The 70,814-nt window shown below is 41.9% G+C and overlaps 1 protein-coding gene across 1 annotated transcript; it reads left to right on the forward strand.

Moving 5' to 3' along the window:
• Positions 1-2,095: 2,095 nt before the first annotated feature.
• OTC (ornithine transcarbamylase) lies at positions 2,096-32,688 on the forward strand. Its single transcript, XM_009972212.3, has 10 exons — positions 2,096-2,172; positions 6,410-6,548; positions 7,135-7,216; positions 14,988-15,075; positions 21,208-21,361; positions 28,276-28,398; positions 29,089-29,142; positions 29,254-29,403; positions 30,431-30,568; positions 32,579-32,688. The coding sequence occupies exons 1-10, from the start codon at positions 2,096-2,098 to the stop codon at positions 32,636-32,638; spliced, it is 1,065 nt and encodes a 354-aa protein (XP_009970514.3). The 3' UTR covers positions 32,639-32,688.
• Positions 32,689-70,814: the final 38,126 nt, after the last annotated feature.

Below are 70,814 nucleotides of genomic sequence, written 5' to 3' on the forward strand. Positions count from 1 at the left end.
GAAGGGCACTGAGGTGAGGACGTTTCTCGGGGAAGGAAACTGGGGCGCGGATGAGCTGTGAAAGGATATTGACGTCCCGAGGTGTTTCTTTCAGGTTGAAAGGAAGCAGCATGAGCACTCTTGGTGTACCACCCCACAGCCACTGCTGTATAAATGCTTTCCTTGCCTTTCCCTACCCTGACTGCTGCTTCCCCTCAAGAAAGGAGATGTCAAGGGTCAGTCCCCTGCCAGTTCAGAGGACAGAGATCTCATGTTCATATTAGAGGACTGTATCAATATCATTCCTTTACCCTAATCTACTTCTCTCTTATACTACGTTATTCTTTCTTCACCAGTGTGTCTAAACCCATATACTGCCATTACTTCAATACCAAGCCCTAGGATGCAAAAATATACCAAACCAGTTCAATCCTGATTTCAACATTGAAGCATTTTATGGTGTTGAGACAAGTGAGTCAGTTTTTCACATGGTAACACACTGAGCCCTGGCAGCCCGGAGGCAGCTAGCAGGAATGAGGGGTGGCTCTGGGGCTCTACTCTGAGAGCTGCTGCTGTCACCCCAAATGTATGAGAAGTGTGTCACACCAACAGCAATGCTGACACCAGTCTGACTCTCCTCTCGCGCCTGGTGCTGCTGCTCGCTCACGGGAGCTTACGAGGCAATTGGTCCATGTGGGAACTGGAGTCGGTCAGTCCCCTCTGTACAGGGGCAACCTGACAAAGGAGCACTGGCACTGCCCCTCCCTGGGGGGCTGCAGGATGAGAGTGGGGGCCTTGGCACCACAACCACCTTTCCTTTCACCCACAGTCTTTTCTCCTGGGTATCACTACTGATACACACTCAGTCCTGGGGGGGCTGGGCTTGAAGGCCATGGGAGTCATTTTCCAGAGAAGGGCAACCAAGTGGAAGACTGTGGCCCAGCTTTTTTCTTTATGTGCAGCTCTTCTGGCTCTTCCATTCCATTTCCATTCACTTCTGTTGGGTTTTGCTTCTGCTTGGTATCTCCCCTGGCAACTGCAGCATTTTCCAAGCATCCCAGGGCTGGTTTGGTATGAGAAGTCCTGAACAAATCCCACCGTGAGCTATCACCCTACATGTCTTTTATGGCAGTCTCTCTCTCTGGGGAAGTCAAACTTTTTTTCTATGTGTTTTAATTTAATGATCCTCACATTGCAATTTCAACATATCGCCTTCTCTGACAGATATGCCATCACTTTGATTTACACAAGTATGCCTCTCCTTACATAGAGGAGGAAATGAGAAAGTAATGGTCATATTTCAAAACCACCTACAGTGCAGGTGACATAAAATCTTATCTGACAATTATATTTGAAGGTAGAAATATAACTGAAATCACTTTAGTATTTAGCAGTTGACCAACATCAGATTACACAGCAAGCATTTTAATGTAAGGAGGTATGCAGGCTGCAATATTTAAGTTTCTCGGCCCCACTGTGGGCTGTTTAACACTACCATAGCACAACTGAAAATTTGGTCCAAAAGGCCCCAGGAAACTATACATTCTTTAATGTAGCCCTTCTCCATTCTTATCAGGGCCCTGAGGGCACAAATGTCTTAATGGCCCTGCCCAGCCCCACACCCCTGGGCCCAGGACCTTCATTTCAGCTCAGCACGGGGCCGTCAGTCCCTGCCCAGGCCATGCTGGGGCTGGGGGGGAGCCCCCACAGTCCCAGTCCCATCCCCAAGGGAGCCACGCCATTCGTGCTGCGCCCTGACAAATCTTCTTTTGCCTTTTTCTACTAGTGCATGCTCCTGTACAAATATTTAGCAAACGTGAAATTGCTACAAAATGGTATTGACACAGGTATAATATGATGGGCCCATAGTCAAGAACACAAACTGCGAGTGGTGCAATGGGCCCTGTGAGAAATCTTTATCTGTAGAGTTTGGCCAAGGAGAAGCTTCAGTGTCAGCACCCGCCAGCCCCAGCCTGAACTGGGACAACCAAAGCGAAGACTTTGGTTCTTGGTTTTCCCTTGTTTGCACAGCAGCACAGCTCGCTCTCTGCTTCATACACTTTTGTTTCTCTTAACTTTATTTCGAAGACTGAGAGAAGTCTAATACAAACGGAAGATGCTGTTTAATGTGAGGAACTTCTTCAGTATTGCAGAACTAACAGGGACCAGCAAGCGGCTGCTGCGACAGTTTTGGTAAGCTTATCCTGTAGTTTTGTCTGGCATTAAGTGACGCTTAGTAAGAAACCTGGAGTCAAAAGGAGCCGAATCCTGTGAAGGAGTGAGTGTTTTTGAGAAAGGCACTTTTTTTTCCACATTTTTAGTGCCCTTTTGCCTCCCAAGACAGTGAGGGAGGCAAGACTGCATCTTTGGGAGTCTGGAGGATTTTCCCTTTTTGTGTTTATGAAATGCTGTTAATTCTTTCTGAGGGATTTAGCAGCAAAGTCAAGAAGGAATGTTTCTTCTTGAGATCAGTTTATGCTGAAGGTAGAGTAATCAATAAATAACTATCTGAATAAAGTACAGGAAATTCCAACACATTTAAACAGTTATCATGGCTAATATGGGGGGGAAATTCTCTCCTTGAAGCTGCAAGGTGAATCTCTGCCTCAGTATTTTTTTTGTATCTATATACACTGAAGGTGTGCAGGAAAAGCATGATGTGATATGAGGTTCAAAGTTAACCACGTAGACCTGGCTCTGTGACTTGGCTTTGGGTCCGTCCTTCATCTGCATAGACATGCCTGTCCACCATGCCTTCAGAAAAGTACCTGTAGGGCTGTGTTTCAATAAGCTGCTTCTCATGCTCATCACATCTCCAGAATCAGGTTAAAATTAAAGACTTGAAACTTAATTCCACGTCTTCCTATGCTTTTATGTCTATGTCAATAAGAATAACATTAACAGTGTTATGTAACAAATTACTAGTGCTGGAAAACTATATATGGGAATTTCACATTCACAGGAATCCTAGTATGCAATAAGTAATTTTTATTTATCATTTCTACATTACACCAGATGAAAAACAAATGTTTTCCAATTTCTGTGATTTATATGCTACAATTTTAAAGTGGTCCTGAAGCCTGGGTGATAATTTTTTAATCTATTTTGGATTTTCACTGCTGGCAGTTGGTGGGAACTTTCTCTGATTAGCAGAGATGATAGAAAAGCAAGTTTGGAAAACTACTGCAGTGAAGCTGGTTTTCCAATAAAGTCATACAATTTACTAAGCTGCCCACAAAATGTTGTTTATTATTTTTAGGTTTTTTTTTTTTAACATTATATCATAACATTGACATAAGGTATCACCACTGTCTATAAGCATTACAAGTTAAACACACTGTGATTGATATTGCAGGATAACCTGATATCTATCAGTCTGTGCTAGTAGTCCAAAGTAATTGCTGTCCTGTCTCAGAAAGGAATAAGCCAACTGCTTGACCTTGCAATTCTGCCTGTTACATTTTAACTTTGGCATGTTGTCTTACGCTCCTTCTCTGGAATTTATCTGTCCAGTTCTGCTTGTCTTTTGGAGGACATGGACAACAGAAACACATCTCTTGAAGGTCATAGCAATAAAACAGAATTATCATGGGTCAGGAGCAGACCTCTAGTCCAACTTTCTGCTTGTAGCCTGACAGCAGCATATGAGGTCAGCTATGTCTTTGCTTAGCCACGTCTTGAAAATCTCCAAGGATAGTAATTGCAAATCCTCTCTGGGTAACCAATTTTAGTGCTTTACTACCTAGTAGTGGAGAAATTGTTGGTGGATATTTCTCAGTCCACTTCTCAATCGTGCCAAGTGGTGAAATAAGACCAATGAGCAAAAGTTCTTGCTTGGCAGGTTGAGATTAGACATAACTCCCTGAAAGGAATCATAGGCTGCAATTAGAAACTCGAGGAGCAGCACCAGAGCTGCCCTGGAAACAATGGAGAGAAGGAGAATAGAGTGACCAAGCAGCAAGCAATTGCATAGATTTTAAAACAGGACACATATTTTTTGTTCCCCCAAGCTGGATAGAGTAGAAAATTTCTGTTCTGAAAAAAAAATAATAATAACAATAATAGCTATAATAATAACAACAACAATAACAATAATAATAAAGTGACAGTTATGAAACTAATTTCCTTCAGGATATACACATTGACATTTGAACCAATCCCATGAATATCAACTAAGAGCCTTGGTATTCAAGGCTGGATTTCAGTAGCTTATCTTGGTAGGCTCTTTTTCATGCTATGGTGGAAGCTACCTGACCCATGAATGCCCAGCCTTTCTTATAAGGTTGAGTATATTCTATTCTGCAGCTGTTAAATATAGAAGTACAAGAAATAATTTTGCTAGATCTGCAACACCCACTTAAAATTTAAAAATGGGGCATTTGGGTGCTTCCTGTTTCTAAGTTTTTCACCTCAGCTTGGAGGCAAGCATGGGGACAGAGGGATAACACTTACAGCAAAATATGTAACTTTATTTTAGTAATGATTGTAATGCTATGAATATTAGTCTTTATGGATTTGAAATGTGCATTATTATTTTAAATGGTACTGCCACAAATATTTGTTACTTAAGTCACACATACAGTTTAGATTGTATTTCACTTAAGAATCAATTTTCAGAGACACTCAAAGAAAATACACGGGCAACATTACTCTAAAGTTAGAAAACAATAAATCTACTCCTTTATCTGCATGGTGTTACAGGGAAGTCCAGCCGTCCTGCAGTTTGTGGGCCTGTGCAGAGTCCAGACTCTGATGGTGCACATTGACGGGAATCTTTGCGGTGCTTGGTGCTTAGCTTAGTGGTGGATCCTCTGGCAGTCTGCATAATCTCTGGAACACATTGCCCTGATATATGACAGCATATACTGAGTTCCAGGAATATTAATCTGCAGGGCACCTGCATGGGCTACTTCTTCATATATTCTTGGTGTTTCTGCTGTTACACACAATCCTTTTAACTGTGAAAAAAGTGTTCTTAGTAATGGCAATGCTATAATGTATATTTAAAGCACTTCTAAGGTGTCCATAAAGAAAACACACAACATTTAGATATCTTCAGTTAAAAAAAAAAAATTTGCTACTTGATTTGAAAAGTCATGTAATTTGTGCTGTGATGTCAAATGGACAGTAATAATGTGTGGTACCATTCCCTTAAGAGCTGCTCTCTTCTTCCAGTTTCAGTTGGAGCCTATGCCACAAAATTCTTCATAAAAAGTCTTTCCCTCCAGATTTAAGTAATATAACACCAAAATCTTTAGAAGTTATAGTAGGCCTATCCACTACCAGGGCTTTTTTCCATTGAATTTAACAGAGGAATAAACAGAAATTCTATTTTTTTCACCCTGAATTATCCTAGCCATGGGCTCCAGGGCTTAGCAATTGGTAGGTGCTGTAAGTGAGCCTGGCGTCAAAGATAAGCTAAAGGGAAGCCTGCTTGGAAATACAAAAGTGGTAGCTGCACTCAGTCCATTTGTTTGCATTGCTTTGGTCTATATTTCATCAGATCAGTCTAAAAATTCTGCCTTTATTTAAAAAGACATGTTTAGATTGTATCTACCCAAACCTTAGCAAGAGTACAGTGCAGGCTGTGTTATGCTAAGGAGGGCTGTAGAAACAGTGCCAGAGAAGGGGCTAAACTGCCACTCTCCTGTATTAATCTGAAGCCTGTAGAAACATGGGCTTGGGCATGGCTTTTATTAAGACACCTTGTCTAATCTAGAGGAAATTTCATCGTGGAACTTCTGTGGGTGATTATCAATTTCATGTGATTCTAAAGTGGTAAATCTGGCTGGAGGCCAGAGCACGCTGAATAAATACACTGCACATACCCAGAACATCTCTCGGGTGGTAGGAGAAGGACCAGAGCACATGGCTAATTTGTTGGGGTTTTTTATCCTCTTCCCCAGTGTAATCAAGAGATTTTATACATATTTATAGAAATGCCACCATTTGTATCGGTGGAAGTAGAGCATGGCAAGTGTCTACTCATCCACAAAGCTCAAAGGAGGGAAAAAGAGCACCAGGATCCATGCCTCATATTCTATGCTCCCAAAGGGCAGCTTTGAAATCTATGCATAAGGCATTTTACAAAGCCCTGAATGGCTTTATGCGTTCGGGTTTATTTGATTAGGCAGCATGCAGTCAAGTCATATGCATATTGGAAGGCAAAAGAAACTACCATCTAATGTGCAGTTTATAATGCAATTTGAGACACTGTTACGGTGGTAATCAATATAGTACATAGTGGCATGTTGTGTCTGTCTGACAGTAAAAGTTATTTAAACTAATTAATGCAGTCTATCAAGCTGATCCAGCTGAGTCAAATGGGGGGAGTGGGAGAGATTTCATCTGCTTGCTCATTGGATTTAGCATGAATACAATTTAGTGTCGAAAGACAAAAAGTGTATATTTTTTTGCTCTTTTGACACAGGTATGGGCCATCAGCTCAAATGAATGTTCATCTGAAAGGTCGTGACCTCCTTAGTCTACAGAACTACACAGCAGATGAGCTGAAGTATTTGCTGTGGATGGCCTTGGATTTGAAAGAAAGGATAAAGCACAAAGGAGAGGTAAAACGCTTTAACTGTCATTTAGGTCACTCAGATATTGAAATAAATATTGTTCTGAAGAGTATTAGGAATGAGCCATTCAGCTGTCTTTTCCTAAACAACATCACCTGAGCTCTTAAGTACTGTAAATCATGTGCTACAAATCAAAGAGCCTTCCTGTAAAGTGTTCAGAGATATTCTTTAAATACTTGAGAGGACTTTGCAAGTGAAAAGGTTAAACAGCTTTGCACAGTTTACTCCCTGTTGTAGGCTGATGCCATCCATCGACACATAGTATACATGCAGTACTAAATGTAGGAAATGGAAGGTGCTTCCCTGCACAGGATTAAATTAGTATCAAAGTTCTCCTCAATGCTAGCTCAAATTGAGTGGAAAAATGCAGTTGCTTTTTGCCCCTTGTATAACTTCTTTCCCTTTAGCCTTTCCACTGCTAACAAATTCCTTGAAGGACAGGAGAACAAAGTTACAGTTAAAAAAACACCTGTGTATCTTTTCTAATGCTGAATTAAAATGTGAAGGAAGTATTTCACACTGTAAAGTGTATAATGACTATAAAATTGAAATGCCTTCAATTTTCATGTTCCAGTATTTGCCTCTGATGCAAGGAAAATCTTTGGCCATGATTTTTGAGAAGAGAAGCACAAGAACAAGATTATCTGCAGAAACAGGTAGGTCAGAGCAAAGGTACAGTTAGATTTTATATGAAATTGTATACTGTGAGTAGGCACTGAAAAACACTGCATAATTTTGTATTTAGCAATTTCTACTCAGGAGAAACCTAAAGTTTAAAGGCAAAATTAGGAAAAGAATGGTAGCTAATTGTGTTTCATCTTGCATATTCATGTCACAATCACATCGCTTTGGTCACTGAAATTTCACCAGATCACTCCAAAATATGTTAGATGAGAAATAAAGCACTGGGCAGAAGTAAGCATTTCTGGTGTAAGCTCATAGTTGTACTGACAAGATGCACATTTCCTAACACCTATTTTAGTAAGCAACACAAATTTAATTCTGTGCAAGCTCTAATAAGTATTTTTCTAATGCATTATGCATTACCGTTGTCACATTTCAGCGTATGTATTTAGGCTGGGAATCATAATAATGCCTTGATATAAATTAGGGAAAAAAAAGAATTTAACATGATTACCTGCAGGGGAAGATAAGTTGATGGAGACTCCGGGGTATTAGCCTAATAAGATCAGGCACTGGAACATTATTCTTTTAGGATACAGTCCTGCAAACACTGAAACATACATATCTTTATTTACCAGGTAATTGTTCTGAAGTCAATGGGACTGCTGAAATAAATCATTCACGTGTTTGCATGTTAGCAAGGAATAACTATGAATTGGTGACACATCAAGGAAGGAGAAGCTTGCCCTTCTCACATTTAAGTTGACCCAGCATCCCTTAGACTGACTTCTCCCTAGTGAAGGGACAGGAAACTTGTTGAGTATTCACATTTTTTGACAAGATGTAAGGGAGAAGGTAAAAATAATGGAATGAAGAAGCAGATATGTTAACTGAAAATATTTCTGAATTTGCCTTTGTATCCTCTGGCATGGCTATTTATCTACTGATCCTTCTTTTTATGTAGACTTGTTGCTTTCTGTTTTCTCCAGATAAGCAGGACTTATGAATGGGTTTCTCTTGTGCATTCCCTCTCTGTGAAGACCACCCACTTTTTAATTCCAGAGTTTTTAGTCCAGTTTTAGTTGCCTGCCATACTGGTACCTGGGCAGGTAATGACAAATTCTCTGAATTTGTTCATCCTTCATGTTTCTGTATTCTGAGGGAAGCACTATTTAGTCCTTCATGTTTGAAGGCTTGTGTAAAGGGGAAGCTCAGGAAGGATCAAATGAATTAACTTAAGGATGGGAATTAATGCACATAAATTCATCCAAGAGGGATTAAGTTCCGGTGAAATAAGACCAATTTATTTCTGAGTGAGAGCTTCCACAAGGGATTTTAATGCAGTTTAACTTCTGTGCATTAATTTTACACCTTCAGTTAATTGGTCTTAGGTCCCCTAAACCTAAGACTGTTTCATAAGGGAGACTTGAGTTTTTTCTGTCCATGGAAACTCAGCTGGAAGTCCATGGAAACTTCAGACATGGAAGTCCATGGAAACTTCAGCTGCTTTTTAACATACATGACTCCTCCTTTGGAATTTCTGTCTCTAAACAAATGTGGGGTCACGTGTGTTCCATTTAGCTAAATAAGCAAATTTAATACCAATTTTCTAATGTCCAGTGAAAGTGGAAATTGAAGTGGATTGGAGTGTTTATTTATAAAATACTTGAATTGTCCCAAATGGAATTTCCCACGAGTTGCACCTTCAATATCTTGAAAGAGGTCATTTGTGGGACAAGGTTCTGTTGATGAGATTTATCTAAACAAACTTTGCAGCTCTCGGGAACAACTAGCTGAAAATCAATGGGTTTCATTATAAAGGAGTAGAGGCTTGGAAAGCACTGATTACAAAATCTGCTCTGTGCAGAGTGTAGGAGATTGTTGCCATATATTAACACCATGGAAGTATTTTCAAAAGTCCTGCTGTCCCTGTGCCTGTAAAGAACACGATTACTGAAAAATAAATAAACAGAATCACAGAATGGTTGAGGTTGGAAGGAACCTCTGGAGGTCATCTGGTCCAATCCTCCTGCTCAAGGAGGGCCACCTAGAGCCAGTTACCCAGGACCATGTCCAGAAGGCTTTTGAATAGCTCCAAGAACGGAGACTCCACAATCTTCTGGGGCAACCTGTGCCAGTGCTCAATCACCCTTTCAGTAAAAAAGTGTTTCCTGATGTTCAGAGGGAGCCTCCCATGTTTCAGTTTGTGCCTACTGCACCACTGAAAAGCACCTGGCTCCATCTTCTTTGCACCCTCCCTTCAGGTATTTATATAAATTAGTAAGATTCCCTCTGAGCTTTCTCTTCTATAGGCTATACAGTTCCAGCTCTCAGCCTTTTCTTATATGAAAGATGCTCCAGTCACTTAGTCATCTTTGTGGCCCTTTGTTAACATGGACATACTGACTCTTTCCTGTATGTCCATGTCTGTCTCATACTGAAGAGCCCAGAACTGGACACTCCAGTTATGGCCTCACCAGTGCTGAATAAAGGGAAAGGATCTCCTCCCTCCACCTCCTGTTAATACTTTGTGTATTGCGGCACAGGATACCATTTGCTACCTTTAGCCAGAAAGGCACATTGCTGGCTCATGTTCAACTTGGTGTCCACCAGGACCCCCAGGTTCTTTTCTGCCAAGCTGCTTCCTAGCTGGATGACCCTCATCATGTACTGGTGCATGGGGGGTTGTTCTTCATCCGGTGCAGGACTTTGTACTTCTTGTGCTGAACTTCATGAGGTTCCCATCAGCCGACGTTTCTCCAGACTGTCAAAGTCCCTCTGGATGGCAACAGAAGCCTCTGGGGTATCAGCCACTCCTCCCAGTTTTGTGTCATCAGCAAACTTGCTGAAAGCACACTCTGCCCCATCATCCAGATCATTAATGAAGATGCTAAACAGGGCTGGACCCAGTATTGACCCCTGGGGTGCAACGCTAGCCACTGTCCTCCAACTAGACTTAACGCTGCAAATCACCAGCCTTTGGGCCTGGCCAGTTCTCAACCCACCTCACTGTCTGCTCGTCCAGCCCATGCATAGACAGCTCATCTGTGAGGATCTTATGGGAGACATTGTCAAGGGCCATAATGAAGTTCAGGTAGACAGTACCCACTGCTGTCCCCTCATCTAGCAGGCCAGTCATTTCATTATAGAAGTTTATCAAGTTGGTCAAGCATGCCTTCCTCTTGGTGAAGCCGTGCTGACTGCTCCTGATGATTTTCTTGTCCTTAATCTTCCTGGAATTGGTGTTCAGGATTATCTGCTCCACCGCCTTTCCAGGAATTGAGATGAGTCTGACTGGCCTGTAATTCCCTGGGTCCTCCTTCATGCCCTTCTTGAAGATAGGGGTGACACTTGCTTTCCTCCAGTCTTTGAAAAATTCTCTCAGTTGTCAAGATTATAAAAACATTAATTTATAATGCATTGTAAAACATCAGTTGACAACTGTGTCTTTTCCAACATGCTATGCTTCTAATCTGTTTTATTCTAATGATATTGCAACTGTACTGAATAATGTACAGCTCTGTGTGGCATAATTCATCTCCCCTTTACTCTCTTGAACAAATATGATCTTGTCCTAATTTCTGAAGCCCATATTTTTTTACCATTTGTAAGAGTAGCAGTGATGTTGTAAGTTTAATGAAGAGCTACAAGTAACTTCCATCGGGTATTGGCAAAGTAAATCCAGTTTTGTGGAGCCTACTAGATTTATTGCTATCACTGGCTATTGTATTGGAAAATGTGACATCTCTGCTATTATACTGGAAATTGTCATCTTTTTGCAGTCAGAATCCCATACCCATTCTGCGTAAAATCTTGTGCACCTTTTGAAAACAAAGGTATTCCACATGGTCATATATTACTTGTAAAATAAACACTCAGGCATGGCATAAAGGTGAATGCCCTCTTTTTGTTATAACTTTGGTGTAAAACATTCTGATTGTCACTGTTGCTTTTAAAACATACAGCTGCAGTTATGTTTTAGTGAACAAGTCATAAATAAACACAGACACCGAATGCAGACACTATGTCACAGGGTAGAAATGGAGAGGAAACAATACAGACAGAAAAGCTCTGTATACCTTCTTTTGTTGTGCACTGGAATATACAAGGCCTTAACAGCTTTACAGAGGTTCACTGCCACTGGCTTTAGTGGAATTAGTCCCAGCTCACTCCTCTTACACAGCAGGCAGAGAGGAACATGGTGTCTGTGCCTGAAGATTACTACATACAGTCACAGAAATAGTTCCACCACTTTTTATGGTCTAATGTAGTGGGGTTGGTATTACATGGCAGCAATACAGAGTCTGTTAAAATGGTTAGTATTATTTAGGTTGGACATGCTACAGAGGGGAAAAGAGTATTCTTTTAGCATACTCTCCACTTAGAGAGGTAACTTTAAAAAACTGCTTATCATATTATAACTTCTTATTATACTCCTGTCATTGCTGCCTAGAAGAGTTCTTTGTTATCAGTCTAAACTGAAAATACTTTCTAGATTGTAAGTCCTGGCAGGCAGAGAGGAAACTAACTAATCCAAATCCAGATGTCTTGAAATTTAAAGAAGGTTCCTTTGAGTTTGAGAAGGTGGCTGTGTATGTCTCCTGGTGACAGCAGGGCAGCCCCACAACCATGTATCCAACGTGGGAACTAGAGGATTCACTTTGACCCACTTACTTATCCAGTGTAGCAGGGATAGGCTGGAATGGAGAGTTAACCTATGTCTGTACAACCACCAGCATTCCTGTCCTACGTGACAGAGTTTGCATAAGTGGGCTCAATAATGTGCCACATCCTGAGGCATAAAACTCTAAATTTTTGAAAATGAATGGTAGTAAGAACTGTAGACATGATACAATAATCCGTTCTGGCTCTGCTCTATGAAGATTTAATACAATTTGTTGAAGATACCAAGATTCATAGAAACACTTAGGATGTGGCTTTGGATATGACCAGCTTGTGACAACAAAGACAGATCTTCCAGTTTAACACACCACTCCAGTGTACATTTATTTGCTGAATTGGTGCTTGCATATCTTCGAAGTCATCATTTTTTTCTTTCTACTTGTAGTCTGGATGAAAGAATCTGAAGCAAATATTCTGTCTCTGCAACTATATACAAAGCTGGAGCACAGAGCTCCTGTATTTCCAGATGGAAAGTTTTGGATGGAAATATGTTCCCAGGTCCTGCACAGATGGCCAGTTCACGAACAGAAAGCCCGACACATTAGGACTCTGCTATGTACACAGATTCCAGGTGGTAGCTCCAACTTGGCTGCCTGACGTTGCTCAATTCTGAATAAATGGCTAGATTCCTCTTTTTCTACCTGGACATCATTTATAGAAAATAGAACGTGTCCAGGGGAGCCTGCCTGGACTGTGAAACCTCTACGAAAGTCCATGCGTTTAGAAGCCTAAAATGCAGAGCTGCTGTATTGTGTGGAACTTGTGGGGATAAATCATTGGCATAATTGTATAGGACTTTGAAAAAAAACACAAGAAGCTGGACAGGAAAAATTACTACAAATGACATTTCACCCTTGAGGTCTTGACTTTAAAACTTGCATTGAATAGGTAGGCTGTAATGTCTAGGTAACAGTTTGCATACACATTACCATAAATACAGTGTTTGTGTCTGAGCTGCAGAGAGGAGGAGAAAGTATTTGAGGAAACGTAAACAGTTTCCTTCCTGCCTTAATACAAAAATGCTTCTGAATAACCAGAAAGGAGGGCAAAGCAACCAGCAAATGTATAGTGCTTTTCTAACAGCAAAAGGTAATAGTAGAATAAGTGATGCTTCATTCTTAAAAGTATGCTGCGTCTGACTCTAATCTTCTTGAGATTTGCAGTAATCCTTGATGACAAAGGGAAACTAAAATAAGGCCCATTCAATAAAATGAGTATATACCAACTGGACAAAGCAGAGATTTGACTTTCATGTGGTATCTGAGACATCATTATTTTTAATCTGACTTTTAAGGAAATTGAGGCAGTCAAAAGGCAATGATTTTCCAGTATTATTTTTATCTGTTGCATTTTAAAGTCTAGAGACTGTCTGAACTGATGCAAAGTAGAAGACCTCACCTCAACCTTGCTGCCTGCATGGGATGGAAGTTATTAAGAGCTGCTCTGTGTTAGCAGCTCAGTTGTGGGATCCTGGCTGCTGCCTGAACCTAGTTGCTTGGTTTTACCTATAAAAGGTTTCAGTGTTCACTCCTGGTTTAATCCTTTCTTGAAGAGTAGCTGTGGGATCAACTTTTTAATCTTTGACAGGACTGTACAAACATCATGTTGAAGCTGCAATCCTGGAGATGTCTGCAGTGCCATCTAATGACTACAAGTAGCCCAAGCAGCTTTTAACTTTTTTTTTTTTTTTTCCTGTCTGTTTTCCCCCCTTTTCTTTTTAACAGCACAAAATCCTTTAGCACCTCCAAGAGATCACAGTTTTGTAGAGAAGCGGGGGTCTCTGCTCTTCCATGATGTATTCAAATTTTTTCTTTCTGTCAATAAAAATAAGATGGGCTTTCTTCTAGATTTCTGTCACAATAAAAGGCTTACTCCCGCACAGTGTTGTCTCAACAAGGTTGGTTTGTCCACACTGAGATTTTCTGGAAATTTCCTCCATCATGGATATTAGTGACAGGGCAAGATCTCTCTGACAATTCCTCTAATAGAAGGGACTTATTCCTATGCAGAAAATCTTCCCCACTGCACAGAAAATGCCTTACAGGGCTACCTACAGCCCAGCTCAAATCTTACACTTTGTATGTCAGAAGTTGTAGGACCCTGTGTCCTGTGCTAGGCTTATGCTAAAACATTTGTGACGGTTCATAAAACAGCACCCCCCCCCCAGGCCCCATCCTCCCAACATGTGGTCATGGTGGACTTTACACTGAGATTCAGAAGAGAGAAGCTTTAGGCTTAAACGAGGCAAAGGCAAGGATACTCAAGTGTTTTCTTCCCTGTCTGTGTCAACTCGTTGCTTGTGGTAGCTTTCTAGTGGTGGTGCAACATAAATATGGCAGGACAGAACCTAATAATTGCCCTTAGTATGTAATTTGTCTTTATCCAAAATACTGCCCAGACACCTTTTAAGTTCCCCAAAGTGTTTGATGTTCTTAAATGATGCTCAGGTCTTTCCACAGTTTCCTGTGTTCCACAGTTTCCTGTGTTCCACAGTTTCAGGAATGGATTTAATTCTTCAGACCTCATCCATCCAGTTCCTTGGCTCACCTTGTAAATTCATAACTGTTGCAGGGTGGAGGGACGCTGGCAGTGCCCAAGATCTTTTGTCTGTCACATTATAATTTTTAAGGCACTTGGTCATTTGTGACCAAGCTCAAGTTTGTTATAGTGTATGAGGAGACTTAGGGTTTTCTATCTGAGTGACTATACTTGAAGCTTCTTTCAAGGATGTGGAATTACACCTAGTGACTCAGATGGCCCTTCTAGGATGCTAAGTCCCTTGAAGTAGAAATTCAGCATGATGAATGGAATACCCAGCTCTTAACGGGGAGCCACAGTGATGTTTTTGGCAATATGTAGCCTTGCAGCTTGAATGACTGTTCCTATAAGCACGGATCAGAACTCATGCCTAAGGATTCCAGCAGAGCATTTGAAGGATTTTATTCCAAAATACATTTATTTGTGTCTTGTGTGTCAGATTTGAAGTGTTTGAAATATTTGGATGCCCTGCTGAGTTTTACTTTTATTGCTGTAAATATCTTTTACATTAACAAGATTTTGAATCTTGGCTGTAAAGATGAGGTGCTGGTATTTAATTTATTTTATTTGTCCTCACTGTAGGATTTGCTCTCCTTGGAGGACATCCTTCCTTCCTTACAAAACAAGACATACATCTGGGCACTAATGAGAGTCTTATAGATACAGCAAGGTTGGTAAAATGTCACTTGATCGATCACTATGTATTTGGTAGTTGATCAGGCTGAAACCTATCTTCCAGAACTCTGGAAGCTAATATTTTCTTTCTGGAAAATGTCAGCAGGCACTCCAGATTTCTTAAATATTTACAGATCAGCTCACAGAATCTGTAGTTCAGTACACAATCGTTCCATCCACTCTAACTCTCCAAAACATCTCACAGCGAGAAATATTTTTATCGAATTTGGCATGTAGGGTGCTAATGAGAGTTACAGTCACACAAATGGAAACATTTTATGAACCTCAGTAGCATAGCTCCACTGATGATAGCACATATATTCAAACAAAACTAGAACCTTCTGGTTTTATTGCTTCTTATGTAACTAGAAGTACAGCTGACTGGCAAATCAAAAAGCAAAGACTTTATTTATCCTAATTAGGCCAGCTGCTGGTGGCCCTTAGTCTATCTGCAGTGACAGGGTCACACTGAAGGCCACTCTGATCCCCCTGTTTCAGCTTAACCAACAATTTGCAGTCGGTTTCTGATTTCACGTGCCCTCCTTCACAGCTGTACCCACTGTCAGGACTGCTGTGGAGGCTGGGCTATGGCACTGTTCTCTTACTGGCACCCTTGGAAGATCTTAATTATGCTCAGTCCCACATGCATGCAGGATTGGGTAGATAACAGCCTATTCACATTGCCACAGCAGGGAAGAACTGAGTGGATTCCTTCCGATGTTGCAGGAAGTAAGCAGAACATGAGGTTACCTTTTGGAAGTAGGAAGAACATGAGGTTACCTTTTGCAGGTGCTCTTACTGTTTTTCATAGCACTCCACATATTAAAGACTCATCCAGCCTCAGTATTGTGCTGCTTTCTAGGGAGCACTTTTGCAGCCTAAGGTTGATTCAGTCAGGCTCAGCTGTTGGAAGGTTAGTAGTGTCCGAAAGCTCTTTTTTATTCTAGTGAAAGATACGCAGTGTCATCAGGCTCAATTCAAAATATGCAGTCAGCCAGCTGAGGTTCCATTGCCTCTGCTGTATACTACATTTTTCGCAGTCAGTGGGAGAAATTGTTTGAGAACTGTGTTGCTGTTCTCTCTGTGATGAAATCCAAGGAAAACGTAAGAAAAAGACGAAACATTTGAACATTTTAAATTTTCCTTTCTTGCTTTTAAATACTTAAGTGGAAGACGTATGGGTGTTGATAATAGTCAAACTTTCAGTCTCTTGAGGCTTGAAAGTACTTAGTACTCACTCACTGCTAGTTACATAGCTCTGACAGTATCAAAGTACACTGCAATGATAGTGTTGAAATGTTTCAACAAAAGTGTGTCCCACTGCCTTGCTTTAGTACCTACAAGTTTAAAAGATTCAGAAATTGTGTAAACTTGTGGGCCTACGAAGAGAATAGATTAATCTGGGACTTAAAAGTTGAGTCTGAGGTACATTAGGCCACTGTGTCCAGTACAGCAGAGCTCATAAACTGCCATGGGATTCAAATACATCCCCTCAAAAGAAATTCTTCATACATCATGGGACACAGACCCAGTTTAAGAAGGACAGCTATAGCTTCATCGAAGTGTGCCATTTTGATGCTTTAGATCTCATGCATCACTGCTACAACTCTACTGGCATGAGAGATAGAGGATTTTTCAAGTTTCAATTCCTGCACTGATGTAAATAAGTATTATTCTCCAGGCGTCTTGCCTTTTTTACCATTCTCACTGCACCATTGTAAGCAGAGAGCCTCTCAGCTGAGAAGGGGGAGGAGGAGAGGGTGGCTATAGAGGGTGCAGTAGGAGGGAGATGGGAGGCTGGTGGTGAGAGACTGGGGATCAGGAGACAGAAACTGACATGGTGCACAGGGGTACTGGCACACCAGGCTGGAAAGACAAATATCAGCTATTTACATCAGCTTAAAGGAACTGAAATTGAGAAGGGATGGGTCACACCAGAACAGTGGGCAATGAGTAAAAACATGCAGAGGTGTCAGATTTGGGAAGGAGTGATTTCAGGCTCCAAGACAAAATGATGTGGAAGGATTGCAGTGCCACCAAAGGTGGCAGATGAAGCCAAAGGAAGGATTGATTTACCAGGGCCAATGTGAAATTGCACTGTGGCACTTGTGAATGGGAAGGGAAGGACAAATGGTGAGAGTCTTCAGAGCAGTATGTCAGGGTGCCATGTGGGCTGGTGACTCCTTGGGGACTAGGCAGGCTTGGGTGCCAGGAGGTCAGGCAGGGGCAAGGCCTTGTCAGCCAGCACCCGTCCCCCTGCCCCCAGCCAGGGAGCAGGGCAGCTGGGAGGCAGCTGGATGCAGCAACAGCCCAGGGCACCAGGCACCCCTGAGGGGATGGAGGTGGGCCAAGGCCAGGCTGGGACATCAAGTGGGGGTCCAGGTCAGGATCAGAATGTGCATGGTTGCAAAGCAGCAAGAGATGTGACTCCCAAGAGAAAGGAGTTGGCCCTGATGGAGGCTCCTCGCAGTGCTGTCCGGGAGCCTCCTCTCCCCGCTGGCTTCAGAGTGATGAGGGGTAGCCCTCTGCTGCACTACTGCAAAGTTGGCTCCAAGCCCCAGCAGCCAAACATCCAGGAAGGGGAAGGATGCAGACAGGGCCCTTATGCAATGCTCCCCTACAATAACCTCTCCAAGCACCATCCCACCAGACATGCAGGATTTTTATCCAGGGGCTCTCTGCCATTCAGATGTCAACCCTGCAGGAAATCCAGGTGTGTTCTGATATACAAATGGACATGCCTTCTATAGGACAGTTTTCATTTCTTCTTCCCAAATGGGATAATAAAGGGCCATTAAATCTTTGGTTCATAGTCTCCTGAATGACCTTTGTTTGCATAAGCAAAAGGGAAGAAGAAAGAATAAGCTACAAGAAATAAGACAAAAAGTAGAAGCAAGCAAATCTTCCAGCCATTCTGGAGGAGTACCCATTCTGTGGAGAAAGCTCCACAATACCTACCTTCCCATGCAAGCCTTCAGCCCCACTCTTTTTTGTCACTGCTTGTTCTTCCAGGTCAAGTCTCTATTTATGACCCTGACTAGGGATTTTGCTCCTCTGCTGAGTCACAGCACTCACCTGCTACAGTGGAGTGAAGGTTTTCCCAAGTCCTTACAGAGCCCCATGTGTTCTGCTTCACTCTCACTCTCATTAGCAGAATTATTATTGGCTTTGCATAATCAAGACTGAGCAGTTTGCCCAAAAAAACAACCCGAGTGTTAATTTCTTGGCATTTGTTGTGAATGAAGGATAACATGCTGACCTCATTCAGTTAATGTAAGAACAAAGAAAGAACGTCTGTAGTAGACCCAGAGGGTATATCAAATATTTACAGCCATGTGTCTAGGGCTCTGAAGGCCTTAGAAGTACTTGAGATTGAGACTTAAAGCAGAAGGGGCACAGATCTATAAAAGTTCCAGTTTTTATTGGAATTGCTGCAGGTAAGGGTTGAAAGCACTTCTGCTGTGAACATATTTTTAGTGACTTATTACCTGCTCATAATACAGTTCTTCCATGCCTCGCCAGACATTTACATTTACAGTGACACAGTAGAAAAAAGTTACCACCCATTAAGGAGCTCTAATCCTTTCAGTGCTGTTTAGCATGTCTGATATATTATGTAAAATGAAATATAAGTACTGTATCTATATTTTCCACTGTAGAGCAGTTCCATTGTGCACCATTATAGCTCAGTGGCCATAAGGTTCAGTGACAGCACTGAAGAACTCATAGGGTGATTTTATCAGTCCACTGGCATTATTAGAGGATGAATCTCTACATCTACGGGGAATGGGTTTACTTCTCACCGCTTACTGAGAACAAACACATCCACCACATGCCCCTGTAAGACTATGAATGACAATGAAGCAGTCTTGTCAGAAATTTGAACCTTTTGAATGGATACATACTTTCAAAACAAAACCAAAACTACCTTGGATAGCAATATTCTACCCAAAATATATGCAAATGTCCCATTTTCAAATTCAGAGATCAGCCACACCAAAATGACATACTTCTACTTTTGTTAAATTTTTGATTCCTCAGAGTAAAAATTTCCAGCTTTTCTCTGTAGAAATAAAAGATATTTTGAAAAGAATGATATGCAGCATTCCAATGCACTCATATATTTCCAAGCTCTGGGATTTTGAAGTTTATAGACTCACAGTCTTGCAAAAAGAATGAAAAGAGAAAAGAACCTTGTAGTTAGTGGTAACATAGGAACCCTAAATGAAAAGTCACCTGTGCTTACTCCCCCTCACTTTCCAAAACTTCACCTTTACTAAAGACTCTTATCTAGCCAGGTCTTTTTTCCTATGCAATGCCAGACTTACATGGTTTCCTTTAAGTTGATTTGATTCCAGGAGACTTCATCTCTTCAGGTGAAGTCTATTTTTTTTCTTCTGAGTTCAATTTAGTTTTGATTTCTCAAAGAATAAAACCAATTTCCACCTGGGTTTCCTACTATAAGATATGACATCTAGAAATACTGGCAGAAGGACTGTCTTGAGGTCTAGCTGGTAAGGGCCTAATAATTCTAGTATCTACTTTCAACAGAGTAAGAAGAAAATCCATCAGTTTTCACTAGTTGGCAATCGATTATGACCGAATTTCCTGTGATAGCATACCCTGTAAAGGAACCATCTCCTTTAAATTCTTTAGCAGTCATGTCGAGTGGAAATCAGCTGTTCTGACATCCTAAAAAAAATCTAAGCAAAACGAGCAATTTCCCAGTGTGATTGCCTCTTTTCCTTGGCTGGTGGGACTGGCTGTGTCTTCTTTAGGGTGGACACCTGTTAGATGGGTAACAAAAGGGACCATGCGTCCCATCCCTGATGTCTAGTTTGAAACAGAACAGGTTTTCCAGTCATGTGCTTCAAGCTACATTAAACACATACACACAGAAAAAGAGACTAGAGCTAAGAAAAAATGGCACAGGCAGCAACTGTTCCAATGCCTTGCAATCAGTAAATACCTTGTTCAGTTCCTTCTTTCCACTTGTAGCTGCTCTCGGCAGTCTGCTCTTCAGAGAGAGCTCTACAGGGAATCTTGTAACATTTTATAAGGGTTTTGCTTGTGTGAGAACTGTCTGGTGTCAGTAGAAAATGTTTGTTACTGACTTTATCAGGAGATTTGTCTGTGTAAAGGCTGTGGCATTAACAGCCGTATTTCCACAAGAGGACCTACCAGAATTCTTCATGGCTAACCAGGAAGACAAATACTGCAAGGATTTTTCATACTCTCGTATTCAGTTTCTTCCTCATTTTGTTTTAAGATCCTATTAGAAATAACATGAAAACACACAAAATGCTACTTCGAAGTCAGGCTTCAGGGCCTGATTAAAACAGAGAAATGCAGAGCTCTGATCCATATTTAATTTATCTAAGCATTCAGAGCATACTGAGTATATTATGGTAATCTCTGAGACTTTCACACTGTGGCAAGTGAGGTGAAGGCCAGAGTGGTGCAGCGACTCCCGCATGCCCCTATCCATAAACTGAATATCAAATTTGGGCATTACTTTAATGCTGATACCATGTGTGCCAATACACAGGTGTGTAGGTGGGAGAAAGAACAGGCTGGTGTTGCTGGCCTCCTGTTTCTGTGTTCATTAAGACCAGTAAATAATTGTGGTAATCTAAGACAGATCTGTATTCTTAATCATCACAAAGGTCAGGCTACCATACAGAGACAGTGTAATATTCAGTCAATGTGATGTTTGTTCTTTGCTAAAAGACCCAAGAAATCTTATACCTTATCTCATCTGAAGTTACCAAATTCTTCAAATGTTACAGTGTTGTTCAATCTCTTATCTTAGTTCAGATACCTTAACATTTATGGATGCTACATCTGTAACTACAATCAAACGCTAAAGAGAAAAAAATCATAAAATACAGCATCAGTTTTAATTTACTTACTGTAGTTTGTTAATAAGTAAAACTGCTTATTTATTAGCAGCTTGTTAAATGTCTGCATTTAAGTGTGTTATGCAGGCATGATAAATGATTCAGGTAGCTGAAAAAATTTGATTCATTACTACTTCTCATTAATATTTATGTGTTGCATGCTGAAGTGTGCCATAGGGATATATTTATTATTATGTTTGACTTGGGTATTTTCTGCCATCCTCTAGGGTGCTGTCCAGCATGACAAATGCAATCTTGGCTCGAGTTTATAAGCATAACGATCTGGACCTAATGACGAAAGAAGCCACAATCCCAATAATCAATGGATTGTCCAATTTATACCATCCTCTCCAGATTTTAGCTGATTACCTGACTCTTCAGGTAAAAATATAATCCCTATTTAATAACAAATTCTTTTTGCTAAGCCTTGGTCTTGGTAAGTATTTGGGGAAGTCACATTCAAAATCATTCATTCCTATGTTTTTCTAAGTGGCAATTACATGACACTTGTTATTTAAAGAGATCTTCATCCAGCAATATAATTAAGGACCTGTTTAATTTAAAACAATTACTTAGTCCTATCAGCTGTAGTGGGACTGAAGTTAAGCATAAAATTAAGTACTTTTCATTGGAATTAGGCTGCAATTCAAAAAATGTGCAGAGGGCTTTACGTATTTAGATAAAGGTGACATGTTGGCTCAACCAAAGCCAGTGGAAGTTGTTCTACTGACTTAAACAAACTCAGTAGTTCACTCTTGATTCCTCCATGACCTATGAACAGTTTAAAAGGAATCACTGTCCATATATTAGGGAATTGGTTGAACAAATTTGTTTTGAAATGCCAGTTAATGCTACCAGTGCAAATGCTTAGTCTTCAGGCACTTAAACATATTTAAACTTCGCTCACATCAGAGAATAGTTTAAAAAGATCATATTTTTTAGTCTAAGCTAATGAAATAGTTGATTTGACAGCAGGGTAATGTTTTACACATAGAATACCAGATGTTTATCTGTGAACAGAAGGACTATCCTGTTTTACAGTCAATTGAGGAACTGGCTTATAAAAAAAGATTATTATACTGCAGTGCTGGTTGACAACTATGATGAACTCCTCTGACCTTGTTTACTTTCTGAATGAATAAAAATCACACTGCTTGAAAAAGGGAGGGCAGAATAATCTCCTGAATCATTCAGCTGTGTTTCTCAGATGTTGAAGACTTCGCTATGGGACATTCAGTATGTGGAAAACATCTAGTGAGAGTAATACTAAATTATTCATTCCTTAAACTTTAAATACTGAAAGACTCATGTTTAGTGTGAAAATTACTTTTTCCTTAATTTGATTAATATTTTTCATAAAATTTTCAATACTTAAAGTGAGGAGACCAGCAAAAATTGACGAACTTGAAACTAAAATGCTTCACATAACTCAGGATAAGGTACATTTGCAAGATAACATTGAGCCAGCCTCAATGAACTGTTCAAATTATGTAAGACAGTAAGCTGTAATAAGAATGTCATCAATCATTAAACGTCATAATTTCATTTAAACACTGTGTGAAACTGTAAACCAGGTGAATCCTATGGTTGTGTTTTGTAGGGGGTTCTGTCTTGCAAACACCTTAGTTATTAGCTTCTTATCACAAGTGAATAACAGGCTTCAGGAATAATCTTTGACTCATAGTCTGCACAACTATTGATATCTCTGCCCCGAAACCTGGTTTTATCCAGGCCACTGACTATGGCAACAACGTTCAGAATGCTATTGCCCTGTACTCCATTTCCAGTCAGTGAAGAGAAACCGCTGAGCATCTCAGTCACCCTCTCGGGATGCATCTCTTTCTCCACCAATCTTAGGGGGAAACCCATGGAGATCAGCAGAATGAATACATACCCTGATGATCATCCTCTGCTCCTTCTCCATTGTGTCTTTGTATAGGGCAGCCATGGTAGAAGCTCCAGGTGAACAGGAGCCCACAGGCTGGACTTTTCCTTGGTTTGAATACCTAGGGCAGCAGCAACAGCAGCAGATGGGTGTCCTTGTTACATCAAGCACTGGGTAGGGCGTCTTTGGAAAGTGTCTCCCTGCCCATTTTACATGATGAGGACACAGGACCATGGCAGTTGGTGCTCAAACAAAAGAAACATTTGATGTGGAGAGGTATCATGATGAAGTGAGCACTTACAGACATTTCAAAGAATGGCTCAGCTTCTGGACAGCCATAGAAGCTTCTTAAAATTTGCAGCACTTTCCCAGTCAGCCTGATAAGCGGAGCACTGTTTCCTCCAACTGTGCCCCATCTCTCCCCTAGTCTTTCCATCATGTTCCCTAGCCCAGAGTTTGTCAGGAAGTCTTTAGAGGGCTGCTGGGTGGCCACCCCACTTTGCCAAGGGCATGCTGCACCACTGGTCTCTGACTGGCTTTCCATTCTTGCTTTCTTACCCAGGAGAGAGGGGCAGGCATGGGGGAGCTCTCAGCAGCACACTGTGGGTGTTGGCACTGCCTGCTCTTGCCCTTTCTGACCTGCCCGTCTGCTGCCTTTTTTCCTCTCTGCAGGTGGAGAAGACTGGTCTCACAGCCAGTGGCATGTAATAAAATGGCATTTTAATCATATAATGAGCTTCACCAGGTCACAGAAGTAGGATTAACATTGAAGAAGTGTGAACCACAGGGTCGAGTTGTTACTTACCACAATCAAACTTCTCGTGGGATTTTCAACAGGGTAAAAAGATGTTATCCGAGCACTGCCTGCAAGAAGATTAATATAGGGATGTTGAATAGTACCATTGGTTCTTTAAATTAGTTGAAAGTTCATACATAACATTTGGACTGCTTTCCTGCAATGCAAAGGCAATTTATTTGATTTATACATAGATGCAAACTACAATAGTGTCACAAATTGTTAACCTTATATTTAAATGTAGCAACAGATTTTGTGCAGCTTATTTCTCTTTAAAAATGTCTCTTCCTTATCTCTATAAATATTTTCCTGCCTAGATCTGCTCCTCCCTGCTGTCAGTACATACCCAAAATGTACTTTTTCCCCCCTCTTTTTTCTCCTGCTGCATTTGCCAGTGGAGCACTACATGCATTCTGTCCCTCTTCATGCTTGGTACACTTTTATTCTTCCATTTTCTAAATCCTATTAATTTTGTCATGTGCCTTCTTGAATCCTCTTCAAGCACTTTATCTTCAGTCTGGAACTGCCTAATTTCCTGGGTTATTTTGTCAAAATGTCTTCTTGCTTATGGCTTCTGATTCCCTTTTCACAGGTGCATTTTAGTGTGGTTATTTTAGTACAGTCTGTTGCATTCCCCAAACAATGTGGCTGGTTTATTTTCGGGACTGTCAGTTCTTGTTCTGTATTCAGAGTGTTCTTGTCAGACCACAAAGTGTGCTCCTGTCAAGAATACTGGGGTGAGATTCTTCAGGTTCAGCTTCCTCTTGCCCAATGCCTTCTTCCCAGGCAACCCGGAGCCCCTCACATGTTTGACGTCTAATCTGGCTCAGCCCTTTAATACTGTGTTCAGGATTAATGCCCTCTATTATGCCAAGAGGGATGTTTTTTCTTAGCAGGCATGCTACCTGCTTTCTTAAAAGCTGGGTTGAGCTTGACTTATCACCCACTAGAAATGGTGGTATACATTATGTGAACTGATTTTGAGGGTTTGGTGATTTAACCTTTAAAGACTATGAGTTTGTGTGCTGATACTGTGCACATGCCGAGCCACTTTACTTCTCTGTCAGTGCTGAAGGCATGTAACAGCCCTTTGCTGAGTCCACTCAGTGCCTCTCAGTCTCCTGGGCAGAAGCTGAGGCTCACAACTTCTGCTCTGCGAAGCTTGGCTGGAGGGCAGCATCACACAATTTTTATTCCGAGGACAAACCAGGTATTGACATTGATTCAATTGATATTAATGTCACTGGTCAAATCAGCTAACTTGTAGCTGTCTGCAGGATGGCCAGACTGGTAATTAGAGTAGATCCATATGCCACTAGCTTTTTATGTCACTAGTATGAAGGGAAAATTCTTTTTCAGAAATAAATGGTTGGTGTAAGAAATACATCAGTGATTCCTTTTCAAATAGCGTAACAAATTACAGTGTTGCCCAGCTTGAAGAAGGCTGACATATATTCTTAACTTCTCCTTAATGTGTGACCCAAAGAGCTCAAATTTTTAGTCTTTAAATTCATCACCATCATCATCATTATTTTAACAATAAGAAATCCCAACTAAGATCTGGCCTGGTTCTCTAGAATATAGTGTTTCAATAACCATAACAAAAAACAACGTGAGAGTAAAGAAGATAACTGGCCCAATATCTGCCTACAGCTCTCTTTGAGAGCTGGTAGATCCAAGTTTGCCCAGTTTCTCATTTACTGGATTACACTGTCTCCCAAGGGACTAAAGCTTTGACTAGTCCCTTACTTTCCATTTTAAATTTTGACAGATTATTGATTCATTATTCAAAAGCTTGTTTTAATTGAGGGCTGTTATGACTGTTGTGGTCAAACATTTCAGAAGTAATCTATAATGGTGTCAGAGTTTCGGCCTAGCGGGAAGCAAATCTGGGCAGAGGCAGACACAAATGTCCCTAATTAGTTAAACAATTCTCTCAACATACAGCAGTGCTAAATCACTGAGCAAGCCTATTTTTTCCCCGGGGATTTGATACTCTGATACACTGCAACCATGCATAAGAACACGATGAAACATTGTAAAAACAGCATGAGGATGAGAAAGTTGTAAAATTGACATTAATTGTTTATCAGGGATTTTTCATGAGAATAGGAAAGCCAGGTTTTGTGGTACTACAGCATCAATCACTAGTTTGCCAAAGAGACAATTGTAAGAAAGAAGGGCTCTAAGCTTTCCAAATATGTTATTTTCTTGGTATGGCTTAACTACGAGTGTAAATATTTTGAAGTCAGGTTCCGACTGTAAAGAGAAACTGCAGAACACCCAAGCAGGTAAAAAGCCGACATCAATATAAGAGTCTGGAAAAACTGGAGAGGGATGTAAGGGGAAAAAAGAAAAAAGTATGTCTCACATACAGTAGCTTTTGTGTTGCCTCAAAACTTTCTGGTTCTGACCAACACAATTGTCTCATCTTTCTTGGAACTGAGGATGTATGCATATAAGCATTACAGTCACAGCCATAGCGAGCTGGATTTAGATGAAGAGGTTTGAGTTACAGCTGCAGTGTACCAGTGGCAGCATAAAGTTTAGCACAGGATATAAAATAAGCTTCACTAGCACACACACGGCTTGATTCTGCCTTGTCTATGACTTCTTCCATTATCTAAACATCTTCATTAAGATTAGCTCAACTATGTCCACTCTGTACAGCAGTCACAGCAGATGTGGCTTTGCAATTTGCAGTGTATATTGAAGGTCATTATACAGACATGTCCAGTACTTTGTATTTTATCTGTAAAGGCTAGTAGCTTGGGAAAACAGAGAAAAGCATTTAGTATGCACCATGCTTCTTTTAATGCAGAGTAGCAGCTGGTAATAAGGTGGAAGTTATTTAACATAGCAGTATATTTGTGACTCACGAGTCAGTGCTTTGTGCATTACAGGCTGCAATGTCTATTTTTAAACAGTAAGATCAAAAGAACTTAGGGCTGTCTCATTTGCTTCTGGCTGTGGGTTCATGTCTCAGCTATCGCTAAACCCTAGCTGGAAACAACGCCTTAAATAAATGCTTTAGTTTGGCCTTCTCCTAGAAGCACCATTGCTAGGAGATGTGGAAGGACTTTGAAAGATCCTTAGAGACCTGCAGAGCTGTTATACTGAAATAACTTAAATGTCCACAAAGTCCTGATTTGTGCATTCCTGTAAATGTCCTTGCATCAAGCCTCTGCCAATAAACCTGCTGCTAACAAACTTAAACTGAAAAACTTACAGTTTTACAATAACACAGTTTTAGCCCTTAAACTGTAGGCAGCCTAGGACTTTATTAGGTTTAGATTTCAACAGCATTTTAATGTCATTCAATATTTCAAGTTCTACTATTTTTGACTCAGAATTGTGGTCACTGGCAGAAATGCCAATAACTTTGTTCTGGAACAACTTCACAACTATTTGTTTAGGAGAAGTTGCTGCCAGGAGAGGAGGGGGTAATCCCAGCCCTTTTCCTGTTCAGTCGTTTGGCATCTTTGCTGCGACTGCCTGCAAGGTTGCCAGCTACTACAGCTCTACAATGTGGATGCTTATCCTCTCTGACAAGCATTGAATCACGTCACACAAAGTGTTGAAACACTGTCTGACTTCCAGCTACTACAATGCAATTGTAGCACGGCCCAGTTTTGAACTAAGAATAAAACGCTCTCTAACATGTCTTTCATCTTCGGAGTTCTGAGGTGGAGTTATACAGAGCAGGCACATGGAAGTATTTGGTTATGTCTTTGCAGACTTTCTGGTAACAATTTAAGTACCTATAAACATGTATATTTAAAAAAAGGCTTGCTAAAGGGCCTCAACTTGTCCTGCTCTGGAAGTATGAAACTCCTGTTACTCTTGCTTCTCCTCAGGCCTTATATGTTAGTGGCTGAGGACCAGAGTAGCTGCGCACGTACAGGCCGTAAGTGCCATCAGGCAAAGCTACAGTTAACAATGTGATGCTGCTTCAAGTTCAGGTAATCCACACTAAAAAAATCACTGGACTCTTTGGCTGTGCAACAGAGAGAAAATCCTGCAGGCCATGAGTGGCACAGCCGCTTTCAAAGTGTTGCTCTTTGCTGTCCTGTACAGCTGCAGCAGGTACCACGCACCCTAAGGGCACGGCCACTGCTGTGGCCGCAGGGAACGCTGTGTAGAGACAACCAAGCCAGAGCAAACCTGTGTAGGGATATTTTCACAATTTGGGAGAAGGCTGGAAGAAGTGCTGTCCTAGGCACTAGGACTGCCTCTAAATTAAGATTTTCTACCATCCACTGATATTTATGAGCACCGACGCATGGCTGCACGGCTTTGGTGCTAAAGTTACTGTGTGCCTGGTGCTGTGTCTCTCAGCCTGGGCCTCATCGTATGGCATATGTGTCAATGTGTCCTCCACTGGAGAAAGCTGCAGCACTCGGGCCTTCATGTAAGACACAGGGAGCTTTTCCTCCCAGGCCATCTTGTAGCTGCATTAAGTTCAATTAAAGGTATGATTCCATGCAGCTATCATTTGAAGGTAGCAAGCCTGCTTTGCACCAGAACTATCTGATCAACCCCTCCTACCCAGGGCATCAGCTTGCTCAGCTGGCCTAGAACATAACCCCAGGGCTGTCTGATTCATTTTGGCAGGAGCACTATGGTGGGCTGAACGGGCTCACTATCGCCTGGATCGGGGACGGAAACAATGTCCTCCACTCCATCATGACGAGTGTGGCAAAGCTGGGAATGCACCTGCGTATTGCGACTCCCAAGGTAAGAACGCCTTGCGGATGGAGCAAGGAAGGCAAACTTTGCCCATTCTTGTCTCAGCCACTTGGATACTTCCCAAGGGCCTCAGCTAGTGGTGCTTGCATGTACCTTGAGGGCCAGCTTTTTGAACAAATGTTCAGAATCTGAATTCAGTTATTTTCATGCAAAGCAGGAGTAATTCTACTGAGTCCAACTTCAGAAGGGCTGAAGGGCATTCTTGACTGCAGTGTAAATCACGGAGGATGATAATTCTGCTTGATAAAGTGTTACAAAGTCATCCAATTCCCTCTCCTCCCCCTCAAAAAATTTTGAAAGTTGTTTCAGATTGGTGAAAGTGTTGCATCTTGGTTGGTTCAGACTGGTGATGCAGCTTTTTAGAATGCTGCATTGCAGTGCAACATAAAATATAAATCAAAGAATTGGTTTAGAACAGAAAGTTAAATGATGTATAGACATTCCATTCTATAACTGTTGAAATACATTTTTCTTATCTTATCAGAACAGTTTCTACCACTTTATCTCCAAAAGAAACTTTCAACATAATCAACATAATTTCCTCAGGTTTTACAGTTCTGAAAGATGTTTTTCTTCCCGTGGCAAATGGTTCAAACAATATTTTTCTAACCAGTATTAATAATCAGTAAAGATCTTACATATATTCCATGATATGTAACCTATCATCTCTTTTGGCAGGGCTTTGAACCAGACCTCAGAATAACTAAAATAGCTGAGCAGTACTCCAAAGAGGTAGGAGCCTAAGAAATAGTCTAGTAGAGTAGTTTGAATAGAATTTATTTTCATTATAAATGAAGTTGAAGTTCTTTGTCTTTCTGATCTTCCTTATTTTATTCCCAATAGTATGGTACCAAGTTACTTCTCACAACAGACCCTTTGGAAGCTGCAGATGGTGCCAATGTCTTAGTTACAGATACATGGATAAGTATGGGACAAGAAGAGGAAAAGAGAGAAAGACTAAAGGCATTTCAAGGTTATCAGATTACAATGCAGGTAAAAGTTGAGATTTAGTTTTATGTTGATACTTTTACAGTTTGCATTGATAAGAATCAACATCAGCAAAGCATGGGTTTGGTATTTTTTCGAGTGGGGCCATGGAACAACCATCTGCAAACCTCCCTCCATCTTGAAAAACTCACAGAGATAACAAAGGTTGAGTTGTCTTATATGGCTTGGCCTCTTTCAGAGCTTCCCAATGAGATCTAACTCCAGAACATGTACAGGAGAACTAACCCTTTCCTTCTGTATGACCTAGAAACTATTTATAACTTTGCATTTCCTCTTTGCTACCAGAAGTGATCCCTTATATTTAGTTTAGAATGAACAGCTTACATATTAACTCTTAAATGCCTGGGCAGCATTTGGGGCAATTCTGTGTATATCCGTCAATGAATAAAAAGCTAACTAAATATATGTCTTTAAAATGATCTAGTTGAAATACTGATCAGCACAAAATCAGTTAGAGAAAACATAAATTACTAATTTTCCAAGATAAAAAGGACATTTTCCTTGTTGATAGAATTACTGGTTTAATTGACTGCATTTTAACATAAGTTTACAAAATACTGTTGATGGGTATGTCTCCGAACTGGCCTAAAATGCTTTAATTCCTTGTTCACTGGTATTAGATCAATATATTATGAGTGACAATATCAAAAGAAAATAAATCATAGCCTTTTAAATCATGGTTTAGCATGTTCTTGTTGCAATTATCAATAGTATTATATTACTGTATGACATTCAAATAAAGATTGCCCTTATCCATTAGGTCACTGGAGTTTTTAATCTCCTACTAAATCCAGAGAAATAGAAGTAAATATTTGACTATTGTGAAGTCAGCACTGAACTCTTACCGACTTAAATGGTGGTATTCCCATCTCATTCACAGATGAGGAATTCTTTTGAAGTCAGTGGAATCCAAGTAATTAGAGTGGGAGCTAATATAAAATTTGTTAACCTTAAAAGATTTTATTAATGTCCTCACATATTTCATTATTTTTATATGCTTTTTTATCTACAGACAGCAAAATCTGCTGCTTCCAACTGGACTTTTTTACACTGCTTACCCAGAAAACCCGAAGAAGTTGATGATGAAGTATTTTATTCTCCACGGTCATTGGTTTTTCAGGAGGCTGAAAACAGAAAATGGACAATTATGGTAAAAAAGGAAGATTACAGTAGTTAGAGGTTAGGGTCAGCTTCTGTTTTGCCTTACACTACAGGCTTGGATTCAGCTTGATTCCTCAATAAATAGTAAATGTTAAAACATATGTTTCAAATGCACCCCACAGCACATCACAATTTTGACCATAGACAACACAAATACTTCTGAACACAAATGTGACCTATTTTGATGATAATTTGCTGTTGCTTGACCCAATTTTTATCACTAAATGAAATCTCAGTATAAACTGTAATTTTTTGGTATTTAAATCACTGGTTTTACTCTAACGATTAACTCAGCTGCTCAATTTTAAAACATGTTAAATGCTGAGGTCCCGGGGACTGGTCTTAGAAACTACAATTTCCCAAACACTTAAAGGTAGAGATTCTGCAGTTTTCTCTCAGGAAAAACTGCCACTGACAGCAATGGGAACTTTCCCTGAGAAAGTGCTGCCAGAGCAAAGCTTTGAAGGACCCTGAAAAGTTACGGTGTGGGTAATACTGGGTGATCCACGGGAACCATGAGAAGATACTTGGCATTTAACATAAACCATAACTCCCCTCTCAGCATTCCTAGAATTTCAGAAAATTACTGCCAGATCCCAGTAGCCTGTTATTTATTGCTGGCTTTAGAACCATCATGTTGACAAAAGCTAGGGAAAAATTTTGGAGGTGAAAAGAACCCCAGAAATTACATTGTCGTAGCTCTCAGATGAACTCTAGATGTGCTCCACATGAATAAGTGATTGAGTATTATATTTACCAAAACCTCAGATTTTGGACACGGTCAAAATTATTAATGAATTTGTGTTAAATTAATAGTTTTGGCCTTAAAATTCCCAAAAGTGCTCCTATTTTTTAGTTTAATTTTGCAATGTTTCTAATTGCCCTAAATATTATTTTTGTAAAAGAAAATAAACCCTTTACTTTGGGTTCCAGCTGCACATCTTTTTTTGGGGGGTAAGAAAAATGTCATATTTGTATTTTATCAAGCTGTAAAAATAACAACCGTGTGGGTCTTGTTTATATATTATTTTCTACCACTTTCATCTCAGACAGCAAACTGAAAAATAAATTATTTGCTCAGCTGTAGTTCCAAACACGTCTGAGTGCAGCTACGACACGGGTAGCAGCGAGGGGCAGCCCAGCCGTGTGCTCGGTCCCCACGGCGTGCCTGGCGCTACCTGCCACACTGAGCAGGGCAGAAGGGAAAGGGAGGGCAGGCTATGAGACCACAGCCCCTGGAGAACCCTTGTAAATCCAGTTCTGGGCCGAAATAACAATTCGCAGTCAGACTTTGCTGTGAAGTCACAACAGTGTGAACCAGGTAATACCTTGTCAAAGGCAAGCAAGCGTGGGGCATGTTACCTACGCAGGTGTGGGGAGGACACCAGAGCTGCTGCAACACTGTGTTTTATTTAGCTGGCATTCCCATCACGCCCGTTTCACAGCTGTACCTACGGTCTGTTGGAGTACCAGGGGAGGGCAGGAGGGGCAGATGATGCACTATTAACCTCAGTGAGGATTTTCCATGTTTTACCACAGAAAGTATAGCTAAACCGGGATAAATTTCCAAGTCCTTATTCTAGTATGGCTGTCACTGACTCTGATGGAAGTTCTGCTGAAAGCCACAAACAAGCCCACGTGCTGTTCGGGTACCTCCAGTGTCTCCTAGCAGTAGCTGAGGATACAATATAAGACCCTAAATAGGCCTCAGCATTTGATCTAAATGCTTTGTCTGAATTTCTCCTAGGCTGTCCATTAATATATTTTGTCCACACTGAGAAAAACCTATCAGCTACAATACAGAACATCCTAACTGATTTTCAGCTCTTTCCTGATTCATCATCAGAAATTCTAGCAAATAAATCTAAGCGTGCAGGTTTTGTCAGGACAATAATTTTCAACACAAGACTTTAGAGCTGGAAAATATTTCCCCCTTATTTATTTTTATGGAGTATCTGTTTCCAGTGTGATTGGATTTTTTCTTTTCTTCCTCCTCTAGGCTGTCATGGTTTCCCTGCTGACAGATTACTCACCACATCTACAAAAGCCTACATTTTGACGCTTGGATTCCTGCCAAGAGAAAAATATTCCTCATCAGCAGAATATTCTGCTCCACAAATACGTAGATCTTCTTCAGAAAGGATCAAGGCAATGAATGATTCTTTAATAAAACCTTATAATTAGCTGTATAGTATTACATTACATTCGTGAAAATGTTCATGACAATAAACACCATTGCAAAAGCTGCTTTTCATCCCGACGCTCCAAGTTGCCTATCCTTTCTATTGATCAGCATCACGGAAAATGTTCTAAGGTTGTACTTTAATGATTGAACTACCAGCATCATAGGCATAGCATAGTCTACACATAGCTGTGCTGGAAATCGTATGGTGTACTATGGCAGAGATAACCTCCTCCCTAAACCCGTCCATTTAATTGCTGATCTCAGGAGGTGAGTGCAGAGATGCAGTGCTTTAGTTTGCCTTGGTTGCCTGCACTTCCTGGGCACCCTGGCTCCTGTTTCTGTCCTCCAGCCAACCTTCAAACCACACTCCTGTTTGACACTGAAAATACAGAGACCTTGTGAGCATTATCTTCCTCTACGACATTCCTGTGGGCTGTCACAGGAGGATATTGCTGCAGAATTTGAATAGAGCAGCTTCCACAGAGTTGGATGCAATAGAGAGATGGCTGGAAGGAACCAGTTCATTCTTTGTCCACCTCCCCTAGACCTTCCCTCCCCAAACAGAATTTTGGCCAAAGAAGCAAGTTTTCTATTTCTTTTTTCCTAAGCAAATGTGAGGGGCACCCTATGATGGACATACAGCTCCTTTGCAGAAATAATTTGCTGCATTTTTTGTGGCACTGTAACACGGTGTACATTTCAGCTAATCTTTCTCAGTAGTAAACAAATTCATAACAATTGTAGTTTTATGATGGCTGGATGTGCGTGTTTAGTATTTCAAGTAAAGCTTCAAGCACTATTAAAAACCACCTTCTTTGCCATTTCTAATTAGGTTCAAGAATCTGTTGATTTTTTTCGTGCTGTAATACCAGAACAATGTCTGTGATTTTTAAAAAATTCTGCAAATTGGTTTCCTTTTTCTGACCAGCTGCAAATTCCTTTTAATTCCTTTAAAAATTGGAATTCACTGCTGGGCCACACAGATCACTGAAATGAAAATAAAAATATATTTGTTGATCTACCCACTTATGACTAATTTACTGTTTTTGCAGGCATTTGTGTGTCTCTTGTTAAAATTAATATTTTCCAACATTACAGGAGTTTCAATAATTCAGTGATCATTTACACTTCGGCAGAGAGTTAGCAGCATCAATGATGGAGGAATAGGCTATGTGCTAGAAATCAGTGTTTTACTTCCCAGTTTAGTATGTGGAGGAATATGCATGCAATACAGTATATTTCTGGTTGTATTAGGTCCTGCTTTGTGAATTAGGCTCCAGTTCAGCAAGATACTTAAAACTGTGGTCGATCCTCTTGAAGCCTGTGGGCTGTTCAAGTGCTTAGAACTGTAGAAACCCTTACTAACCTGATTTTGGTGCTGAGAGTAGGACAATTCATTTTGCTATTTCATAAAAAAAACACATTAATATTAGTTTTATTATGTTGATTAATCAGTGAAGTCAGGCAGATTTATAATAATGAAGCTGCATTGTTAAATGTTTCATGGTGAACAAATCAACAATTATCTGCTACTCTCTTGCTTCTCTGTGCTCTGATTAGAGCTCATGTTCATCTAGGTTATGGCAGATTCTTTTTATACTTAGCACTCTGAGCAGGATGCCAGACATCTGAATCCCCTTGACGTTTTTAAAACACATGCATAGATCTGCTGCACGGCACGTGAGCAGTGGAGTCCAACATTTCCAGGGGGGTAATTTCATGCGGTTCTAGTCCCCTGTGAACATACACAGCGAAGGATGATAGTCCTTCCTCTGTCCTGCGCCAACTGCTCACACCATCAGCTATTCTGAAGCTTTTTTAGAAGTACCGGGTGGACTTAATGCACATGTCCTGAGTGACTGGCCATTGCGTGGAAGCACTGAGCGTACATTTAAGCACGCACAGTATCCTGTTTGCGTGCTGTGTGCTGGGAGCCAGGCGCATCCCGGCGGGGCGGAATTGCTGAGCACATGCAGGCTCTGCCTGTCACTTCCTAGAGGCGCTGGGTTGGTACCAAATAGGCATGTACTTTTCTGCCCCAGGGACCGGGAAATACAGTGCCCTGAAGGGTTTCTCTTCTGCCTGAAGGGACTTTGGAACAGCGCTGCGAGGCTTCATCCACTTGCGCAGGGTAAGCACCCTGGGATTGCCAGGTGGTATCTGTGGTAGCATGCAAGGTATTATTATTATGCCATCCAGACTCCTCATGAATTCATTACTTGAATTTACAAGTGATGACTGCAAATGCGGTGAGTAAAGGCAACAGCAATAATGCAGAAAGATTTTCTAGAGGAAAAAAAAAAAAAAACAGTTATCAGCTTTCAAAGGGCTTAAAACAAATACATAACAAGTAGCAGTCACTAATAGTTTACAGTGTTTTTCACTACATTTATTATTCTTTAATCAGTAGAAGTGCTGTTTTCCTTGCTGAGTGCACTTGAAGCACAAGGCGTTGTTTTCTCCGTCTCTTTACAGGAGGCCTCCTACTTGGTTCCCGATAGCCCAGACCTTCCTTCCACAGAACCCCCGCTTTTCTGTTTGACCTAGAGAACAGTGCTGGGCCAGTTCGGGTCTGTTAAGCCTTACACTCATCTGACTTATTAAATAACCCCCTGCTCCCATACCTCTCCTTTGTGCGTTTGCAGCGCTGTGTTCTGGCTCCTCTCCAGGACCAGGCACCCGTGGGGGCAGCTGCCAGCCTAATCCATCACCTGCTCAGAGGCGCAAAGGGTGGGCTGACCCCCCTGCCCGGTCCCTCCTCACTGTGGGGCTGGTTCTGTGCTACCACACGTACAGCCACATCCAGGCCTCACACACAGACCGGCACTGCGGCTGTGCTCTGTCCCAAGGGGTATATGCATGCGAACTTTGGCACCCAAAGCCCAGCTGCAGCTCCAAAGCTTAGTGCTAAATCTGGCTCTGATATGACCAGGGTAAGTCTGATCCCAGCTAAGGCCCTGGGGGAGAGCCAGGGGCCCAGAGGTACTCTAATGTCATTGTAGATAGCTGAGGGTCTCGGAGACAACTGCACAGACCTGGCAGATGTGACACAGGACCGATGGGGCACTCAGAGCAGAAACTGGTGGCCAGCAAGGACATCCTATGGCATCTCAAATGGCCCCAGGTCTTGTGCTTGGGCACCCTATCCACTCCCTCAGTATCTTCATGGCCCTTCACAGGATTACCCCTCTTTCACACCTAGAGTTAGAAATGCAATATTGCTTATTAGCCATTTATGCACTCTGTAAGGACTTGTTCTGCAGCTCATTACCAGCAATGGTGGGATTCTTTGGTTACGCTTACACGACCTTCTGAAAGTGCTCTAACATTAATTAGAGATTCAGTAGAGAAAGAGAGGCAACATGCTTCTCTATAGTTTTCTCAAGGAGTAAGAACATTTTTCCCTGTGTACTACAAAGCTAAGAGACAGCACAGTATCTACAGCAGGTGAGAGGCCTGCAGAAATAATTTACAAATAATTAATATCTCTAAGAATATGAGGAACAGTAACTGAGGATCCTGGACAATCAAGAGGGAACAAAGGAAACTAAAAATTCTCAAACAGAATTAAACATTTTATTTGTATCAGCTTACATCAGGAATGACACTGAAAAAATTCTGCAGCAGATTTTGTCTGGTAGCAGAAACAGTCTCCTGTGAGAAGCTGAGTTGCTAAAAGGGAAATACAGGATTAATTAGATTAATTACATAACAAGAATGCACCAAGGTTTGGTTGTGTGAAATCCTCCAGAACTCCCGAGTTAACGCTTACCCATCATAAGACAGGCCAGTAAGTTTGTCATAATTATTTCACTGCCTTTCAAATTTTGTGAGAGAGGGAGGAGCTGCTGCATGAAGGTCTGAATGATACACCATGCTGATCATTCAGTCTGGGGAGAGTTTTCATTACTTACTTGAGGTATACTGAGCTTAGTTTTGTTTTTCAGGAATGTGTAGTCCTGGTGGAAAGTCTGCAAAACAGACTTCACACAAAGGGAAGGGTTTCTTTTTTCTTCGGGGTCTCCCATTACTCAGTTAATCACTTGGTTAAGGTATTGAGCAAATAAACAGTGCTTTTTAGATTTTTTTTTGCCAAGGCTATTTAACCAGCTGCCTTTCAAATGCAGAGCCCAGAATTTCTGGGTCTTGCCCAAGGTTATGTGTACAGAGACTCTCCATAAGCCACAATAAACATTTTATTCAGCTCAGCATTTGCCGTCATGACTAATGGGATACAGATATTTGCAAGGCTGTTTGAGTCTTACACAATCTTGTTACCAACTCTTTGAAGAAATCCTAAACCTTTGTGGCCTCTGTAAATGCTGATGATCCCTTCCATGTGTATGTGTGTAGAGGATTTTTCTCAAGGGGCAAGCAAACTGAGGTGACCCCGTTCAGACAGCAGATCATTCACAACCACAGTCAAAGCATGGCCTGGCCCTGCCAAATCCCTTGGAAAGCTCCTTGTGGTCTGTGTTATATGTTAGAGGGCTTTTGAATTCTGCTGCTTTCCAATAGGCCCATTTTAAGGGGATTGGCACCCGCGCAAAGTAGGCTCCAATACAAACATATCTAGAAAGAGAGATGAGCATCAAATAGCAAACTTGGATGATCAAAGTTACTTAGTTTAGCCAAGACTTAAGTCCAGCTGTGAGGAACAGCAGCGATAGCTGGAGAAGAGAGCTGAGGAGAGCGCAGGGCAGATGCAGGTCACTTAGTGATTTAAGCACAAAATAATGTTCACTGGAGGGAGAAAGCTAAACTGCTTGCACAGGTTATGGGACTTCACAGGTCCCTCTGCAGCTCATAGCTGGAATCAAGTCCAACAGTGTCAGACCTTACTGACTTCTGTCCTCTCCAGCACCCTCATCTGAAACGCTCACCCACTGTCTGAATGTGAGGTGGATGTTCTCCATGGGACACGCCATGGTCCCACTCCTGGACAATTTGGACTAGGGGACACGGAGGAGCACGCCATTGCTCCCTTGCTGCTCACGTGCCCCGATTCCTCAACAGTGGGAAGGAGGGGGTAGGGGGGTAGGGCGTGCAGTTGGTTTGCTGTCCCATCCCTGGGAGGTGAGAACCCCTCCATGCCCCCAGGCATGGCACACAGGATCCAAAACCTCTCTGCATGCCCCAGCACAGAGCATCCATTCCTGAAGGTAAAGACCAGGCTGATCACCATAACACCAACTCAGTGATGTTAAAACACCTGCTCTGGGTTGGCCCACACAGCACTGAAAGCTGTCTGGCAGAAACCAAATCCTGTTTGCAGCACGAACTGGAGGCCATAGCCTTTCTCATCCTGATTCCCATGGTGTGCCTCAGCTGAATGTGACTTGGGTGTTTACGGTGCTAAAGGGTTGTGTTCGACAAACTGCCAGCCGCTACTCCCTGGGTTCTCTGCCAGAGACCATGCTCATGGCTAGTTGCTGCTCTTACTTGGTAAATGAAGAAAGACAACCTGTGAGAACCTGAAACGAGAGACATTCTAGTGTGCACACAGAAAAATTACACTACAGAGTCCAAGTACAGGCAGCTGCACAAAAGCACATTAGAATCCCCACAGGGCTGTAGAAGACCCAGGTTAGCAGTGCAGGTGGGAGAGTGCTCTCCTCGCATGCCACCCCAGCCAGAGCAGCCTGGCGTAAAGGGTGGGATCTGCACCCCTCCGATCACCTGGGAAGCTCTGATGCACATCTGGGGCACGCTCTCCCTGTGGGCAGGATCAGCTGCAGCAAAGCCCTCGCTGCATTCTGCAAACCACTCTGCTCAAGAGCAGCTCGTGCTGTCCCACTGATGGGCTGATCTGCCCCCCGCACCCGGCTGCACTGCTGGAGGGCCGGGCTGCCCTGGGACCCCCTGCCCGGCGCTGGCGGGGCTGAGCCCCCAGCCCACTGCGGCCTCAGGAAGGGGAGGTTTGCACCCATCCTACAAACCTGCCAGTGCGGGGCGCCCCACAGATGGTGGGTTGCACTTTCTCCAAGCAGACTAGAATATTTCATAACTGATGTCATTTGAAGGATATTTGCTTACTTTGGGAATTTAACTAATTGAAAAGAAATGTCTCCCCGCACCACCAAATCCCTGCATGAGTCACAGCAGGATTTGAAGACCCACTCTGCAGCTCATATTTCCGACTTAAATCCCAGAGCAGTTTTGGGGATTTCTGAAGACCAGACACTAGAGAGTGAATGACACTGCACCTCTCCTGGGGGTTTTTCCCACCATTGGGGCAGCCCTGTGGGCTCCTCCTGGGCACAGCCACCTCCAAGGGGAGCAGGGGCAGAAACCACGGTGGTGGGGATTTTGATGCACTTTAAACTCAGACTGACTTCAAGCAATAAAATGTCTTAATCCCAATCCAGCAATTAGAGAACACATCTCATGTGGTGATCTGTACATATGCCTTATAGACATATAATCCTCTAATGCAGATCTACCGATAGTATGATCTACAATGGAAGAAGAGAGAGCTTTCAGGTCCCTCCCCCTTACTCCTCGGTGCTGTGACACATCTGGGTCTTTCTAAATCCATTTATAACACTGAATTTACTGTGTTTCGCATAATTACAGTGCCCCATGTTTTTCTTTAAATTGCTTACACATTCTTGCAATAAGAGGAATTTTTAAAAGCGTAGCCAAATAATTTGATTTTTAGAAGCGCTGTGGAGGAGACAAGGGTAGACACATATAATTTGTCTCCTACCAGCTTTATGAGTGTCTCTCTCTCAGGAAAGGTAACAATTCCATCCAGAAATAATTCCATTAGACATGAAATATCAGAGCTGTGAATCACTGGGCATTTCAGAGCATCACTTCACAGCAAGAAGGCATCTGAAAACTGCACCAGAGACAGGAGTTTAATTCTTATTGTAGCACTAGGGAGGAAAATGCAATCAAAATCAGCTATAGGAAGTTGCAGTACAGCAGAACTATCTATTTTACTAGTTGCCTTCCTGGGAAAAGAAAATGAGGAGATTATAGTTATTCTTCCAGCAATACTGTTGATTTGGTCAGGGTAGTAACTAGGATTCACAAGACTGCAATTAAGGGCTCAGGAAAACATGTTAAATAAATTCCTCTGAAAGACTGTATTGTAGTGACCATGCACACATTGCTTTTAGGTATCCATACAGCAGGATAATAACTGGTTCTGCCAAGGAAAAGCTTTTCTGATGTTCTGAGAGGGCAGTGAGGCCAATCTGTATCAGAGGTTTATAAAGGCAGAATGGCTTCTGAATTGTGGGGGGAACCAGTTATCGCCAGTTTGGAGGTTTTAGCTCTGACTACACCAGTTCCTTGTTCCCACCTCTGCAGCTAGATGTAACACCACTATTTCAATACAGATGACTATGGGAGTTTCCCTCCCACAAAAGTGGTCCTGTGAGATCACCACTAGTTAGCCAGGGCAGTTGCTTCACCTGTAACTTTTAAGATTTTCCTGATTTTGCAATGGGATGAGGCTGTTTCCCAGTGCCTGCTGCTAATGCTCGGGACCACAATGGGTTTTCTTACTCTTCCCCATCACTGAGGTGGACAGAAGAAGGAGAACAAGCATGTTTATTCTGAACACCGTATGTTGCAAGTGACAATAATCAGGGCCCTGCTGAGTTGCCAGATTAATTTATAGGCATGGCAACTGACCTTCAGGAGAAATAAATTCACAGAAATCTCACAAACCTTAAGCACTCAGTATCTCTGAAAGCTAGCACATACTACCTGTCTCCAGATTACTGCTGCTTGTCTAAAACAGGTGTCAAAGGCTATTATAAAAAATAAAGAAGACCCTTGTAGCTGGCAGTACATCAGGGTTGTTATGCCAAAATCTGGGTAGCTGAAAAGGTAATCTGCAGAGTATTGGCTTTACATGGCTTAACTGGATTAGCCTTTACACCCTAAATATCTGGACTGTTTCCAAAAGAGGCAGTGAGTGCCTTTCCTTGAAGTAGTTCTCTTTTTCAACTAGTTAATGGAGAGCCATTGTTCACAGAGAAGCCTGGTTGCCTAATGTCATGATGAAGACTGAGAACGTGTATTACAGTGGCTGTTTGCAGAAGTGTCCTGGTTTGGGCTGAAACAGAGTTAATGTTCCTTTTTGGTAACTATAATAGTGCTGTGTTTTAGTTTCAGCACTGGGTTTGGTATGAGAAGAATGCTGATAGCACACTGATGTTTTCAGCTGCTACTGAGGTTTCAAGGACCCTCCAACTCCCCATGTCCTGCCCGAGTGCAAGGGCACAGGGAGCAGGGAGGGAGCACGGCCAGAGCCCCCGACCCAAACTGGCCAATGAAATATTCCATATCATGGAACGTCATGCTCACTATAGAGAGGAGGGGTGGTTGGGAAGGGCGGCTCTCTCTCACTTCTGGGATTGTAATTGTGGGATCTTGGTATTTCAGGATCACTAGCTGGGAATGAGCTGGGTATTGGTAAGCGGGTACATTGTGCATTGCCCGTTCATATTTTCTATTGCTGTCATTGTTTTCATCTTATCACCATTATTAAACTGTTTCTATCTCAACCTGTGAGTCTCCCTTTATGCCCTCCAATTCCCTCCCCCATTCCCAGTTTGTGGGGGAGGGTGGGTGAGTGGCTGCAGGGTGGTTGCCTGCTGACCAGGCTCAAACAACAAGAAGCAAATGTGGAACACGCTTAAGCAGGAGGACATGCTTAACCGTGAAACCTCTGCAAAAACTGGTGGCATTTTTTTCAGCTGCAGCTGTGGCACTCACTATCAAAACACTTCGCCAAGTCAGTTTTTCATGGCAGAGTTCAGTCTTTCTTTAGGAAATGTTTTACTTCTTTCTGAGTTTTTTCAGCAGGATGCTGAAGAGAGTATGTGTCTTTTAACCCAGGTGTTTACCTGGTGAGGGGACAGAAAACCAAGAGCCTACAAACTTTGGATATCCTCCTTCCCAAGCATCAGAGTCTGTGGCTGCCTGACACCCCGGGCTCCTGCTCTGACCATCCTGGAGTCACCTCCAGTGTTTGGCACTGAGGCGCTTGTAAGGCCTTGTAGACAGGACCTTCTCTCTGTTTTTCACAGACTCTCACCACGGCCAGAATCATCAAAATAATATGTGAAATGGACTGACTGTTCCTCCTCTTCCTATTTCCAACTCTCCATCCCAGAATTCCAATGTATCTGCAGCTTCCCAGAATTCAGGACTGTAATACAGTGTGGAGCAAAGGCCTCGAGAGATTCTTTAAGAAAAAAAAAACCCAACAGTGTTAAATAATGGATACAATGTGTTGCTCCATTTATTTCATATATTGTCTGCAACCACAAAAATAAGAGAGAAGTGATACAACATTTATCTGAGATGGAAAATTTTGGAACAGAATGAAAGATGATGGAGATGTCTGTGTCTATAGAGAAATGTCTGCACAGCAAAGAGGTAGATGTCCAGCTTGGCAGAAGACCTTGCTAAAATCATTCATTACGTATTTTCTGCATCTGCCTCAAACCTTCAGGAGGCCTTCAGCATGTCCTTTGTAATTTCCCATCTTTTTCTTCAGTCTCTGCATCAGCGTTGGCATCCAGTTCTCAGGTGAAATCCAGGAGGGGATGCCCTTCTGGTCTCTGAATGTCATTTTGCATTCAAAGTGGTTGGTGATCATCATCAAGTGACATGAGCCACTCCAACCATTTATTTAAACATTCCTGTGCGCTAATCCACACAAAGTTATAAACAGTGTGATCTATCATGTGTGTGCATAAGTGTAGGAAAAAAAAAAGACAATCTTGAGAACTGTGCTGAGATGATGTTGTTGAGAATGTGTTGAGTTTGTAAAGGCCAGGCAGAAATAAAGAAGAGGGGGAAAATTCACTGGATCCCACTAGCCTCCTACAAAATAAATCACAAAGGCTCTCCATGCCTCCCTTGAGATACTTACTTGCTCTGCTCTTCCCCCACCACAGTGAAAGGGGCTTTTCTTCCACTTGAACTGACCTTTGGCAAATATTTCCTTTTCAGTTAAGATCTGAAATGTCCTTGTGGACTGCTGTTATTTGAGACAGTGGGGTGAAGCCTCTCTGAAGCCACTCACACAAGAGTCAGGACAGAGAATAATTACCTGAATTCATAAGATTAATTCCAGTCTAGACGAAGGCAGAGAGAAGTCATCTAGAGGTCTCCACTGGAGAAAAATATGTTTGTCTTTCCAGTCTCTGGTCTCCCCATGCTGGCTGCTTACTATATACTATGAATATTTCTCTTCTGGATTGTTGAGCCATTCCTGTGTCTGAGCACTAGGCTTGCTGTCCTCATGTCATTATCAATTTTATAGCCCAATGTGAGCCTCCAGGGGTGAGGCTTTGACTGTGGCTTGACCTGGCTCACTGGAGTAGATGGAAAGCCTCCTGTGGACAGCAGGCTGGCCGTGGGTGTTTGGCACTGGGGAAGTTGTTGCCTGAGTGAGCTAAAGAAAATTTAGTAAAACCATACATCAAAAACTTGCTGCACGCGAACTTAAAGATTAAGCCTGGAGTGACTTAATATACAGTCTCAATAAAAAGGGCCAGGATAACTGAAAGAGGTAAAAGAAAAACATCCAATTAATGACTGCAGGAACTTCAGAGGATTGCATTGAGCATGTTCATGTCCACCCTGAGTGCTCTGGATTTTGCAAATTCTTGCTAAGGGGCCAATATCGCAGGCACATTACTGACTGGAGACCAGCTATGTGATGTGCTGTGAAATGCTTGGGTTTTCACAGTACAATTACCTGGGTTTTATGGCACTGTCATGTCAAGTCAGCTGTGTTAACAACAGTGTCACTGTTAGGATGGTCAAAGGATATAAGCTTGGCTCGTGAAAATAAATATCTTTAAAGACAAAGCTTTTGTCACACAACTAGAGTTCTCTCATGTGCTCCTGTGCAAGCGTAAGTGAAATGGTACGAACAGTGGCCCAGTGCTCCTACATTTCTTGGAAGGTGGCTGTCACAACCCAGGACAGTGGCACATATGTTAGGTGCCATCTCTTCTTTCCCAATTACCAGTCTATATCTTCCTTAGGTCCTAAGCCTCATAACTGACATCGGTGCCATCAATTTTATACCCTTGCTGAAATATTTTATTTCCTTGGCTTTGGCAGTTCTGCCTTTCTCAAGACCTGTTTCTGTTTTTTCTGGTTATTCCTTTAATGTTTATTGTCAATGGCTTCCTCTGTTATTCTCCTTTCTTCCTTTGAGAAGAGAATCTCATAGTACATTCTCTACATCCCAACTACATACTCTATGTGCTTATGAGTGACACATTAATGTGGAAGTCAAGTTATTAGGCTAAAACTTCAATATCCTTTGCATCTTGCTCCCTTTCCTTTAGTTGTCACCATTCTCCCTGACCTCAGTGATGTCTCACTGACCACTCTCCTTGTCTTTCAGGTCCATTGTAAGGTGAATTCCCACAGTCTGAATTACTTTCTGTGCCCAACATGGTGTTCGTAATAGTCCACTGTGATGGAAATTTATGAATCCTTCCTGCTCTTGGCCTTCCTAGTATCAAACCCACTTAAACGTAATGCATGTGCACTGAAAAAACAATTTCCTTCCCTGTTTTATCCCTTTCTGCTGCTGTCTTCCTTATAATTACATCAAGCACAAACATCCTTCGTTCCCCTCCCAGGCTCCTATCTGTTTATTTACTTTAATGCCTTGTTGATTTGCATCCTCTGCTACGCCAGAAATTCTAGTCTCATTTGCCTGGATATCTAGTTTCCCACTGAGTATACGCATGTTTTCTTCATCGCGGAAGGAAGGCTTTAAAATCTGCATCTGATCATTTTGCTAGGCATTTTTATTGTGCTGCCTACACAACAGTGCCAATTAAGCATGATTGTGCAGGCATCCAAGGAAATAAAAAAGCCTTTTCTGTGTTGTTTTCTACCCACACATTTACATGTATGTGACTGAACTATTCATAGATGTTGCGTGATCTATTTAAACAGGACCAAAGTATGTGAGGAGGAGGCAGTGTGAGTAAGTGCCTAAAGAGCTGGACTGTGACTTAGGTTTTAATGCCAGCTCTGCCACTTCTTCGGCACACTCTGAAAAGTCACCTGATTGTGCCTCTGTTTCCCCATCTTTGAAACAGGACTAATTTTGCTTACCGTGTTTACCAAGTGCTTTGAGACCAAGTGACAAAACATGCTATGTAATAAGCATACAGCATTGTTTTTCCTGTCCCATTATTTCTCATTATGTGTCACACCAACTGGTTTCATCTGCTGTTAAATTAGACCACGGGCATCTGAAGGAATCCTACATTTTTCACAGTATGATGGCAGAGGCGTTGCAGTGCTCCCTAACTTCCAGGTACTCATGCAGCACAAACAACAATTATATTAAAAGCACCTCTCCTGGAGCTATGGACAGTGCTACAAAGGGGAATGCTAAGTGTCTGCATTCTACAATGGGGATCTGAAGCAATTTCTTGTGACATATTATAGTCTGACGGTTGCCTGAAAGAGACCCCATATGGGATGTGAATTGCATGTGTTGCTGCCATATGCTTGGGGAAGCAAGATCCATTTGTTCTTTTAGAATAGAGAAGCCTGCTGAATTCAAACCAGAAGTCAGATACACATCGTGTTCATCCCAGCTTGTGTTAGGGCTGTATCACTTCTTTATTCTTTTGCTTTTGAGTGCTGCATAAAGCTCTATTTGGTGTAGCTGAGCTTCTATCACAGGCAATTGTATATTATTTTTGAAGGGATATATCACACCCTGGTTGAAAACTGTATTTTCGCTCCAAGAAAAAAAAAAAAAAAGAGCTCTCCCATATAACATATGAAGCCAAATTTAGGCATGAGCCTGACTCCATGAATTTCCTGACTTCATGAGTGTTCCAGTCACTTACATGAGGGCTGAATTTGGCCTGGGATGCACATTAGTACACTGAATTGCTATTTGAAAGCTAAGAAGTTTCTGTTTAATCTTTTCAAGATTTTTATCCTTCTCTAGTAATTCACAGGAAAGACAGATAGAATGGGTAGGGAGTGTTGAGTCTGAGATTTCTCTGTTCTCTGTTTCTCTGTTCTGACACCTTATAATTTTTAGGGATTCTTGTTCCTTCTTTGTAGCAGTTTTATGACTATGCATAAATACAAGAAATAGCAACTGGGGAGGCACTGACACTGCCAGGCTGAACATCGCCATTAGTAAATGCACAAGATACTGATCTTACCCAACCCCTGCTGTAATTCTAAAAACAAGACAATTTTTGCTTAAGCAATTGTGTTCTGAAAGAAACAGCATAATAGTTTAGGCCTTTAACAGTATCTGTGATTTCCTAATAGAATCTTTCTCACTTTGTTTATTTCTTGGCCCTGAGCCTTAAAAATCATGAGGCAGAAACGGCATGATCCTGAGAGGGTATTTCCCTCGGGAAAAAAATCGCCAGGCTCTCCGATTTAAAATTTTTGCAAGATCTGTGTACTGGATCAGAAGAAAATGATTTTGCTTCCAAAATACCTGTTATACGGGTATCATCTGAGGCTAAGTAGTTTGCAACCACTCAGGAGCCGCATCAAACAAGATGCCGCAGGGCAGATGCCTCACACCGAACTTCAGACATCTCCACTGCTGATACCTGGGCACGAGTTACCCGTGCTGGCTTCCCTTGCAGGCTGGGGATAGAAGCTGCCATTTCTGAGAGGGGCACATTTCGTCCTGCTGTGGATATCCAAAGCAGTCCAGAGGTAACATGTCTTAGATGCGGCTGTTGTTTTCTCCTAGCCGTAAATAGGGTATAAGTGACCACCTCACATATGGACACCTCCAGTGAGAGGGGCTCCTTTCCCAGTGTTTCAATTCGGGCTCCTGAAGTTAATGCATTCTTTGACAACGTGTGTAAATCACTTCCTTGGGTCAAAAAGTAAGTCTCCAACACAGCTCCAAGTAAAGTTTAAGACAGCTCAGTTCGTATACTAGTCACATCCCTGTCTCTGACTCTCTCTACCATGTTCCCATATCTTTCATTGCTTATCTTTTGATATTATGACCAAATGAACACTTTAACTGTGAATGTTTGAAAGAGCTACTCTCTGTCTTTCATTTACATACTGATAAAAGTCATAAACCATGAAATAGGCTAGTTTTATATCATCCATGTTTCCACCTTCCTGCAGGGATTTGAATATGTCTCCCGTGAAGAGATTTTAGGCAGTTTACCCACCTCTAGGCAAGGGCAAATCATTCCTCCTTGTTCTCTAACCTACATATCGAACACCAACAGAGAGCATTACACTCACTGGAGCATTTAAGAGAGAGAAAAGAAAAAGCAAGCCAAGACTGTGAAAAAAGACCATAGAAAAGAAAAAGAAAGAAAGAAAAAAGAAAGAATAAATTAGAAAAGAATAAGGAACTAGAGTGGGTTCAAAGAGAGTTTTCCAGGGATGCTGCTGACTGGAGCTTCTGTGGCACTTGGATGCTGTGGTACAGAGCAGAGACCTCAGGCCGTGTCAGGTGCTGCAGCCCTTCGGTCCCATTTCTGTGGCATGATCAGCATCGCTGTCTGACTCGTGACTGCACCAAAAGTAGGGGCAGTCAGAAACCAGACATCCCATTCTCGGAAATGCTGCAGGGCTTCAAAATTTGGTTTCATTCTGTATCATAAATAAAAGTGATTGTCACATTTTTTTCATGGAGTGAAACGTTCAAACACTAGGGGCAAATTGTTTCCTTTGGATTTACTCAGACTTCATTTTGCATTTACAATGCATTTATATGCATTAATTGCAGTGTAACATAAAAGCTGTAGAAAAAGATAAGAACAGAATATTTCAACATCTTCCACAAATATTATAATGAAAGCCATATGTACCAGTAAAATATTAGTTTTTTTCAAACCAGCATCTTCTACTGGAAAAAACAAACAAAACAAAACAAAAAAAAACAACCAAAACCCAAAAAACAACAACAAATCTCTAAAAAACCTCTGCCTTGTCTTTCCAATACATTCACCTACCAGTTAAAATTAGGTATTAACCAATCAAAAATATGTACCTGTCATGCTCCTCTTTCGATTTCTTTTCTGGAAGAAAGAAGGTCATCTAGTGATTTATGGAGGCCTGTGAAGACCAATAGACTTTTTTTCCAATGGAGACCAGCTTGAATATTTTTCATCTCTGTGTCATATTAGGTCTCAGGCTTCAGGGACAAAAAAGAAAGTTGGTAGGAGAGTGAGCAGGGACAGATCATAAAACAGCCGTGCTGGATGGACACAGATGAGTCAAGGTTGACCTCAGTATTTAAAACCAGGCCAAGATGAGCATCAAATATTTGTATAACATCATCACTTGTCATTATCCCCTTATCAGTATGTTGTGGGACATAGGGGCCAGGCATCTACTGCATTCACACCTGAAAGAAGCAACACTATAGGCAGCAAGTAAAATCCCAGATCATTCAGGAAAGTAAATGTTTCTCTGTCCCTTTATGGGTCATTTGTCATGTCCTCAGTGGTGTCTTCAGTAATAGCTAAGTATAGTAGAATAATGTATGTGACTGAGCATTTATGAAACTCTAATATCTTTCTTAGCCCAGAAAATGAGTTTGTGCACTGTTTGATAATCCAGCAATTACTAATCATCATGTTAGTTTCTGTTGGGAAGTAACAATGATTACAGGAAAGTCACACCACACTGCATTAACAAAGCATTCAAAATGCTTTTATGAAGTAGATAATATTTTATAAATAGTTCTGTAAACATATCCATGGGCAGGGAAATTCAAATCAAGACTTAATTTGGGGAACACCTCCTTTGATTAAAAAAATATGTTCCTGAGAACAGCTGGAGCCATTTGCCGAGATAAATCAGATGCTACTCTCAACTTTTATGGGTTGCTAAACCCATGAAATATATGGTATGTCTAGGATTTGTTGGCTGCATTTTTGTGCTGTGAACACAGATACTGTAGCTCACTAACAAAGAAAAACGGTGGACCCAGCAGGCTATGGCAAAGCCATATCTTCTTTTCTCATTCTTACTGATTAGAGCTGAGAGAAAACCGCTCTGGTGAAACCTCTGGAGCCTTCTGATTTCTCCCATATTAGGCATTAGCTGAAAACACCCCAGGTCTCATATTGCCTCTTTTACCTCTAGAAAGGAAAGTGAAGGAAATATCACTGATCTTTTTTAAAGCTAGAGGAGGAGCTGTTACAAAGACCTGGAAAGAATAATGAATATTTAGGAATGCTGCCTCAAGAGATAGTCTTAGGGGCCACTAAGTCCCTCATGTCTCTAGTATGTCCAGGTTTATGATAAATGCATCTTTTCTGGACACTGCCAACTTAGCTAAAGGAAAAAAAAAAATCCTTATCTTACAGATGATCAGTGGGTTGCAAAAGCAACACAAGAGGAAATGTATTGCATTATCTTTACCCCATCCTCCTCTCCCATGCAGGACAGATCATCTCCACACAAATATTTCTCACAAACAATTGTACCTGAAGACTCTTGTCCAGAGAGACATGGAGACATGATCCTTATCATCCAGTGGTGAACTTATTTTTGGTGCTAGAGATAGAGATGATCAACGAAGAGGATGATGTAAGCAAAAAATACAGGCATATAAATAAAAATATAAACAAAATAAATACAGAAGGCAGGTCTCAAAATAGATATGAGGCATCAAAAACGTATAATGAAGAGGCACCACAAAAGGATAACAAAATGCTTTGCTGCTTTGCGATGTAAGTTCAGAGCTCACAAAAAGCTCCACTTGCAAGCATCACTAGAAAAGATGGGATGTAAATGATCTGCCCAGTTCACATCTTGTTTCACTTTCCTGAAGCTTCTGTTTCTTGGATGTGGTGGCTGCAAAGGTAAGGGGCCGACTGTTGTACTGAAGGGACTAAAATGATTGCCAGTGAGATGCGCAGTGTTTTCATATGAAGACCTTGCATTTTCTCCTTCTGTTGTTTTGCTTAATCTCTGTTACTATTCATGTTACAGTTGTTCTGCTAATCTGTAAACTGCTTTGAAATTCTCCCAGTTGAATTATCAGCCAAAATTCAAAGTGTTGCTTTTGTTGGCAGCTAGAAGAGAAATCACAATATTGCATTCTACAAAAGCATTTAGCTTTCTATTCTTACTCCCTCTTTTTTTTCGCCCTTTTCTTTGGCCTGTATAAAAAGCAACAGCAAGTATGTTATTAACACGCATGGGGACAGTATTTCCATTGTGAAGTTTCCAGAAGATATTCTATTCAATTTGTGATTTCAGTTCTGAACTTTCAGACTAATTCTCTTAGCAATTCCTCTAACTTAACCTCAGGAGGAAGGGAATTGTTCCAAAATTTTTTCAAACGCCATTTTAGCCAGTTGAACTATTACACATATTTTTAAAAAAGACAACTTCTTACTTTTTTCCTCCCCTCATTTTGTTTCAGCAGTGACAACTATGTAGCCTATTGTTACATGGAAATCTGCAGTTTCCTAGTGACTGATGTAATGGAAAGTACCACAGGTGGGCTCCAACACACCTGCAGTGGGGACATGTCTTTCTCCACTTTTGTGCCAAATATGGAAAATTCCTGCATTAAGCCAATGACGTTTTGAAAACGAATAATATTGCTTAGACCAGTCAAGATTTACATTTAGGGTTGGTTTTAAACATAGTGTGGATTGAGTTAGAGAAAAATCACCCAGTTACAGAAACTATCTACCTATTTGGTAGCTTAGGTTGAATTCATTAGCATAATTAAAATTTCCAGAGAACCTCCTAGTGCTAATGGCACTGTCTAGGGTAAGTGTGGACCTGCCTGCTCTTGCAGAGACCAAGAAACAGGGTGGACTACATACAGGAAACAGCCTAAAGAAGATAAATCCATACCTCTGTATTCATACCATTTCCTTCTCTCACCCACTTGACCCCATTTTCACAAACCAACACACCTGTATATTCTTCCACTCTTTTTACATATTGCGCATTGACTTATGCTGATAGCTAGGAAAAGCAAACAGTTCAAAAGGTCAGAGAAGTGGTGTGTTTTTTGCACCTAGTGGAAAAAGGAAACTTAGGAAACACTATAACAATCCATACGAACAATAGCAAAGAGTATTAACAATAGACTGCATTCTCCAAAATAAGATCAGGGCAAGGGGTGTATTTTGAAGCCTGTGTAGGAGAGAAAAAGAGGAGCATTTTGTAAGCCAGATCATTTCTGTGTTGTGATTATTACAGAAAGGATATTTTTTCAAAAGTCTCAGAAACCAGGAAAGGGTAGATCTCCATATTCTTCCCACAGCTCCTCCTTCTAGACTGGAAAGAAAGCAATATTTGACATGTTTCTGAGGATGAGCTGTGTGCAGTTGTTCTCGCACGGGTACAGCGATGGCACCAACAAGCCCCAAGCAGATGGCGGGCGTGTGGGTGGGGAGTGGATTGCTGAGATTCCAGGAGGAACAAAGGGAGAATCACTGGCTATTAGGAGAACTGCAAATGCACAGGGCCATGGCTTTGCTCGTGTTTAGCCACCCTTTGCTGCACAAGCATATGGGACATGAACACTCCAGAGGGGTATCAGCTAGTGGGAGGAATGTGGTGGGACAATAATACTCTGAGATGATTAATAGGAGCATGGTGAGAGTTGCTGTTTATATCTAGTTATTCTTCTCCCCTGTGTTATGAATCATCTGATGCACCAGAAGCTGAGAACAGATTGCAGCAGAGTATGAAGTGCTCACGACTGGGTACTGCTAAGGTACCACAGGCCATGCTGGCACTGGGCTGAGCCCTGCAGACCTGCTCTCCTCTTCTTTCAGTTAGAAGAGCAGGCAAAGCTTGTCACTGCTCCTCTCTGGCCGGCTTATGCAGGCTTTTGGAATTTGGGGTGCAGGGGCAGGAGGGTGGTGCATATCCAAGTCTTGACTCAGCCCCAGGTCTGGAAGAGGGAAGAAGGCACACACAGATCCAGAAGCTGGGAAATACCCCTAGGTCCCACAGTAAAGACATGGATCTGAAACTGAAATTAGTAACTGGATAGATGAACCAGTAATTCAGACTGTTTTTTGAAAGACTGCCCCAGCATTCCCAGTAGTCTAGTTTTCCACCAGTACCTTCATCAGAAACCTGTAGCACAAAGCAGCTTGGGACACTCTACAGAGCCCACTGGAGAAAGATGCATTTGGGGCAAAAGAGTAGCCTTCATCCAGTCTAGAAAGAGGGAGGGCAAATCACATTACTGTCTGGTTTTACATTCCTGTTGTCAAGATGTTTGTGCAGAAGCATAAAAACATATACATCACAAAGAGATCAGGAATTGTGTTAGAGGTAATGCTCTGGTGGAACAACTAGTAAGGAGAAAGAATTGAGAACCTAATCCTATTTTATATCCTCTTTTCTCTGTCCTCAATGTCTAAAATATCCCATGTGGAGTTCTAGGCAATGTCAATGTCATCCTCTGTCACCAGAGACAGCAGGAGGTACTTACCCATAAAGACCCGAAGACTGGGATCACAATTCTGCATACAATATTTATTATCGTGTGCACACACCCATGCTCAGAGACCTGCCCCTGAAAATAACACTTTGTGAAGAAGATTAATCCAAGCACATGCCAGCTTGCAGTGATATGAGGCCACTCACGGGAGGAACTGTGCTGCAAGGCACTGACTTTTTGGGGTGGTGGGCTCAGGGTGGGCTACCCTTACGCTGGAGCCCACAGTCACGTTCTGTAACATGAAATGTCCTTTTTTCACTTGCAGCACTTTTGCAAGAAGAACTCTCACTTAATACTGTAAATTCCTAACACCAGGAATGTGTCTGTCAACAGGTATCTGAGGAAGGCATGTCTGAGTCCCCACAGGAACATTGTTTCTGTTGATGCTATTTTGGAAGATTCAGGGATAGGGACAATATACAGAATATTTTTCCAGGATGTCAACAGCACCAGGGCCAAGAGGTCTCCTGAAACCACTTAGAAGAAAATAAAAGCAATTACTCATTTTCTCTTAGTGCTCATACCTAGTTTATGTAACTTGTCCTGGTTCCCATCCTATCCCTGTAGCAGACGGTTCATGTGTTAATTTGATTCATAAGTTTTCTGGGGTAGAGAATGTATCTCACTGTGCTTGCAGTGCATACATCTGGCATTTCCTAACTTTCAAGTGCTTGAAATACCGCTTTTGTATAGTGATATTTGTAATATGTTTGTATGGCTATATTTATATTTATAATATGTCATGAAACATTAGAAGAAAGTAACTTGAAATGCAAAATTGAGAGGTAAATATGAAAAAATTATAACACTGCAAAATCTAGAAAATTGCAAAATATTCACAAGATGACTGACTTAGGTATTGCAGGGGTAACTACATACAGCACTTAATTTTCAAGTGTCTGACTTTGTGACTTGAATCGTGTTTCTCAACATAAAATTTTTGCATGTTCAGGTTTTTTTATTAAATGTAATTCCCCATGTTTTTCCATAGAGTGGAAAATTATAAAAACCAAATTATATGTAACTATAGCAACCTGCTGCCATTGTGAGGACTTGAACCCCAGGCAAAGACGTAGAGGATGGGTCTCGGCTCCAGACCAAGACACCTTGGTTTAGGTGTTGCTAGAATCACTGTCTCCACGTGGTCCCCCTATCCTGCCACTGTAGTCAATGGGGTCTACAGGGCTTCCCTAAAATGGGCATGTCTGGTGCATTCACAGCTCTCCGGGTTCTACTGAATGGTACTAACTGGCTCTCCAGTGACAGTAATAGGAGCTGAGACACCTACTCCACCTGCAGATACCCGTGCTGCAGACGATATTTAAGTGTCTGAGAGTGGAGACGAATAGGAGGGTTTGAATCTGTTCTCTAATTGTAGACATCTGGTGCTGTATTAAATACTCTAGGGAACCACATTTACCCTCCAGCCACCTGTCCAGAAGACTGTGGGTCTCCTGCTTTTCCTTCAGCCCCACAGAAATTTGCAGGGAGAGGAGGACATCAGAAATAGCACAAGACAGTTATATTTGGACAACTGAACTGAGCCCTGAGTGTCCCCTCCAGGCTGGGGAATGGACATATTCAGGACTGCTGTGCTCAGGCTACTCCTTAATTACTTTGTAGAGATAAAGGGTCTCCACAGCCTGTGTGGGGAGTGAGGAGCTGAAGGGAGGAATGGGAACACTGGTGTTTAATGTGATGCCCCAGAAAAGAAGGTGCTCTGTTGCTGTGGACTGGGCTCAGAAAAATGTATGATTGTACAGGTAGAGGGAAGGCCTCTGGCTTGTTTCTCTTCTCATCACTGATTGCTCCAGCAGAGATACTGGGGAATCCCAAGAGGAGTGAGACGACCAGTTTTTCTACAGCCACAGCTCATCCTCAGGGAGCTGATGCCATCAAGGAAGAAAGTTCTTCCCAAAGATGAAAAGTAACGGTGATTTTGGACAATATATTTTTTCAAAATTAATCACCTAAAGCCTAGCAAGAATTCCCCTTTTCCTGCCAAAGTCTTTGCTGCTGCTGAAAATCCAGTCCCCCACCAAATATTGAATATATTAAAGTTTCTCGTGGAACATCATGATGGTCTTTTATAATGGAAAGCATTAAGCAATGTAACATGACAGGGCCCTTATCCACTCCTCTTGAAGCAATCAGTAAGTGGTATAGGCTTTTAAGTGAGGATAATGAGGATAGAGTTGCTTATCACAGACATGATGCCATTTAAATGGGTGCCTGACAGGCAAATCATCTTGGAACTTGTGAGTACTGCTGTGCCAAGCCCCTGCATTGTCTAGTGTGATGCTTACTGAGTCTGGAATACAAAATCAGCTGCTCCAATGGAAACCACAACTCTGTGAGCTATTTTCAGAAGTCATTAATGAGATTTTGCTTTGGGATTATCAGAACAAAATGGAAAGCCCAAGAAGTATAGAGGGAACAATTTCTCTCTAGCAAAACTATAACCATATCTACATAAAACAGAAGTTCAGGTTTACCAAGAACTAAAAAAATTTGTTAAAAAATAATTTAAGTGGGGCATCACCTGACTTGATACAAATCTGGTCCCGTGCTGAATTAGAAGCATATCTGTTTTGTGTACAGACATCCCTTCTCACTCATGCTACAGGCAGGCTGTCTGTAAAACCACATAGTTTGATGTTCTGTCATGTGTCTTCTTGACTGATGAAGACCTTGTGCCGTGTTTCCAAAACATGCACAGCTGACAGGTGGTCATTTCCATGACCATGTCATCCAGAAATATATCCTGATACACAGTCATGCTTGTATCCTGTTTTACTGTAGATGACACACTCACCTAGTTATGTTCAGTCCAGAGATGTGACTTCAGTGAGATGTCATCCTCTTTCTGTTAATGGCATACTCAGCCACATGTCACTACAGTGGCTGAAAGCCTCTGTGAATTCTTCAGAATGGGGGTGTCAGTACACAGGTTTCGATTTCTTCTGGGGTGCTAGGACTTGATCCTAGCTTCCTGCAGTCAGAGGTTTTGTGTTCTCCTACGCTGCTTCCAAACTGCTGTGCTTAAGAGCTACTAATGATAGTTTTTTGTAGCCTTGTTGCTGGGCGTTTGTGTCGGTGGGCTGTGCAGGATTTGTTCCCTTGTTGCTGGGCATTTGTGTTGGCAGGCTGTGCGGGAGCTGGAACCGGCTCATGGTTCTGCCACAGCGGTGGCAGAGCAGCCCAAGGCAGAGGGCATGTCCTCCGAGCTTCCCCAGCACGCCAGGTACAAATAGCTTTGATTTTTCTTCACGTGAAGCCTCTACACACTCAGGGCTGGAAAACAATTCAGGGTTTGTCTGAGAGGTGGGCTGAACAGTGTGCCCTGGCTGGAATAGCCCATGAATTTGTCTCTGTGTGATGCTGAACTCAAGCTGGGGCTGAGGTCAAATAGTGAATGAGCCCACTCAGGCACCGGGATGAGGATCGATACCTGTGCTTGCATTAACTGCTCCCGTGAGTTCTTTCTCCAGGCTCAGCTGATGTCCAACGTCTTAATTCAGATTTTTATACAGTCTTATCTGAGATCAGATCAGCTTTCCTGATGGATGTTTTTCTGGTTTATAACACGAAGCAATAGCCACTACGCATTTCTTCATGTGTTGTAAGGAATTCATGTCTGACTCCTCAGGAAGTCTCTGGGAAAGTCCCTGATGTTGTCTCCATTTCTACTTCTCAGCTGCCAAGTTTCAAACTTTGGAAGATGAGGCCACATTATAATGGAGCAACTTGTGACCCCTGAAGAAAATTATTGGATTGCTATAATAAATTCAATAATCTTAGTCACAAAATATGAGCAGGTTAAAAATCCACAGTTCTTTGTTTAAATATTGTGTTTTGGGCAGAGCACAGATCTGACCATAGGTGTGCTATTAAAATACAGTTAGGCAGAATATCATATACTAATGGAAACCCATAACAGTGATAGCAGAAGAACTCTGGTATGGAACCAAATCAAACCATTTATTTTGTAGCAGCTCAAATGCACCCTGACTCTGATTACTAAATTACTCCTGTAGCTGCTGCATGGACACGCTGGGAATATACAAGGAGTCGCTCTGACTGTTACCCAACCCTTTTCGTCTGTGGAATGACAATTTCCCATTTTTCAGTCCCCGGTACTCCTTCCTCTCTGTTCAGATGTGATTAATTATCCAGACATGTTTAATTATTTGTGTTACTATAGCACAATTCATACCCCAAGTCTCAACACAGTAACTGTCATAACAAAAAAAAAAAAAAAAAAGGCACTGAAGACACTCTCTCCTGAAAAAGTTATCTCTTCCACTGGAAACCCCTTTGCTTAGTTTTATCCTCCAAGCAAGATGTGAGCTTTGCTTTTTCAAAGTACTGTTTCTTTTCTGTAGCTACTGGGTACAGTATACACATCTTTTTGTACCCTATTTAGTTCCCATCCTTTACATGCATTTCTCCTTACAAGCACAGAGCCATGGCATCTGCCATCAGTTCTCCATGTTTTTACTCCTAAACTGCCACTGTTCATCCAACGTGAGGCTCTCATGCCTCACATCCCATGGTAATATGTCTGGATATGCAGTATTATATAGCAGGGTTTCCTGATTTTGGGCTCCCATTCACAGCTGCCTCAATGAGTTTCTAAACATCATATTTCCTTGTGTTGCCCCTTTCTGCAGCTGATTCCTCTTTCACGTGCTACTCCCTTTGTAGGATCCTTGCTTGCTGACCTCCATTCCTCACCCTTGGCATGCAATGATCCTTCTTCAGACACATTCGTCCTCAGCACAATCACGTATGTTTTACAGAGCACATGACTATGCCTACACGGGCACAAACAAACCCACGTTCACCTCCACAGTCAGTACAATCAGTGCTGTCCTCGCTGCTGAGTCCGATCTGCTCCAGCACGAGTTTGCACATGCGCACTCAGTATATACCCCGTTGTTATTACACAAGAAATTACCTCCCGCTCAGTCAAGTCCCTATCAAGTCTTAATCTCCTTTAGCACAGGAGACACCTCATGTCTCTCCCCAAAGGCTTCATTTCAATGTCCCTTTGTACTCAGGAGGGCTCCAGTGAATCCAGAAAACTTGCCCAGAAAAAGCCACATATGGAGTATTTCAAACCAACACCACCCATATGTTACAGGCTTTTCCTCTCCCCAGTCTTGCCATGCTCAGCCTCCTCAGAACCAGTGGAGAGAAGAAAACCCTCTCCAGGTATTTTGGATTTTCTGGGACAAAAAATATTGTACAATTCTCATTTTATTTTATTTTATTTTTTCCCAGAAAAAATAACTAACTTTTGGCTTTATGCATGAATCAAGTCAAGGTTGGAGCAATGGCCATTTATCTTCATCTGCCTCTCTGGCCTCCTCTTCAGGGACTAGGCCAGGAGAGCTTCTTGATAGCTGTGTGTTGATTCACAAGTTACTACATTTGTGTTTTCTTCCTACTGCTCCTCTGGATAAAAATGATGCCTGAGGCAATGGAGGCTTTGTAGCATCCCGAATCATGTATCACATGAGGCAGGGTGATCTCAAGGGCAACAGTTAGGTTAGGAGACAGTCTGAAAAGTCTCCCGGTCCTCTCTCCACTCCAGTATAAACACACTGTCTCCTTTTCCCTAAGTTCAGTTGCAACATTCATGCTATTTGTTTAACAGAGGACAGCCACTGAGTCTTCTAGATTTTACCCAGTACTCCCTGAACAGAGTTACTGGCAGCGCACAGATTTGACACTTTGAGAAATTATGGGCATTTCTTAAGTTAGTCTAATAGACTCACCAAAACTGTCTGTAAAAGAGAAATATCCACTAGAGAAACTTATTATAACATTTTGTTGTCTGAACATTGATCCTATCTGGTCATAAAGATGAGCAGCTGAGCATGCAACTATCATCCATTTCCTTCAATCCTCACTATGCCTTTTGGAGTATGATATTTTTTTTTTTAGGTGGCTACAAATATTAGGACCCTGTTCCCTCTGACTGTTGTAGATATGGGGAAGGATTCTTCTGTATTCTCCACAGAGCAAGAGGCACACTTCTCTAGGGAGTGTAAACAACTATCAGACAGTAGAGGCATAATAATAACAATAATCTACTCAGTGAGCAAATACAGTTTCCTTAGAGGTGGTCCCCACAATCCCCACAACATAGGCACTGCTTTTTCTCAAAGTTCCTGAGGGGTCAGGTCAGCACAAAATGGGTGAAGTGCTGTTTCCACCAGCACACCACTCTGCTTGTTTCCACCAGCACACATGCACACACACATGCACACACAATCCATGTCATGAGTTGATGAAGACAGCCAGAGACGAAGCAACTTCCATTCATCTGAACCATGACCAACTCATAACCGATGACATAGAAGCTCTTTATCTGAGGCGTGCACATAGAGTTCAGCCAAACCCTCAATGATTTTCAGTCATAAATCATTAAAAAACCAAAAAAACAACAACAAAACAAAACAAACAAAAAAACCAAAACAAAACAAAACAACAAAACAACAACAACAACAAAAAAAAAAAGAATTTATTTTTCTTAATCTAAAATTGGAAAAGATATGAACAAATTAGCTTGAGATCAGAAGACAGAAATGAAACCAGTTTTGAAAATAAGATTTGGGACAGGTTAATCTTGAAACCAAACTGTTTCCAGATGGGCAGAACTTCCAAGTAGGTTTAATGTAGCAATTGGTGGGAAAACCATATCATGCAATGCTAAGAAAGGAAGGGAGGTGACAGGGACGAAAGAAGGTGCACTAGTGGGTATAGAGATGGTGCAAATATTTCTTTGGTTTCTAGACATCTAGATAGTCTCACATTTCTGTAGCAGCCAGCTTCAAAGCATATACCTTTTGCCATTCACACAGACTTCTGAGGACTGAAATAAATAGGTATGTTCTCTGTACAGACTAAGAAACAAGAGCTAAAAATACCCTGTAGAGTCAAATAATTCTGAATATTCAATAATGAAATTATACTTAGTACTTGCACAATGCATTAATTTCCAGAGCAGTGCATGAACAGTAATTAATAGTCATCATAACAGCTGAAAGAGTGCACAAATATTACTGCTGGTTTATAAATATGAGAAAAAGGGGAGGGACAATATGTGAAATGCCCCAGGCTACTGAGGAATTATTAGGAAAGGGAGATGAGAAAGTGGGTATCTGTGGACCTCATCCTCCACTGGTCAGGAAAATGGGTTGTTCTTCACATCACTGAAAGGTGAGCACAGATTATCACTGGTGGAGAATGGGGGAGCATTACATATAATGCTGGCTGCTTTAAATGGCTGCAGGAGTGGTAGGCAACGACACATTGGGTTCTTTGTCTCCTGGTCCCAGGTTCTGACAATAATGTCCCCATACATCACCCTTCTGCAAAGGAAGTACGGTTCAGTTACCAGACACTCAGGGCAGAACTGAAATTAAACAACTCTACATTAAAACTGGAAAAAATCTATGTTAAACATTAATACTGGGAAATAATTGAACTATTACACAACAGTAGAACTGATGTATGAATGAAGAGGCATTAACCAGATGGTTTCTCAAGAAAACATTAACTAGATAACTCCCTCGTGAATGAATGAGAGAAAAACAGGATGAGCCCACCATCGTCCTTGAGATAAGGAAGGAACTACTGAGCCACCAAGATAAAGGAGCTGCAAGTTAGCAACAAACCGCATCCAACAAGGCCTGAAGGACGAGATGTGCGTAACTACAAAACTGAGTCTGCGCGAAAGCAAGGGTCAGCTAGCGAACACAGTGAAGAAGACTACGAGCCTTCATCAGAGGACCCCTGCCCACGACCATCAAGAGACTTTGTGCAGGCAGGATGAGGAGGGACTTGGGGCGGGGGATATGTTAATGATTTCTTGGAATTAATTGTAATATTCCCTCCCTATTCCCGGAATTATAATGCATATGTATTATGGCTGATGAATATGTAACTTTGGCATCATAAAAGGGGGCCGCTTTTGGCTCTGGGCACGCACGCTGTGGCGAAGCGATCCCCCGTGCATCCAGCGCTGAATAAACATACTTACTTTATAACCACACTGGTTATAAAGTTGTCTTTCCGCACGTCAGAACACAATATGAAAGGACTTTATACACATGGGCACGTTTGTGCACATAAAGTAAAATCCATGCCCCACTGAAATCAGTAGAATCAAGATTTTACTTGCTTGGCTTTAATGAATTTAATTTGTCCACAGGCTCTTGGTTTGAAGACTGCAGAGGACACCATATGGTTCACCAATCTCATTATTAAACAGGGACAAGGAAAAGGATGGAGTACTTCCATTTCCTGGGATAGGTTAGCAATAATAAAATATTTCCATCACCTTGCAAAGAGATGACATCAGTGCTTCACTAGCCACCCCTGCTAATCTGCACATTTCTCCTTCAACACTGTTCTCAGAACTGTTATGGCAGTATTTATACCCTGCCAGAACTGCTTCTCAGTAAGTAAAAAATGGTCATACAAGCAGACAGCATAGCAGCTAGATGTACCTGTGAGCTCCTCTTCTTCATGTGCACTCCCAATATTTTGTTTTCAGAGGCTGGCTGAGAGGCACCCCTGGCGGATTTCTGCTCTCACGTGAATGTGCTGGTGGCTGCAACCACCAAAGCTGAGAGCTGTGCAAACAGAGCCCAGCCATATTTGGGCTTTCTAATTTTACAGCTGCACTACATTACCACTAGTCGAATTCTGCAGGGCACTGAAATTGATCTCAGCAGTAAAACTGCACCCACGGATGCTGCTGGTATGACCCTGTTTAAATTGGAGCACTGCAGAAATGACAAATTATTGTGATTGCTTTTATTCCAGTCTCTACATCAGATATTTTCCAGCCTGGTGTGTTGATAGGAGGGAGAAGAGGAAGAATCCTTGACTGTCTTAGCTGTGTCAGCAGAAGCCTCTGGTGCAGATCCAATTGTACTGGCAAGAGTTCATGTTTGCTGGGGTAGTTTGGCTTGCTCATAAAATACAGATCTGCTTTCTGTAGGAACACAAAGAGCAGAAATGGTGATGCAGCTACACACCCAAGCATGAACCATTTTGTTCAAATTGGTGTACCTATATTACTATATAAGTAAAGTCCTTCTAGGACCAGGACCGCTTACAACTGCCACACATGAGCTTTGAGAAACTTGAGCTTAATATGGGACCAGCTCCAGCTGTCACTCCCTCCCAGTTGCAAAGGTTATTGCCCTCTTAGCAATGTGAGGAGAAGGAAATGTCACCTGTTCCTTGGTTGCTCCTAATTTCGGTCCACAGCATTAGTTGAAAGCCTTAATGTGCAGGATTGTGAATGGGAGCAGATGCTGCTGGGTGCATGTCCCCTTCTGCTGAGTCTTACAAGGTCTTAACTTTGAACAGAGATAGAGCAGGCAGCTGGAGGCAGTAACATCTTAAACTGCTACAGCAAGGGTTACCATCTGGAAAAGTCCTTTGTAATGAAAAGGTATAAACTGAATTGAGAAATACAAATTTTAATAAGATATCAGCTGCTAAAGCCCCAAGAAATAGGGGGACTACATGGGAAACTTCCTTTGTGTGCCAGCATTGCCCCAGGATTTCTGTGTCTGAAAGCAGGATCGAACTCTGGTGCTTTCCCTTTTGATTCAGTCTCTAGCAAGAGAGGAGTGATGGTTTTCAAGATTTCATGTGCTTGCCAGTAAGGACATCTGCAGACTAGGACATTTCTGGTGCCTGCATGTGTGAGCAAGATATGGTACACCCCTGGGACCTGTTCTGGTAGACACCTAAACACACAAAGAACCTCCCTGCTTACCCTGACCCCCCTCTGGCAGGAGGGTGAGGGTGATGGAGCCAGAAGCAGAAGATGCAAGAGGAAAATAGCTTCATTTAGCTTTCAAGAAGGGGCAGTCAGTGTTTTGTCCCAAAACACCCTTGATCCTATTTGGTGACCGCTTGTGTTATTACTGACATACTGCAAGGAGCAGAGCCTCCTGCTATTTCCCAGGTGAGACTCAGGCTCCTTCTTGCTATCTTTCCCGTTGAGCCCCATGTGATTTGGGAGCTAAACCCCATCAATGACTGCAGAGGGGTCCCCTGTCAACAGAAGGGACAGAGGGCTCCTCACACTCCCTACCTGGCTCCCCTCCATTCTGAGGTTGGCATACTCTCACATCAGAAAAAAACAGATCTTCTTAGGCCAAAGAAAGCACGCAGCCAAGGCTGCTCATACTCAAGGCACATTTTCCACCCCTTAGTCTTATTACATGGTGAGATTGCAGGGAGAGGCAGATGAGAAAACAGACATGCTACTGTCACTGCCTTTTCTTTAAAAAGCTGCAGATCCTCCTCAGAAAAGCAGTACCTCTGGTGGAATGACTCATCTAGAATTTCGTACTCACTTCTTAAATTATCAATGGAGAGAGAGAGATGCTGAAAGATGCTGGATTCATATCTGGAAGTTTTGAGGAACATATTTTGCCCTCTTTTAATGGTACAGATAATTTGCTTTAGGAAGGTTGGAACAGACATTTCTACACCCTGGGCTAGAGGCCTAACAAGTAGGCTTGTGCTGACCTAAATTAGATATCTTCGGGTGCTTACTTGTGCTTGGACAACACTCACTCAGAAGGCACAGCCCCAGGAGTACATTTATGGTGCTCCAGCCACTGACTGGACCTCAGCTCATGGGACAAGTCCAGAGCCAGACTCAAGTAAAACCTCTGAAATTCATGTAAGAAGGATGATGGATCCTTGGTGTCAGAAAACCACCTCTCAGTCTCCAAGGTCTGCCTCTGCTGCTCCTTCTCACTGCCTGATGTGAACACAGCCTAAGTCAGCAGTGCCGTGTCTGCGGTGGCATTTACCAGGCCAGTGTGCTGCAGCACGCTCCCTTCCCTTGTGGCTCATTCTGCTGCTTTCCTCCCTGCACTTTTACCACTGTTTTCCTGCTCACTCTTCTCTCTTGCTCCCACTCAGCAAGCTGCTTGCCTTCCAAGGATAGCTTTTCACTCCAGGTCCGGGCTGCTGCTAGTAACTGGTTTATTTCTTATTAGTGTTTTAAGGAGTTCCCTCCCTACCTCCTAGGTCTGCCTGCAATGGCTGTAATGACATATCTATAAAATATCTGCACTTCCAGTCTAATGACACAAACTAGATTTCAAGGCTATTGAACTAACAGGGTATCTTAGCAACAAATATTTATTTTAATAACAGTATTCCCAGGCATGTTAAGCAAGCACCTACTGCAACAGTCAGAATACCCTAAAGCGTTTGATTTTGTTCCACAACCCATTTTCTGTTGGCTCATCCTTACTTAAAAGAGTTGTTAAAGTCAACATCATTGTCCCAGAGATGTTGTCTTAAGTGTCCTCCCAGCTTTTTAGAACAATATCAGAAAAGCAGCAGACCACTGTGCTCCTGCTAGTCACCCACAGAGACTTGCTGCAGGGGCTTTCCTGTCATCACCTGCTAGAAAATTCTGGTTGTTGCTTATGGTGATCTGCTCAGAGGAGTGATGTTGAACCACTTCCTTGCATTGTCTGTTTACTGCATATCCAAAGACTGAAATGCTCCAGCTACTTCCCCAGCAATGACAGCCAGGCTGGTGCCTGCTCTCTTCAGAGTCAATTCTTGACCTACATCCTCCCTCTGAAGCTGTCAGGAAGCAATAAGTGACACCTCAGCTAACTTCCCTGCTACCTCTCATCCAGGCTGCTCACCCAACTCACTGCGAGGTTCACCATCCATTTCTTCTGGCCCTTATCAGAATTCAGGGAATTATTTCTCTTTAAAGAAATTTTCCTCTTGAAAATTAGATATACTGGAAACATTCACACTCCAGGAATAATTGCTAACATAACCACCTAGCTTCGCTGTTTTATTGTCATTGTACATTTTGCAATTACCTTTTTCTCTCCCCTACTAGCTAAACTGTGAGACTGCCTGTGACATCAAACCATAATTTGTATGGTCACCATTATAAATTTGTGAAAGCAAGTAATACTTTGTCTTATGGAATAAAATAACACAGCGTGAAATTATAGTAGCTTATCTTCATATTCCTTGGGCAGCACATTCTTGCTCTCTGATGGGTTGAAAGCTAGCTCTTTTGATAAAGCCCACTAGTATCTGCCTTTGAACTCTCCTAGTGAGATATTTTACTGAGCCAAATATCCAGAGACTTTTTTTTTCAGCATATCTTTACGCAGGATAAGTCCAGCCCTTCTACCCCCAGCACTCACTTGGGATTCAGCTTTGTTTCAGGAAGGGAATACCATAGTCATCAGAAAGTGCAGCCTCTCCTAGCATGTATTTTCCTGGGGACTGTCGAGCAGCATGTTCTCCATCCCTCCCTACTTTTCCCCATATTGCCTCTCACTAATTTGTGCATCACTGGCCATGAATCAAGTGGCTACTGAGCAGCTCTGCTCCAAGGACTCGGTGTGGTCCAGCCTGGGGCCAGCAGATGCTGGCCCAGCTCCTGGGCAGGGTCCAAGCCCAGGCCAGTGGGCACTCACCCAGCTCCCAGGCACAGCTGCTGGCTCCTCACTGAATTGTTCTTCTGCCAGGTTGATTTCAGTCCAATTATTTTTTCTCTTTCTCCCACCATCCTCCTCCTCTGGTTACAAATGAGTGTTTGTGTACAGCCCAGGGAGAAACACCTTTCACAGTTTCTTAAAAATAAATGTCAGCCTGCCACCGAGTTAGTCAGGAAGTTCTGATGAGGTCAAAAGCTGTTCAAAAGCTGCCATCATGCATTATTAAGTGAGCCCGTCTGTGTAAAGAGGGTAGATCTGCTATTCTACAAACTGTGTGCACAGGCAGGGGAATTGGAAATGGCACCCATCATGCTGAAACAGCCATAAGACTGTAAGAAATGTTATGCAAAGAGTTACTATTTGTACCTGGATAGCTGCACATAACTGAGGTTGAAAGAGGAATATCACTCACCTCTGTCATTTTTGCTTGATAAGGGTCTAAGTCCAAATCAAACACATCGTGTGACCCATGCTCCTCTCCAGTCAAGTGAAAGGAGCGTTTTGGGTAGGATGCTGGATACTCCTGGTCTGAAAGCAAACAACTCTGACTCACTCAGCACAACTTCATTAGTAACAAGGACCCAGAGTGAAAGTGACAACCTCATTATTTGATTTGATTGCTGAATATGTTAATTAGGTATGGAAGCGCTTTGAAGCTATTAATCTATTGATTCATTCTTACTTGAGAACATAATTTGATTACTGTATTTTTTGCATTTTCATTAGTTTTGTAAATAAACTAAGTAGCATTCTTGCTTTAGTTTATGTTTACCCTATTATTAATTTTGATAAATTCTATAGAAAAGGCCACTGAGCTGGTTTATTCCTTTAGACCACACCAAGGGCCACCTGCCTAATATGGCAAAAGCAAGCCTAGCCACGTGGGTCATCTTCTATACCATCTATATACAGTATATACAGCTGTACTCTGTGCTCAGCAGCACTACTCACTCCTCCAGGATACCCTATTCATAAAGCACAACTGGCTACTCCAAACACATCACAGTCCTTTTTTCTGATTTATGAGCCACATTGTTTTGCAGTTGCATTAACCAACCTTTGCCAGTGTCCCTCTAAGCCTGTAACAGCCCCAAAATATGCAACAGTTTTTCTAGGTGAAGCTCTTTCCATTCACCCAGAGCAGCTGAGCACACATATGCACATGCCATGCATGTACATCCACATGAAATAGGGCAACCTGAATTCATAAAACCAGTCAAGCTGTTGCTGGTTTTGTCTGGTTTTAGCACTGCTGCACAGCTGAATCAGGAAAAATCAAGGCAGGCTAGCCATTTAACATCCTGCTCTCCAAACACAAAGCCGAGATGTTAATTTCCAATCTCTGATTCTAAAAGGATCTGGCACCAGTTGTAAGGCAACACCTCTTGGTATAAATTTGCTTTTTATGAGTCTCAAAAGAGGAGATGTCATGTAAGCTATAGCATTGAGTGTCTCTTCATAAACTGGACTAAATTTAACCTTCTTTATTTACAGCTAGAGCAGCAATGAATTTCAAAGCACTGGTCGTATTGTACCTAGAAAACGGAAGGTGAAAGAGCTGACCTTTAAAAATGTGACCTCTTTGTCTAATGAAAGTATAGCCATCTCTTCTTCCTCCCTCCTATGAAGCCCGACCTTCACGCTCTAGGCTTTGCAACACCATCACCTTCAGTTTCATCCAGAATGAAACATACTTCTCTCTGGAGACTACTGGTATTTTTTGATCATAGACACTGACAGTGAGTGATTAATTGGGTAAGCAGTTAAGTATATAGCTGGAAATTAGCTGAGAAAATGATGGAGAAAGATCCCCTCAAATATTTGTGCCTAAGCAGACAGATGATCCTGCTCAGCCAGGATTGCATCCCTTTCCTTTGTTTTTCAGCAAACATTTGAATTGCCACTGTTTGTTTGCAGGGATATTTGGTGAGGGACCATAGTTCATCAGTGCTTGTACACAGACAAAGGCATACTTGCAGGAATTGGTACCAGGTTTAACCCTCACGGTGAGGGCAGGAGATGTGTGGGAGCACACGAGGAAGCACAGGGACCCCAGAGAACAAAGCAGCCAACACTTTCAGCCCAGACCCACATGACTGATGACTGGCAGTGGTGAGGAAAAGGAGGAATCCTTGAGACATGGTGAAGTCCTTGACCAGAGATGAGGTGTTTGTGGTTCATCCCAGGAGCACAGAATGAGGCATCTGAGTAGAAGCTGGGCAGAAAATTCAGCTAAAGACAAAGTCCTTATGTGCACAGCCCCGCTCTAGTTCTGACCTTACAGATAATTGAAATGGACTTGTTTGGGTAGAAGGGGGAGACACCGATAACCATTTAGTACGTGGTTCAAAATCTGACTGTTCACTGAATTAAATGGACAGCTACCACCTTTGCTGTCCACAAATAAGTGTGGAAAGAGAACTGGGCATCTCAGCAAGATCTCTGCTGAATTCAAACTGCAAACTAATACGTCATTCACAAACTCTTCAATCCTTATTACCCTCTTTGCTATGTTGAATCAAGGTCCTCTGTCTTCCTGGAGTTCAGTTCTTCTTTTAACTGAGATACTTTATCTGAAGAGCAACAGTCTAATTTAGGGGCAGGCAATAAATTAATAAAAAGATTCGTATAAATCACCACTTGTGATTTGGAACAGCTCTGCAATCATTTGGGTCTGTAAAGCTTAGCTAATGTTTCTAATGTAATGTTCTGCCATGAGATTTAATTTACCTTGTACAAGCCATTTAGTAATCTAAGCACAGATGTAGAACCAACTAATATCTGTTAAAGCAGTATGTCCAGATCCAGTGGGGTGGATTTGTCCATCACTAGATATTATGGCAACACTATACTGATGGTTTTGGATAGATAGCCTCAGCTTTAAACTCCATTTAATTACATGCTTGCTGTTCTCTTATTGTATTTGTTTTCAATTGAGCCATGCGCATCATGAGCTCTTACATGAATTTTCTGGAAATAAACAACTAACACTAAAACATTAAGTGGTTTTCTTAGTCATCTGGCTACTATGTCATTATCTGGACATAGTGCCGCACCAAGGACTGGCCCTTTTTCCATGGATTGGGACTGGCTGGTCAACACTCCAAGAGCTTATGACTGATGTGTAAGAAAGGATACCACTGAGGTCACAAAAATCATAGTAGGATGTAGTCACAATTACCATACGTTCTGTTATTTTAATGAAATTGTCCATGACATTCCCAACATATTTCTGTGCACTGTTCTTTGTGTGTTAGAAATGATATTACACTTCTCAAAAGTTAATAGCAATTGGCAGTATCGTGGTTGGCAGTTACTTTAGGCAGTATTATCTCTTAGGTAAGATTTTTAGTTTGCTTCTCAGCAGTTGACATGGCAGACTTGAATTACTGTGATATCTCTCTCTGTCACATGGTCCTTGACTATAAAACTGGTTAAAACTGGCTTCAGCCCAAAGTAACTTGCCATAAAAAAACTCTTTCAGTCAAAAGCAATGGGAAAGCACCCACTGGTTAAAGAGAAGAATGTAAATGGAACTGAAAAGCAGAAGCTAAGAGGAGAGGTTATTCAGCCAAGACATGACAATTCTGTATCTGATTTGTGCTTTTCTTCACCACCTTTATCCAGATAGAAAAAGTGATACACTTCCTCTTGTATCACTTGCCTGTTACCCAGGGAGATAAAATTTTTCAATAAAAAAATGAAATGCAAGACTGTACACTTTCAGAACTAAGCCTCATTATTTAAATTCAAACTCCTCTCATCTTCAGGAAAAATAGCATGCAGTATTTCATCTACAGACTTCTTATTCCTGTGCTTTGAATTAATATTAACCATGAACATCTATACTTCTGGAAGAAAAGAGTGAACACCAGTGTTGCAGAACCAACTCCTGGATGTGTACAGGTTCCAGAAGAAACCATCAGCATTTCCCTTCCTTGTTTTACTGTGCCTGACTAGAGGAAACTCCCAAATGCTCAGATAAGCCTGGCACGGTATGGCCACAAACTTGTCTTGTCATCTACCTTCCAGATTTAATTTCTCTCTGCCCTCCACCTACTGCACTTTAGAATAAAACAGGGCTAAATAACTTCTTTTTAATAAGTGATTACAAAATGCCCTGTTCTCATCCTGCTTAGATTGTGCAAACAGCCTACTGCTAGACTATTCTGAACTTGACCCTCATTCTGCATCCAAATTCCATGATACAGCCATTCATCAACTTGATTTTGGCAGTGTTATACATGCCCTCTGAAATATTATGTTTGGCAGGCCCTCAAAGCACGAGTGACTTTTAGCATACAAATCTCACTGACTTGCTGCATAGTCTCCTTCATGATCTTTGATCAGCATGAGCTCAAGACCTCGGCTGACTAGCATAAAACCAAAAATAGTGTGTTTGACAATGCAAGTCTGAATAACAATTAATATGCAACCTCAGTGGTAACAGTTGGTAGTGTATCAGCTGCTCTGTGACTGCTTTTCTCAATCTCTGTCCAGGTGAGCTGGTCGGCAGGAAGAAGGTGCCCAGGAGGGACCTGCCTCTGGTCCCTAAATGAAGCAAACGTTGCTGTACGTTGTCTTGTCCCACCAAGAACTGACTGGAGATGGTAACTGCAAAGAGCAGGCCCCTGAATCAGGACCTTTTTAGTTAGAGAAGAAGCAGTAATGACTCTGCATATATTTGTAAGCTTTGGAAAATTTTAGAAGCATTTCTATTCTTTTTGAGTGACTATAGTTGAATGTTAGTTAGCCCTGGGCTAACAATGGGGAAATGGCAGCACAGAACAGGCATGGAGCTGTCCCTGCCACTCAAATTTAATACTTCAGGATCAGTTCTCAGGCTTTTTCTAAGATTGCTGCATCTCACCTCTTTACGTTCTCAAAGCCTCTAGAGTACAAGGTGTCCTGGGATCCTTGCATGCAATGAGTGAATATCCCTGCAGCAGCTCTTTGTAAAAGCAGCAGGAAGTATTTGATTGCTTCAGTGCTTCATATGACCCAGCAACTAAATATCCATGTGAAAAGGCATCTAGCCCACCCATAACTGAAGAAGTGTTGTGGGGATCTGCTCAAGTCCCGTAAGGCATAACTGACACCACTGCATCCCAACCACCCTTCCTCAGAAACCTCTGCAGGAAAAAACCTGAAGGAGTTACCTGGGCCCTGGCACCGTCCTCCATTGCCTCGGAGAGAAACCTTGGGACCAGCAGTGATTCAGCAGAAGACGATGTAGTGCAGAATTGATTTCCTTGGCAGCAACCCCACTGCAGGTCCACTGACGCTTCTGTATAACACCTCTTTCATCAATAACAAGTAAAACCAAAACCCTTGACTCTCATGGAAGGGAGACACTAAACATGATGCAGTTTAGCACTGTTTTCTGAAAATAACATCCCAACCTTGCACGTAGGAGTCAACCTTCATAACAGTAACCCACACCTCTGTTCTTTCAGCCACACTAACCAGAGTCTTCCTATTTCTCACGGTCTGGGAGCGGAATCCAACCCTTGCCAGAGCTGGTGTTCGTGCCCTTTAATGGCAGAAGAGACAAGCACTCAGACTCCAAGCCTGATTCTTCAGTCAGTTGTGCGTATTCCACGCCACTAAATAACTGCAGTGAAATCTGTGTTGTAAACCAGTAAAAACTATTTTGTGATGATGAGGGATCAGGCTGTGTAAAACTTATCCAGAAATGAAACAAGTAAAACAGAGCAAACAGCTCTGGCTTGTCAAGGTAATTTATCTCCTTAACCAGAAGAAAAAAACAGGCACAGGAGACATCTGGAAGTGAAAATTAACTAAAACCAGACTAATGACATAAACAAGAGAGAAATACAGCCTCCAGATCTGTGTAGCTGAGCCTGATGGATATCACAAGCTAGATTGCTGGCGGTGTTTATTTTTAAAAGGACTCAACAAATCAGGGAGGAAAATTTCCATTTAAAGCTGTAACTACTTGATTCAGAGATTTGTGGGGGCATAAAAGACACAAGCACAAAGGAAAAAATCAGCTGCCAACAGCTCTGGGTGCTTGTTGGGCTCAGAACTAATTGAAAAACAA

The sequence above is a fragment of the Tyto alba genome, unplaced genomic scaffold, assembly GCF_018691265.1.
Source record: "Tyto alba isolate M040663 unplaced genomic scaffold, T.alba_DEE_v4.0 Super-Scaffold_14, whole genome shotgun sequence".
NCBI lineage: Eukaryota > Metazoa > Chordata > Aves > Strigiformes > Tytonidae > Tyto > Tyto alba.

Excerpts from the sequence above, each read along its gene's own strand:
- OTC (XM_009972212.3), top strand. The coding sequence starts at position 2,096 with ATGCTGTTTAATGTGAGGAACTTCTTCAGTATTGCAGAACTAACAGGG. Across the intron at positions 7,217-14,987 it reads AAGATTATCTGCAGAAACAG|GATTTGCTCTCCTTGGAGGA; the intron begins GTAGGTCAGAGC and ends TCCTCACTGTAG. Across the intron at positions 28,399-29,088 it reads TGCGTATTGCGACTCCCAAG|GGCTTTGAACCAGACCTCAG; the intron begins GTAAGAACGCCT and ends CTCTTTTGGCAG.